General features: G+C 46.1%; 2 protein-coding genes across 2 annotated transcripts; both read right to left on the bottom strand.

Annotated features, from left to right (window-relative positions):
- Positions 1-4625: 4625 nt before the first annotated feature.
- On the bottom strand, positions 4626-36763 carry LOC143768269 (uncharacterized). The gene is made up of 4 exons (XM_077256963.1): positions 36745-36763; positions 36604-36701; positions 36317-36407; positions 4626-4915 (listed from the first exon to the last, which is right to left on the bottom strand). The coding sequence occupies exons 1-4, from the start codon at positions 36761-36763 to the stop codon at positions 4626-4628; spliced, it is 498 nt and encodes a 165-aa protein (XP_077113078.1).
- A 52-nt stretch (positions 36764-36815) lies between these two features.
- On the bottom strand, positions 36816-37443 carry LOC143769371 (gastrula zinc finger protein XlCGF66.1-like). The gene is made up of 3 exons (XM_077257849.1): positions 37300-37443; positions 36991-37170; positions 36816-36907 (listed from the first exon to the last, which is right to left on the bottom strand). The coding sequence occupies exons 1-3, from the start codon at positions 37375-37377 to the stop codon at positions 36827-36829; spliced, it is 339 nt and encodes a 112-aa protein (XP_077113964.1). The 5' UTR covers positions 37378-37443; the 3' UTR covers positions 36816-36826.
- Between the last annotated feature and the right edge of the window lie 26507 nt (positions 37444-63950).

Genomic DNA, 63950 nt, shown 5'->3' with positions numbered 1-63950 from the left:
CGGTGATGAAGACGGGCGAATATGCCCCTTCTCCAAAGACTCCTTAATATAACTCTGCATGGCGGCATGCTCTGGCACAGACAGATTGAAAAGTCGGCCCTTAGGGAACTTACAGCCAGGAATCAAGTTAATAGCACAATTGCAGTCCCTATGAGGAGGAAGGGAACTGGACTTGGGCTGATCAAATATATCCTGAAAATCCGACAAAAACTCAGGAACTTAAGAAGAAGGGGTAGAGGAAATTGACATCAAAGGAACATCACTATGTATCCCTTGACAACCCCAAGTAGTCACAGACATAGATTTCTAATCCAGCACTGGATTATTTACCTGTAACCATGGAAAACCCAGCACAACAACATCATGCAAACTATGCAATACCAAAAAACGACAATCTTGGTCGAAACGTCGCTGTTTTTTCTATGGCTTAATAAAGCGTTGCTTGAAGATTTCTACACCGGGGTGGAGCGCTGTTCATGTTTGTATTGGATGGTCTTGGAATATCCAGGAGGGTTCCCTGGACGTGGAACGGGCGCCCCAGAGAAGTGAGTGCTGTCAGCCCCTCTGTACTCTTTGTGGATTGTATAGAAGGAGTCATTTAGAGCGGCATTAGTTGTAGCTGTATAAATAGGTGTACAGTGAACCCGGCATTGTCAGGGTGACGCTGTTACACCGAGTAAAATGGTTCCTGGGTTAGAGAAATCCATCTTGTGTTTCTTTCTTTAATCTGTGGTTGAAGTTAATGAGATGCTTCATGCCAGACAAAGAAGTTCCTGATTCTGGGCCCCCTGCAGTCTGTGGCGGAGGGTGGTCTGTGTCGGCACAGTAATAAATTGTGTTATTTCCAGCTTTCCTGAAGGACGATAACACCATAGAAATGAGAAGAATAATAGGCCTCAGTTACCACAACTGTCTACAAGGAAAACTTGCTCATAGCAGCCAATCACAGCTCAGCTTTCATGTTCTAAACAGCTCTGCTGAAATGAAAGATGGTTAGTGATTGGTTGCTATGGCCAACAAAGGCAGTGTAAGCTATTGTTGTCAAGAAGATGTGCCTATGAAAGATATTAGATATTAGATATTATACGGGGCTTTGCGTGTGGAGTGAGTGTGGCTATGCAAAGTGGGTGGGACTATGTGAAATGGGCGGGGCTTCATACACACATACATATATGTATGTATACATGATTGATTACCACTTCTGTCTCTGTAACAACAATCCCCTTTAACCCCTTTACAACACCAGCAGCAAATGTACGCCGATGTCAGACTCCCTCCCTTTGATGTGGGCTCCAGCGCTAAGCCACATCTTTTCTGGCACATGTCAGCAAGCGCGCCTGAAATCCCGCTCATCAGTGATCCCGTCACATGACTGTGGCTCACCGATGGGTTGGCATGACAACCAGAGGTCTCCAGCATAAGTCTATGGTTGTCACTGCCGGATTGCTATGAGCGCCGCCCGCTAGCCGAAAACAGATGCACCAGGGATCGTCTCGCCGAACTCCCGCTCTCCTTTTAACGTGGGCAAAACGCTACTCAGGCAACACAGGGTGAAGGTAAAACAGTGTGGCAAAGCTTTATTGTACCATAAAACAGGCAGATAACACTTAGAACAGTCCCAGCAAACATCCCAAGATGGTGCACATTAGAGTCTCGCCCTTCCGCTGACTCGCCGGGATAATAGCAGCTGTGACTACAGATCTTCCAGGGTCACTACCCCACCTGTGGCATGCAAAGAGAGAAGGTAACTACAAGCGTAGGAAGATGACAGTCCACTGAGTCCATACAAGCTACAAGGCCAGTGGATCTGAGGATCACAACCTGGCTTCATATTCCAGGGTCGGTTACTCCACCTGTGGCACGCACACAGAGAGGAGGTAACAACAAGTGTAGGAAGAAAACAGTCCACCGAATCCATACAAGGTACAAGGCCAGTTGATCTGAGGATCACAACCTGGCTTTTCCAAACGTATCCATGGTTCAGCGATGGTCTATGGAACAGATCTGTATTCTTCCAACTGAGGCTGAAAACCCCTAGGTTGATACCTATAGAATGATAGTTCCGTGTCCCTCGTAATGGAGCATGATGTAAAATGGCTGCTGTCCTTTCTCTGGTCCTTTTGAAATGTGTGGATGTCTTGGCAGAATCTCTCTGGCTGTTTCTCTCAGTATCTTTATACAGAGGCATGTAATGTATTTTTAGACTTAACAAGTGGCCCTCATTCAGTATTTACATAAAGGGTAAGAATGGAGACGAGATCAAATAGCAATACTTAATTATTTAAACTATCTGCATAGCTTTTCTCTCTCTGCTTTAGAAGTCGACAAACTGGCTCAATAAAACAATGCATAATTAGCATAACAGCAAACATCACTAGTGATCAAGGATAAGCCACAATAAAAGTCAGTATTCCAGGCTTACACTAACAAAAGTCTGTTTTCTTGACCAAACAGAAATCAACACTTTAAATTTGAAACCAACATATAGATAACATTCTATTATTCTTCATTTGCTAAAAATAGTTTTCTGGTTAATTAAGATACAATGCTTTATGTTGCTGGGTCGTGTCACACTGGGCCAGTCACTCCGTGACATTTTCATACTAAATAATGGCACAGATCCTCCACATATCCCTAGTCTTTATAATGATATTGTACTCATTCCTTGACAGCATGGCCATTAGAAGTTGCTATTGATCTTTGTAGTAGGTAAGTTTTCCCTGAGTGGTACATATTGGGCCATCTGAAAACGGAGTTTAGCCTGGGACAGTTTGCACTACTAATTAACAGCTGTTACAATACCAAACTAGGGCAGTCACTATAGGATAAAAACACAAGGATTATACTGTATTTTTCACATACTATCTATTCCTGACACTGGAGTGGCTTATAAACTTATGAAGTATATAGTTTGAGGTCTGGGATCTGCCAATATGTGGCTGGTTTTCTGACTGTTTCGGATAACATGATACATGGTTTTACTTTTTTGTCTAGTTTTGCTTAAATATAGGTCAATATTAAATAGTCTCCTGATGAGTTGCCTTTGGTGAGGACGATGAAACCCGTAGAAATGAGAGGCTTGGAGAGTGAGTGTGTATACGTCACCTCACCCTATATAGTGAAATGTGGGGTACATGTTATTTCTATTAGTCACCTACTGACTAACCTTCAGGGGGCAAATTATGGGTATAGTTTTACATTTGGAATTAATAAAGATTAGTTTTATCCTTTTGTCAGCAAACATGAGGAATGACAAGAGATAACCCATTTACGAAGATTCAGTTTTGGTTAAAACTATTCCAATATTATGAACATAAAAAAGGCTTCTCCCCTATGTGATGTCTCTGATGTTTATTAACAGTTGATTTCCAAGTAAAGTATTTCCCACATTAAGAAAATAAAAAAGGCTTCTCTGTGTGACTGCTCTGATGTCAAACAAGAAGTGCTTTCCTGTTAAAACATATCCCACATTCTGAACAGGAAAAAGGCTTCTCCCCTGTGTGAGTTCTATGGTGCCTAACCAAATCTGATTTCAGGTTAAAACATTTCCCACATTCTGAACAGGAAAAAGGCTTCTCCCCTGTGTGAGTCCTATGGTGCCTAACCAAATCTGATTTCTGGTTAAAACATTTCCCACATACTGAACAGGAAAAAGGCTTCTCCCCTGTGTGAATTCTATGGTGAGTAACAAGCAGTGTTTTACGTGTAAAACATTTCCCACATTCTGAACAGGAAAAAGACTTCTCCCCTGTGTGAATTCTATGGTGAGTAACAAGCAGTGATTTACGTGTAAAACATTTCCCACATTCTGAACAGGAAAAAGACTTCTCCCCTATGTGAGTTCTATGGTGAGTAACAAGCAGTGATTTACGTGTAAAACATTTCCCACATTCTGAACAGGAAAAAGGCTTCTCCCCTGTGTGTGTTCTATGGTGCCTAACCAAATCTGATTTCTGGATAAAACATTTCCCACATTCTGAACAGGAAAAAGGCTTCCCCTCTTTGTGAATGCTCTGATGTCTAACAATATGCCATTTCTGGTTAAAACATTTCCCACATTCTGAACAGGAAAAACTCTTCTCCCCTGTGTGAATTCTATGGTGAGTAATAAGCAGTGATTTACATGTAAAACATTTCCCACATTCTGAACAGGAAAATGACTTCTCCCCTGTGTGAGTTCTATGGTGCCTAACCAAATCTGATTTCTGGATAAAACATTTCCCACATTCTGAACAGGAAAAAGGCTTCTCCTCTTTGTGAATGCTCTGATGTCTAACAAGATTCCATTTCTGGTAAAAACATTTCCCACATTCTGAACAGGAAAAAGGCTTCTCCCCTGTGTGAGTTCTATGGTGATTAACCAAATCTATTTTCCATTTAAAACATTTCCCACATTCTGAACATGAAAAAGGCTTCTCCCCTGTGTGAGTTCTCTGATGTCTAACAAGATTCCATTTATGGTAAAAACATTTCCCACATTCTGAACAGGAAAAAGGCTTATCTTCTGTGTGATTTCCATGGTGACTAACAAGATGCCATTTCTGGTTAAAAAATTTCCCACATTCTGAACAGGAAAAAGGTTTCTCCCCTGTGTGAGTCCTATGGTGCCTAACCAAATCTGATTTCTAGTTATAACATTTCCCACATTCTGAACAGGAAAATGACTTATTTGCTTTAGGATCAGTTTGTCTTTTAATGCCTCGTTTATGATTTTGATTTTCCTTAGTAGTTAGCAATGAAACAGAAGATGGGACCTGTTTCATAGGACCAGATGACAGACCATTGCTGTGAATGGATGATGCTATATCTGGAGTAATGGCATTCCCTTCAGTTGTATCTTGTAGGCTCTCAAGATCATCATATTTAAAAACTGAAGATGTCAACTGTCCCTCTGATCTCCTGGTACAGTCATCTGCTACGATAAAAAAACAAAAACATTTTTTGTAATAAAATATCCTTGAGTTTTATATTTTTGAACATTTCAACTTAAACCATCCATAAAAATGGCCAGCTATGTAAAAACTTTAATTATTTACCAAACAATGAGTGTTCACAGTTTAATAGAAAACCTTGTTGGATGAACCAGTAGTGTGCGGTGTTCAACTGTTTGTTCATTCTGGCTCCCAAATATTGAATAAAAAGAATCAATCAATGTTATGTAGGCAAAAATAATACCAATTCTCATCTCACAAAAAAACAAGTCGCCTGTCAGGTCCATCATCGATCAATGGATAAACAGAGGTTAGAATATAGCATGGAGAGTCTCCCAATGATTAAAACTTAACTTTTAACCCTTTAATCCCATATGACGTACTATCCCGTCGAGGTGGGGTGGGCCTTAATTCCCACCGACGGGATAGTACGTCATAGCGATCGGCCGCGCTCACGGGGGGAGCGCGGCCGATCGCGGCCGGGTGTCAGCTGCCTATCGCAGCTGACCTCCAGCACTATGTGCCAGGAGCAGCCACGGACCGCCCCCGGCACATTAACCCCCGGCACACCTCGATCAAACATGATCGTGGTGTACCGGAGGTACAGGGAAGCATCGCGCAGGGAGGGGGCTCCCTGCGGGCTTCCCTGAGACGATCGGTACAAGGTGATGTACTCACCTTGTACCGAGCGTCTTCTCCCTGCAGGGCCCGGACCCAAAATGGCCACCGGGCTGCATCCGGGTCCTGCAGGGAGTACTTCCGGGTCCGGAGCAGGCTGCAGAGCAGAGAGCAGCCTGCTCCGATGAAAGTATGATCGCCGATTTGACAGAGTGCTGTGCACACTGTCAAATCGGCGATCTGTGATGTCCCCCCTGGGACAAAGTGAAAAAGTAAAAAAAAAAATTTCCCCATGTGTAAAAAAAAAAAAAAAATCCTAAATAAAGGAAAAAAATATATATTATTCCCATAAATACATTTCTTTATCTAAAAAAAACAAACAAAAACAATAAAAGTACACATATTTAGTATTGCCGCGTCCGTAATGACCCAACCTATAAAACTGTCCCACTAGTTAACCCCTTCAGTGAACACCGTACGAAAAAAAAAAAACGACGAGCCAAAAAACAACGCTTTATTATCATACCGCCAAACAAAAAGTGGAATAACACGCGATCAAAAAGACGGATATAAATAAACATGATACTGATGAAAACGTCATCTTGTCCCGCAAAAAACGAGCTGCCACAAAGCATCATAAGCAAAAAAATAAAAAGTTATAGTCCTCAGAATAAAGCGATGCCAAAATAATTATTTTTTCTATAAAATAGCTTTTATCGTATAAAAGCGTCAAAATATAAAAAAATGATATAAATGAGATATCGCTGTAATCGTACTGACCCGACGAATAAAACTGCTTTATCAATTTTACCAAATGCGGAACGGCATAAACGCCTCCCCCAAAAGAAATTCATGAATAGCTGGTTTTTGGTCATTCTGCCTCACAAAAATCGGAATAAAAAGTGATCAAAAACTGTCACGTGTCCGAAAATGTTACCAATAAAAGCGTCAACTCGTCCCGCAAAAAACAAGACCTCACATGACTCTGTGGACCAAAATATGGAAAAATTATAGGTCTCAAAATGTGGAGACGCAAAAACTTTTTTGCTATAAAAAAGCATCTTTTAGTGTGTGACAGCTGCCAATCATAAAAAGCCGATATAAAAAACGCTATAAAAGTAAATCAAACCCCCCTTCATCACCCCCTTAGTTAGGGAAAAATAATAAAATTAAAAAAATGTATTTATTTCCATTTTCCCATTAGGGCTAGGGTTAGGGTTAGGGCTAGGGTTAGGGTTGGGGCTAGGGTTGGGGCTAGGGCTAGGGTTAGGGCTAGGGTTAGGGCTATGGTTAGGGTTGGGGCTAGGGTTAGGGTTGGGGCTAGGGTTAGGGTTGGGGCTAGGGTTGGAGATAAAGTTAGGGTTAGGGTTGGGGCTAAAGTTAGGGCTAGGGTTGGGGCTAAAGTTAGGGTTAGGGTTGGGCCTAAAGTTAGTTTGTTTGGGTTAGGGTTTCAGGTAGAATTGGGGAGTTTCCACTGTCCAGGCACATCAGGGGCTCTCCAAACGCGACATGGTGTCCGATCTCAATTCCAGCCAATTCTGCGTTGAAAAAGTAAAACACTGCTCCTTCCCTTCCGAGCTCTCCCGTGCGCCCAAACAGGGGTTTACCCCAACATATGGGGTATCAGCATACTCAGGACAAATTGGACAACAACTTTTGTCATCCATTTTATCCTGTTACCCTTGTGAAAATACAAAACTGGGGGGTAAAATATAATTTTTCTGAAAAAAAAATATTTTTTATTTTCACGGCTCTGCGTTATAAACTGTAGTGAAACACTTGGGGGTTCAAAGCTCTCAAAACACATCTAGATAAGTTCCTTGGGAGGTCTAGTTTCCAATATGGGGTCACTTGTGGGGGGGTTGTACTGTTTGGGTACATTAGGGGCTCTGCAAATGCAATGTGACGCCTGCAGACCAATCCATCTAAGTCTGCATTCCAAATGGCGCTCCTTCCCTTCCGAGCTCTGCCATGCGCCCAAACAGTGGTTTCCCCCAACATATAAGGTATCAGCGTACTCAGGACAAATTGGACAACAACTTTTGGAGTCCAATTTATCCTGCTACCCTTGTGAAAATACAAAACTGGGGGCTAAAAAATCATTTTTCTGAAGAAAAAAAAAAGAATTTTTATTTTCACGGCTCTGCGTTATAAACTGTAGTAAAACACTTGGGGGTTCAAAGCTCTCAAAACACATCAAGATAAGTTCCTTAGGGGGTCTACTTTCCAAAATGGTGTCACTTGTGGGGGGTTTTAATGTTTAGGCACATCAGGGGTTCTCCAAATGCGACATGGTGTCCCATCTCAATTCCAGTCAATTTTGCATTGAAAAGTCAAATGGCGCTCCTTCCCTTCCGAGCTCTGCTATGCGCCCAAACAGTGGTTTACCCCCACATATGGGGTATCGTTGTACTCAGGACAATTTGCACAACAACTTTTGTGGTCTAATTTCTTCTCTAACCCTTGGGAAAATAAAAAATTGGAGGCGAAAAGATCATTTTTGTGAAAAAATATGATTTTGTATTTTTACGGCTCTGCATTATAAACTTCTGTGAAGCACTTGTTGGGTCAAAGTGCACTGCTCACCACACATCTAGATAAGTTCCTTAAGGGGTCTACTTTCCAAAATGGTGTTGTCAAGGTAAAAATGTATTTTCTTATATACCTTTGTACTTTTATATAAATCTTTATGCTCTCTTTGTACTGCTATACTTTTATACTGTGAAACAATAAGTTTTTCCTATGCTTGCAGATATAACTGTATTTAAAGATGGCCGCCAGAGCTTAGTTTCGTTTCAGGTTTTAGTGTCCGAAGAGTTAAGCCATTTCCTCAGAAACGAAACTCAGGAATGTGAAGAAAAGGAGGATCCACCAGAAGATGTCAGAACAAATCAGAAAGACTGGATGCTAGCTTAAACCCCACCTAATGCACGCCTTCCCCTAACACTCAATATAGTATTGTGCATTTTAGAATAAAGCCAGTTGGTGCCATCGCTGCAGACATGTGTGGATGCACGGGGCATTAACTAAGTTTGAACCAGCTACCTGTCTGATTTATTCTTATCCGGTACCAGATGCCCTGCACACATATTAATTTGGAATGACTGGTGAAGGAAGGGTAATTGTCGTATTACGACCCCGACAATTTGGCGCGACCAACGTGGGGCGTGGCCAGTGATCCGAGACCCCCTGGACCCATGCCTGGATGTCTGTGGATGATACCCGTAGTGGCTGACCTCGAGGACTGATCACCCTCTGCACGCGGTAAGTGGCGATCATGTACACTGTATATGTCACACTTGCTAGTGCCTCAGCCGTTATTGGTTTGTCTGTAGTCTCCTTGGGTCCGGGAGGTGAATGATCGAGTGGTGAGATCAAACGTGATCCTGTGCCACGCTCTGAACCAGCAACTGAGAGACGTCGCATCCTGTGCGACCTCTGTACACCACACCTCCTTTACCGGTCATTGTACTCCGTTCAACCATCCTACCCGTGACTATTGTCTAGTAGTGAAGTGGACTGAAAAATTGAGCCAGTTGTAGATTGTGGGGCAGCTTAGAGAAAGGGATAGGAGACGCAGCCTCTGTGATATTGTGCTGACAGGTAAATAAGGCGTTCCGTGAGGGGACCACCTGTCCAGGCAGGTAAATAAGACGTTCCGTGAGGGGACCACCTATATTTTTGTGGAGGGGTCTCATTAGGAGGCTGCCTCCCGACTGTTTGGGATATCGTGGCAGGATAGTCTGTAATCACTGTGTTCTGGTTTAGGGACAGGAAACATTGAGCGCGAGGCTCTTTTCCTAGTACGTTGAGCGAGAGGCTCCGTGCTTTTAGAACGCAGTGTTGGTATCGCTGCCAGTGGCCTACTGCAGGAGGACATAGTATTCTGTGAGCCAAGCTGCGTATCTTAAAGTAGAAGTCTGTGCCCCACAAGTTAGATGAGGATGTCGTGGAAGTCAGGACAATGGTCACGGGAGGGCAAGAGACAGTCAAGAAGCTTATCTGCGAGTTGCGCGAAGCTTAAAGAACAAAGGATGAGAATAGGTTGATGGAGAGGGAGAATCGGAGAATATAGAGCCCGTGTTTGGTTATAAAATGCCTTTGAACTGTGATCTTATAGATTGTAAAATGGCCGCCGTGCCACTGATGATGAAAATGCAGTCTCAGCCAGCGCCCTGTAATGGCGGCGGAAAGAGATCTCCAGAAGTGTAGGTGTGTCCTGTTTGTGTTGTGCAGAATCCAACCTGGGCGGAGACCTGCCTTGTGTGTGCGTACGGACCGTCCTTGGGGCTCCGCCCAGACCACGGAGGATTATAGGAAAGTTTTGTAGAAATTAGGTCTGAAAACTGCTGTAATTTGTGACTGTAGAAGATACGGAGCTTTGTATCAGTGCTATGTACTGTAGGGGAGGGGCTGAGCAGATCGCTGCGAGCTTCTCTTTTCTCCTTATCTGCGCTACGTGCTGGAGTAAGGGGGGGCTAAGGGCTGGGTTTTTGTGCTCTCCCTTCAGCGCTGTGGAATGCAGTGATTTTTTCTTATCTCCGCGTTACTAGATGGGAGGGGCTGAGTGAGCCCCTGCGCTATTTGCTTGCAATTTTTCCCCTCGGCGCTGCAGGCTAGAGGGACGGGAAACCATGTATTGCATTCCAAAGTTTTCTCTGTCCTTGGTTTAATACACACTGAGAGATTTGTATTTAAAGCAATAAGTACTGTATGTAATTGAAAGATTGGTAATTACCTGTATCAAGTTGAGTGGTTGACATATAGAGCAAATTGAAGATCAACAGGGGGGGCTCCCTGTTAGATAATATGGTCCCTCCCCAGGAAATTAAGCCTCTACTCCCGACTGTAAACCCTGTGCCCCTTGCAGCAATATATATACTGGATTGCCGAGAAGTTCTATGGGCGTCTTATGGTAGTGTTTAAAGATCTGGGATTCCCATTGTAATAAAAAGCCCATTCATACCTTTTTGTAGTAGACCCGATATTGAGATTTCCACTCCGGATGATGCATTGCAAATAGTAAAAGGTTTTCAAAGGAATTTAGCCCAGCAGAAAAGGAAAGGGGTTAAATTAGCAGCGCTCCTTGCCCGCTCACTAGCCCCCACCTTTGCAGCTGCGAGGTCATAGTGTTCCTTATCTCTATGTAACAGACTCCAACTCCAGTTCTCCCACCTTATATGAATTCAGTCCCCTACTCAAATATTTCTTTTAACCCTATGTCTGCAGACTGCCTTGCAGACAGAGCTCATCTATGCAGGACATGCTACAGGTGTGCTGACTCAGCTTCATGGAGACAAATAGAGACCTGTTGCTTATTACAGCGGCCGCCTGGATAGGGTGGCAAGAGGAAGTCCCTCCTGTATTTGGACTGTGTTGTCTGTCCAGCTGTTGCTACACAAGTCTTCAGAGATTGTTTTGAATTACCCACTGATGGTCCACACCCTACACAATGTATATAGTATCCTTAATCAGGTACAACCTAGCCACATGTCCATGGCTGGACAGCTGCGTTTTCAGTGTGCTGTTCTCATGCCTACTAATGTGACTTTGAAAAGGTGCACTGTCCTGAACCCCGCTACTTTTCTCCTAGTTCCCCTGGATCCAAAGGGGGGAGGAGTAGGTGACATGAAGGTGACATGAGCAAGGACACTCTTTTTCTTTCTAAAATGGATCCAGAGGAACAAGATTAGGTTTCCAAACCCCATGATTGTCTAGAATTGATGTCTCAGGAAACGGCTGGTCTCTAGTGTGCCCATTCTAATGCTGATTTTGAGCTTTTTGTAGATGGATCCCGTCACCAAGATGACCAAGGACGCTACTGTACCAGATATGCTGTGGTCTCAGAACATGAGATAATCAAGGCAGAGTCAATGCCAGCTCATATGTCTGCACAAGAAGCGTGCAAACTAGCAGAAGGTAAGACTGTAAATATCTACACTGATTCCAGGTATGCTTTTGGCATTACACACGATTATGGGCCTATCTGGAGAGCCAGGGCTTTCCTGACAGCAAATGGCCACCCCTTTAAACATGCTGAGGCAGTCCAGCAACTTATGAATGCACTACAGCTTCCCACCCAAGCAGGCATCATAAAGGTAAAGGCACATACCAAAGGCACTGATGGACGAATAAAAGGGTAACGCACTGGCAGACCAGGCTGCGAAGAAAGCAGCAAGCACTCCTGTGGCCTCTCAAGTACATCACCTGGACACCCCACCATCTCCACTTGTGTTGAAAGACATCTTAGCCCGGTTACAAGAACAGGCAAGTAAGGAGGAGAAAAATAGGTGGCAAAAGATAGGGGCTTGCTCTGATACCGTCACTGGGCTATGGGGGAGGGGTGAAAAGGTCTGCCTGCCACAGGTACTGTACCCAATGATGGCACAGGTTCTGCACGGGAATGTGCACCACTCGAAGACGGCCATGTGTGACACCCTACAGAAACAATGGATTGCCCCCGGGTTTTCCACCTGCGCAGAAAGGCAGGTACAGAGCTGCATGATATGTGCCACACATAATCAGAGTAGGACAGTGAAAACCCCATCCAAACACACTCCCCGGCCCTTTAACCAATTCCAGAGACTGCAGATTGATTAAATTCAGTTACCCAGAGTAGGGACGTATGAGTATGTGTTGGTCTGCATTGATTTATTTTCAGGTTGGTCAGAAGCCTACCCAGTTGCCAAAGCTACGGCTAAGACAACGGTGAAGAAACTGATGGCTGAGATCATAAGCAGGTATGGAGTTCCTGAAGTCATTGAAAGTGATCAGGGTTCCCATTTTACTGGAGAGATCATGTCAGAGGTAATGGCAGCACTGGGGGTAAGTCAAGCATTGCATACTCCATCCACAGAGCAGTGGAAGAGTGGAGAGACTAAATGGAAGTCTTAAGCTTAAAATCCAAAAGGCAATGGTAGAGACTGGTAAACCATGGACAGAATGCCTTCCTCTAGCTTTGTTTTCAGTAAGATATACCCCAAACAGGAAGACAGGACTGTCACCGTATGAGATTCTGTTTGGCAGGAGCCCCAATCTTGAATGTTTCTTTCCATAACAGTTGCAGCTCAAGTACCAGGACTTGACTAGCTATGTGCAGGCCTTACATGGACACCTTGCCAAAGTGCATTTAACCGTTTTCAGTTCTCTTCCAGACTCAGACAAGGTTCCTGGACACCATCCCTTTGTGCCAGGAGACCTGGTGTATGTGAAAAAGTTTGTGCGCAGAGATTGTCTCCAGCTGAGATTTGAAGGACTTCACACGGTGATCCTGGTCACCCCCACTGCAGTAAAACTTGAAGGAAAGAGCACCTGGATCCACGCCTTACACTGTAAAAGAGACCGAACCAGTGTTTAGTCACAGTAGTGACTGAAGGGAAATGTTGCTGTTGTTTTTGATCCTGGAACTGAGGGCCATCCTCGCCCCTACCTCTTCGGCCCCTATTGTAGATAAGAATTCTGGTCCCACTATTCTCTGGGTAAACCTGACAGCCCCGGTGAATATCTGGCGATTTGATTTCTGTGATGTAGTCAAGTGTCCCGAGACTGAATGGGTGGTAGAGGGAATCATCCAGTTTTATATATGTGTTACCAGAAATGACAACAATAATTGTTATTATTAGACAGATGCTGCTTGGAATACGGGAGACGATTGGGGATATAAACCTAGTGAAGCCATGTTCCCAAGGATGGGACGGGTAGGAGTTTCCGTGTGAAAATGCATCTAACAGCCCTTCTGCAACCACCTAGAGGCTGTAAATGGGGTAAAAGTTGTCACCCCCTCCTCCTGAATCTGGAGAGCCCCCAATCTGCTGATCTGCAGACGTTTGTACTGGGAAGATATTATAATTATGTATTTAGTAGTGGATACCATGGGAATTTAGGCCATATACAGCTCCAGGATATTAGTTTCAGACCAACCATGACCCCTGTTACCAGTACAGCTAAGACAGGCCCAGGTGAGCGTTTGAAAAATGTAGTCAATGAAGTGATACCCATTCCAGGTCTCAGTTGGCAAGAGGTTTTCTCCATAGAAACACAAACAGCCCCAAGGAAAAACCTATGGTTAGAATGGGTGAGATACAATGTAAGAGTCCAGAATATCTCTGTAGGATGTATTGCTTGTTCTGCTGCGAATACACACCTATACACACATGCATTGCTTTTCCCTGATGACAACACCACTGCCTGTGTCATGAATCTGTTGAAAGGTTTGAAGTCCACTGATTGCCCAGATTACGTCCCACTGATTCATAAGGAACCTAAACTAAAGGTCCCAGGAGAAGTAACCGTATTAGCTGACAATTACACCTGCTATAATTCCCACGACACCACAGGTACACCAGTAGGGATCTTCAAGACAAGTTTCTGCGAAGAGAACAGTTCTCTAGATACTGATTTGCTAATTAAACATACACAATATATGTACACCAAAGATACCTGATGAACCTACCAGAAAGAGGAGAAGTTTTGACCAGCTCCACATGAGTTATGAAGAAGATCCACTAGTATATATTGATGCCATTGGAGTGCCAAGGGGGGTGCCTGACCAGTAGTGTTGAGCATTCCGATACTGCAAGTATCGGGTATCGGCCGATACTTGCTGTATCGGAATTTCCGATACCGAGATCCGATACTTTTGTGGTATCGGGTATCGGGTATCGCAACAACATTAATGTAATAATGTGTAAAAAAGAGAATTAAAATAAAAAATATCGCTATACTCACCTGTCCGACGCAGCCGGGACCTCAGCGAGGGAACCGGCAGCGTTGTTTGTTTAAATTTTGCGCTTTTACTTGGTTACGTGAAGTCCCGGCTTGTGATTGGTCAGGGCGGCCATGTTGCCGGGACGCGGACCAATCACAGCAAGCCGTGACGAAATTACGTCACGGCTTGCTGTGATTGGTCCGCATCCCGGCAACATGGCCGCCATTAACCAATCACAAGCCGTGACGTCACGGGAGGCTGGACATGCGCGTATTTTGAAAAGCGCGCGTGTCCAGCCTCCAGTGACGTCCCGGCAACATGGCCGCCATTAACCAATCACAAGCCGGGACGTCACGGGAGGCTGGACATGCGCGTATTTTGAAAAGCGCGCGTGTCCAGCCTCCCGTGACGTCACGGCTTGTGATTGGTCAGGGCGGCCATGTTGCCGGGACGCGGACCAATCACAGCAAGCCGTGACGAAATTACGTCACGGCTTGCTGTGATTGGTCCGCGTCCCGGCAACATGGCCGCCATTAACCAATCACAAGCCGTGACGTCACGGGAGGCTGGACATGCGCGTATTTTGAAAAGCGCGCGTGTCCAGCCTCCAGTGACGTCCCGGCAACATGGCCGCCATTAACCAATCACAAGCCGTGACGTCACGGGAGGCTGGACATGCGCGTATTTTGAAAAGCGCGCGTGTCCAGCCTCCAGTGACGTCCCGGCAACATGGCCGCCATTAACCAATCACAAGCCGGGACGTCACTGGAGGCTGGACACGCGCGCTTTTCAAAATACGCGCATGTCCAGCCTCCCGTGACGTCACGGCTTGTGATTGGTTAATGGCGGCCATGTTGCCGGGACGCGGACCAATCACAGCAAGCCGTGACGTAATTTCGTCACGGCTTGCTGTGATTGGTCCGCGTCCCGGCAACATGGCCGCCCTGACCAATCACAAGCCGGGACCTCACGTAACCAAGTAAAAGCGCGAATTTTAAACAAACAACGCTGCCGGTTCCCTCGCTGAGGTCCCGGCTGCGTCGGACAGGTGAGTATAGCGATATTTTTTATTTTAATTCTTTCTTTTACACATTAATATGGTTCCCAGGGCCTGAAGGAGAGTTTCCTCTCCTTCAGACCCTGGGAACCATCAGGAATACCGTCCGATACCTGAGTCCCATTGACTTGTATTGGTATCGGGTATCGGTATCGGATTGGATCCGATACTTTGCCGGTATCGGCCGATACTTTCCGATACCGATACTTTCAAGTATCGGACGGTATCGCTCAACACTACTGACCAGTTTAAAGCCCAGAACCAGATTTATGCCGGCATTGCTTCTATAATCCCACAGGTGCAGATTAATAAAATGTTGAATGGATCAAATAAATATATATATTACAGTGAACAAAGATTTGTTAATTATAGCTGTGATGCCTTCCAGGGTATAGTTGAGGATTTGGGCCCTAACACTTGTATGACCCGTGCTGCAACCCGACCTAAGAGAATTACACTGAATCCTGTCCAGACAAGATCACATGCAGTGATATAAGAAGCTGACACAGGATTGTGGTTGGTGGATAGTGGGGACATTAACTTTTAGGAGTAGGCTGACAGTAATCCTTTTGGGAAGGAGCTGTAGACCAGCATGTCATGTCACTCCCCACCACCAGAGAACCAACCACATCAGGTTGGGTAAGACAGATACAGGAGTATTATCCCTGGAGGCCCTCTGACTAGCTAGCTATGCAAAAACAATTGGCTGACCCTGAGAACCAACCTTTCTCATTCTACAGATAAATAATGACAATATGATGGACGTATAAATCCACCTAGGCAGGCCTAGGTAGTTAGTGAGCATGAAAACAGGTGACGTGCTAGGACGCAAATTAAGATTTTCTACAGATGTGACAAAAGGAGAGAGAGTGTAGAGCTATACTTTGGATGGTTACAGCTGAAATGGGAAGACATGGAGTACAGTCCCATAAACCCACTTGATGTTAGAGTATTGGTAAATACATTAATTGACGGTATGACCAAAGACATACGAGACGTATTATAGACAGCCAGACCTGAATGGCGAAATGTAGATCCGAAAGACCTGAAGGTTTCTAAAGAAGTTGAACAAATTAGGACAATAAGACGACGTGTCATGTATGCTGGAGCAGACACATCTTTCTTTTCCAGTTGGTTAGGTGGGATCAAGAGATTCCTTCAATAAGTTTGTTTAGTACTGATTGCCCTCCTCATAGTTGAATCGATAATTCTCTGTTGTGTTATTCCCTTGTATAAAAAGGTTATTGCCAAAGCAATTCCGACTGGCACCTTCCTCAATCAAGAAGTAGATCCATCAGAGTACAATGTTACTGATCCAGGGGAGATCCCGAAGTATATTCCTCTCAAGAGAGTAGACAAAATCCCCCATTCTCAGATGATGCTAAGAGATTTAGTTTAGGGACAGTGGGAGAACTCCATGTGAGGTTAGTGAAGGGTTCAGCTGCCTGGAGGCCTCTCGCTAGGGGAGAGTTTCTGAGGTGTCTGGATGAAGAAATCCACCTCCCCTTTTCCCATCACATGGACAGTCTCGAAGGATCTTTCTTTAAGGGAAAAACTTAGTGTTTAGGGGGGATTGTCAAGGTAAAAATGTATTTTCTTATATACCTTTGTACTTTTATATAAATCTTTATGCTCTCTTTGTACTGCTATACTTTTATACTGTGAAACAATAAGTTTTTCCTATGCTTGCAGATATAACTGTATTTAAAGATGGCCGCCAGAGCTTAGTTTCGTTTCAGGTTTTAGTGTCCGAAGGGTTAAGCCATTTCCTCAGAAACGAAACTCAGGAATGTGAAGAAAAGGAGGATCCACCAGAAGATGTCAGAACAAATCAGAAAGACTGGATGCTAGCTTAAACCCCGCCTAATGCACGCCTTCCCCTAACACTCAATATAGTATTGTGCATTTTAGAATAAAGCCAGTTGGTGCCATCGCTGCAGACATGTGTGGATGCACGGGGCGTTAACTAAGTTTGAACCAGCTACCTGTCTGATTTATTCTTATCCGGTACCAGATGCCCTGCACACATATTAATTTGGAATGACTGGTGAAGGAAGGGTAATTGTCGTATTACGACCCCGACAATGTCACTTGTGGGGGGTTTCAATGTTTAGGCACATCAGGGGCTCTCCAAACGCGACATGGCGTCCCATCTCAATTCCAGTTAATTTTGCATTGAAAAGTCAAATGGCGCTCCTTCCCTTCCGAGCTCTGCTATGCGCCCAAACAGTGGTTTACCCCCACATATGGGGTATCGTTGTACTCAGGACAAATTGCACAACAACTTTTGTGGTCTAATTTCTTCTCTTACCTTTGGGAAAATAAAAAATTGGGGGCGAAAAACGGTAATTAGTCTTACCGGTAATAGTATTTCCAGGAATCCATCCTGACAGCACCATGGAGGTTGTCTTCTTATCCACAGTGGGACAGGAAACCACGAGCATAAAAGGACCCTCCCCTTACCAATCATCAGTGATTTTCAAAGTACCACATCTGGATGGATGCCAAAAAGAAAATTTTATTTAAACACAAACAAGATACAAATGTTTACGTCACATCAATTCTTAGTAAATCGGCATGGGAAGGGAAACTAGCAGTGCTGTCAGGATGGATTCCTGGAAATACTATTACCGGTAAGACTAATTACCGTTTTCCAGGTCATCCACCTGACAGCACCATGGAGAAGTACCAAAGCAGACTACTTCCTAGGGTGGGAATACTGCCTGGAGTACCCTCCTGCCAAAACTCAATTGTGTTGACATCACGTCTAGTTTGTAATGTTTGGAGAATGTACTAAGATTTGACCAGGAAGCGGCGTTACAAATTTGATCTGCTGAAGCCCCCCCTTTTTCTGCCCATGAGGCTGCCATTGACCTAGACGAATGTGCTCTGATATATCCCGGCGGATCCTTCCCGCGGGCTCTATAAGCCGAAATTATTTTAGATCTAATCCATCTCGCGATTGTGGAATTAGACACCTTTCTACCCTTATTTGGGCCTCTAAACTGAACAAAAAGATTATTATCTACCCTCCAGGGTGCTGTAACCTCTAGGTATTTAAGAACCGATTCTCTAACGTCCAGGCTATGGTAAAGAGACTCCTTTTGATTTCTGGGTGACTGGAAAAAGGAAGGAAGTATGACCTCCTGATTAATATTTGACTCGGAGACCACTTTCGGGAGGAAAGCTGGGTCCAGTCTCAGAACCAATCTGTCATGAAAGACCTGTAAATATGGATCCTGAATAGAGAGGGCCTGAAGCTCTCCTAGTCTCTTTGCCGAAGTAATGGCTACAAGAAAGGCCGTTTTTAGGGACAATTTACCTATGTCTGGATTATCCCCCGAATCAAACTGAATTTTACACAATTCATTAAGGACCAAATTTAAGTCCCATGGTGGAATAGTTTTTCTTATTAATGGTTTTAGTCTTGCAACCGCCCTGGAGAATCGACTTATCCATGGGTGAGCTGATAAAGTACAATCATAAAAAACGCTAAGGGCCGCTACTTGTACCCTTAAAGTACTAGGCCTAAGACCTGCTTTAAACCCTGCCTGTAAAAAGTCAAGGATTTTAGGTACATTAGGACGGTCAGTATCGACTGTAGTTTCTCCACAGTAGCTGCAGAATTTTTTCCAAATTTTGGAATAGATTGAAGAGGTTACTGGCTTTCTGCTTGCTTTCAATGTAGAGATCACCTCATCTGATAAACCCTTTGCCCTTAGGACTTGCCGCTCAGGATCCAGGCCGATAGACGAAGGGTTTCTGGATTCCGGTGGAGAATGGGACCTTGAAAGAGGAGATCTGTTCTTTGTGGAAGAATAATTGGTTTCTCCTTTGACATCTTTTTCAGTAAGGCAAACCAACTCCTCTTCGGCCAGTACGGTACCACGAGCAGGACCTTGGGTCTGTCTTCTGCAATTTTCCTGAGAGTTCTTGGTATTAGTGCAAGCTGAGGGAACGCATACAACAGACCTCTTTCCCATGATTGGGAGAAGGCATCGACTCCCGCCGGGTTTTCCTGAGGGTTCAGCGAATAGAAGATGTTGACCTTTGCATTCTGTCTGGTTGCAAAGAGGTCTATCTTCGGGTTCCCCCAATGATGACACAAGTCTTTGAAAACCTCGTTGTTTAACTCCCATTCTGTTGATAGAACCGTCCTTCTGCTCAGGAAGTCCGCCACTTGGTTGCTGGAGCCTTCCAAGTGAACAGCAGAGATCGAGAGTACTGTCACCTCTGCCAACCTGAAGATTCGTTCCGCCAACTGTTGTAGAGCCCTGTGCCTCGGACCACCCTGGTCGAAGGAAAGCAACTGCTGTTGTGTTGTCCGAGAGTACTTTTACGTGTTTGTTCTTCACCAAGGCTTGTGCTGAAGATAGAACCTTCCAGACTGCGAGCAGTTCTCTGAAATTTGAGGACCGCGTACTGTCTTCCCGAGTCCACTGACCCTGGTAATACCTTCCCTGGATGTGACCTCCCCAGCCTTGTTGACTTGCGTCCATGGTAATTATCACCTCGGGAACATGATTCCAGGCCACTCCTTGCCTGAGATTCTTGGGATCTGTCCACCAACGTAACGAAGTCTTCACTTGGTTTGGCAGCTGTATCACTTTGTCTAAGGAACTCTGTCTTCTGTCCCAGGATGAGAGAATCGCCTGTTGAAGCCGTCTGGAGTGAAATTGACTTCAATTTACACAAGGCATGCAAGCCGTCATCAGCCCCAGGATTTTCATGGCATCTCAGATGGAAATTCTGCTTTCTGTAAAAAGATGAATCTTGTCTATTATGCCTCGCAGTTTTTCTTCTGGCAGAAAAGACATTCTCACGTTTGAGTCTAGTATGACTCCGAGGAATTTTATCCTCCGTTTGGGAACTAGATCGGATTTTGCCCAGTTTATGATCCATCCCAAATTCTGCAGAGTGGAGATTACAAACTGACAGTCGGTCCTGAGTTGACTCACTGTGTCTGCAACCACTAAAAAGTCGTCCAGATACGGAACGACTATGACATCTTGATTTCTTAGGTAGGCTACTACCTCTATCATAATCTTCGTAAAAACCCTTGGGGCCGAAGCTAGACCAAACGGAAGACAGCGAAATTGGTAATGAAGGACTTTTCCTTCTTTTCCTACTGCGAACCTCAGATATTTTTGGTGTTTTAGGCAGATAGGAACGTGGTAATACGCACTCTTTAAGTCTAGGGTGCACATCACCACCCTCCTGTCCAAGAGGGGAATCGTAGATTTTAGTGACTCCATCCTGAATCGTTTGTACACAACCCATGAATTTAGGTGTTTGAGGTTTATAATGGTCCTTGACTCCCCCGAGGGCTTTATAATGGAAAATAGGCTTGAATAAAACCCTTGTCCTATTTGTTGGGGAGGTACTGGGACAATCGCGGCTGTTTTCAGTAGATCCTGAATATCTACCCACATGGGAGATGACGAGGCGAGATGGGAGCTGGAGATCAGGAATTTTCGTGGGGGAGGGGAGGAGAATTCTATTCTGTAACCCTGAGCCACCAGTTGTAACACCCAGGGGCTTGTAGTGATTTTTTGCCAGCCCTCCAAAAAACTGGTTAAACGCCCCCCCACACTGGTGGCGTCACTTTCTGTGGTAACCCGATGTTGAGCCTGAAAAGGTGGATTCTTTACTTTTAGTTTTAGCTTCTCCACCCTTTGGGTAACTCCACCTTCCTTGTTTCCCTTTCCCCCTATAGTCAGTTCTCTGATTAAAACGTGACCTCCGAAAGGGCTGAAACTTTTTGCGTTTGTCCTCTGGGAACCCCTTTTTATCATCTGACGCTTTCTCTAAGATGTCGTCTAGAACCGGCCCGAATACCCTTCCGCCTGAAAATGGGATGGCGCAGAGCTTATTTTTGGAGTGTACGTCCCCTGACCAATTTTTAAGCCAGATCGCTCTTCTGGCCGCATTTGTTAGGGATTGATTTCTGGCCGTAAATCTTACTGATTCTGCCAATGCGTCTGCTAGAAAATCTGTTCCCATTTTAAGAAGGGGAAGGGATTTTAATATAGCTTCCCTAGGGGTTTTAGAGGAAAGTTGCTCCGCTAGGTCATCTACCCATAAGTGCATAGACCGTGCTACTGATGTTGCCGCTGTTTGCACGCATCACAGCTGCTGAGCTCTACCAGGCTCTTTTTAAGAGACTGTCTGCTTTCCTATCCATAGCCTCCTTCAAGTTAGATGAGTCCTCGAAGGGTATTGCAGTTCTCTTGGAGACTCTAGCTAGAGGGATGTCTATTTTGGGGACATCCTCCCAGTCTTTGACTTCCGCTGGATCAAACGGGAGGCGTAGTTTAAAGTCTTTTGGGATAATCAGGCGTTTTTCCGCCTCCTCCCACTCTTCCAGAATCATCCCGCGAATATGAGCATTAACGGGAAAGACTTTTGAGGTCTGAGCTCGTAATCCGCCGAACATCTCATCTTGTATTGAACGAGAGGTTGGCGGTTCTTCAATTTGCATGGTGTGCCTCACAGCACCTAGCAGCTCATCCGTGTCTACTGAAGAAAATAAGTACTTTTTTCCCTTCTCAGGAGGGTCTCTAAACTCATCTTCCTCCAGATCTGAATTGGACAATGCTCCTTCAGACGTAGAGTCCGAATCCCTCATTCTCTTCCTATTATCCGGCTGTGAGGGTTGAGGAGTCATTAAGCCAGAGACTGACGCCTGCACCTCCTCCCTGATAATAGCCCGCATGTTAGACATGAGAGAGGCTTGTTCTTCACCCAGGATGCGATTAGTGCAGGGTTCACACAGGGGTTTTTGCCATGTGTCTTTTAACTTAATGGAGCATATAGGGCATTTCTTATATTTCCCCTTCTTAGCCACGGTGGCGGGGGCTACCTATAACAATAGAAACATCCCCGTTTTAGAAAGATGTGCATGTAACCGGGAGGTAAACATTAGCAGTTGCCCTCTTTAGGGGACTTACATGTGCCTGATTTTCTCCCTCTATCCTGGCGGTATCCTCCATTTCGGATAATGTGCAGGATAGATCCCTACACACTCTTTTTACCTTTATACTTGACTCCTGGCGTTGGAGCGTTCGCGCTCGCCTGCATGCCCCGGAAGTGATCCGCCTCCACCATAGAGGGAGACAGAGAAGCCGACCCCGCCTTCCGCCGATAGTGACCCGGAAGAGGCTATGCCGCTACAGCGTGCGGCGCTCCGGTGATGCGGTGAGCCGCCGGGCCGCCTGCCTGTTCACAGGGGCGGACCCAGGAACGCTCGGGCGGCGTGCACGGTCAAGAGCCCCCCGGGAGGAAACGACCGGCGATCCCAGGAGCAGCGCTGCACTGGGTAAGCTGAGGGACCCTGTGTCGGGTTTCAGCGTATGGGGTCTTGTAGTGGGAAGGGTAACAAGGGCCTAAACCCCCCGATCCACACTCCCCAAACGGAGCTTGCCGGAGCTCGTAGTTCCTATCCAAAGTGGGACAGGAAAAACACTCATGATTGGTAAGGGGAGGGTCCTTTTATGCTCGTGGTTTCCTGTCCCACTGTGGATAAGAAGACAACCTCCATGGTGCTGTCAGGTGGATGACCTGGAAAGATCATTTTTGTGAAAAAATATGATTTTTTATTTTTACGGCTCTGCATTATAAACTTCTGTGAAGCACTTGTTGGGTCAAAGTGCTCAACACACATCTAGATAAGTTCCTTAAGGGGTCTACTTTCCAAAATGGTGTCACTTGTGGGGGGTTTCAATGTTTAGGCACATCAGGGGCTCTCCAAACGCAACATGGCATCCCATCTCAATTCCAGTCAATTTTGCATTGAAAAGTCAAATGGCGCTCCTTCGCTTCCGAGCTCTGTCATGTGCCCAAACAGTGGTTTACCCCCACATATGGGGTATCGGCGTACTCAGGACAAATTGTACAACAACTTTTGGGGTCCATTTTCTCCTGTTACCCTTGGTAAAATAAAACAAATTGGAGCTGAAGTAAATTTTGTGTGAAAAAAAGTTAAATGTTCATTTTTATTTAAACATTCCAAAAATTCCTGTGAAACACCTGAAGGGTTAATAAACTTTTTGAATGTGGTTTTGAGCACCTTGAGGGGTGCAGTTTTTAGAATGGTGTCACACTTGGGTATTTTCTATCATATAGACCCCTCAAAATGACTTCAAATGAGATGTGGTCCCTAAAAAAAAATGGTGTTGTAAAAATGAGAAATTGCTGGTCAACTTTTAACCCTTATAACTCCCTAACAAAAAAAATTTTGGTTCCAAAATTGTGCTGATGTAAAGTAGACATGTGGGAAATGTTACTTATTAAGTATTTTGCGTGATGTATCTCTGTGATTTAAGGGCATAAAAATTCAAAGTTGGAAAATTGTGAAATTTTCAAAATTTTTGCCAAATTTCCGTTTTTTTCACAAATAAACACAAGTTATATCAAATACATTTTACCACTAACATGAAGTACAATATCTCACGAGAAAACAAAGTCAGAATCGCCAAGATCCGTTGAAGCGTTCCAGAGTTATAACCTCATAAAGGGACAGTGGTCAGAATTGTAAAAATTGGCCCGGTCATTAACGTGCAAACCACCCTCGGGGCTTAAGGGGTTAATCACTAAGATAAAATGACAAACTAACATGACAAAATTAACACATGTGAATAAGGTGCTCATGCAAGCCAGTGCTCAAGATAAAAATTGGTTTGGTCTCACTAATGGGAACGACAAACGTCCACAGCAGGTTCCTCCTGTTGCCTTCTCTAGATAGGAGGAGAGGAAAGAGAGGGAGGGGATATAGGGCTTTACTAAACTCCTTGTCGTGCCCCTTGTATTGCTCCTGTCCTAACAAGGACAGGCCCCAAGTATACCCTGCTAGGGACAACAACCATCCACTACATATAATATATAAGTCTCCCTACGTGTTTCCTCCCCAGTCACAGGAATTCATCAGGGGAGTTGATTTAAAGCCAATGGGACATAAAGTATGCAAAAAATTAAGTGACCGTCATCTAAGTAACCCTGCAGTGCCAGGGTACCCATCAATGGGTGTGACAATTTGTGTCACTGCCTATGGGTAGTCATGAATCCCCGTGACTGGGGAGGAAACGCGTAGGGAGACCTATATATTAGTTGTAGTGGATGGTGATTGTCCCTAGCAGGGTATACTTGGGGCCTGTCCTTGTTAGGACAGGGGCAATACAAGGGGCACGACAGGGAGTTTAGTAAAGCCCTATACCCCCCTCCCTCTCTTTCCTCCCCTCCTATTTAGAGAAGGCAACAGGAGGAACCTGCTGTGGACGTTTGTCGTCCCCATTGGTGAGACCAAACCAATTTTTATCTTGATCACTGGTTTGCACGAGCACCTTATTCACATGTGTTAATTGTGTCATGTTAGTTTGTCCATTTTATCTTAGTGATTAAAAGTTACGTTTTAATTATTGGGAGACTCTCCGTGCTATATTCTACTGATATGCCTGAGGGTATTGTATAGGTGTGACCCATCTCACACTTTTGCTAGCTTTGAAAAACAGGTTCCCACACTATTAGTAGCTCAAAGGCTGTTGAAAAGCAACAGAGTTTCTATAAACCAATCCAGCAAAATCCGCTCTCACTTCTGAGTCTTGCAGTGTGCTCAAACAACATTTAGGATCCCTGTATTTAGCAATATTATAGTGAGAATAATCCACTTACTCTGCGGTGTGTGTCTCCTGGAGCACAATCTGGGCACTATGTGCTGGGTAATAAAATGGCAGATGTGTAATTTTGGCGTCCACTTTGTGCTAATTTCCAAAAAGTGGATGTGGATTCAAAATATTAACTCCTCCTACACACGTGGTCAAAATTGTTGGTACCCCTCATTTAATGACAGAAAACCCACAACGGTCACAGAAATAACTTGAATCTGACAAAAGTAATAAATCAAAAATCTATGAAAATGAACAAATAAAAGTCAGACATTGCTTTTCAACCATGCTTTCACAGAATTTAAAAAAATAAATAAAATTCAGGAAATAGGCCTGGACAGAAATGATGATACCCTTAACTTAACCGCTTTGTGACCACCAGCGGTAGATAAGCTTCAGCGCTGCACAAGGCCCTGCTAACGCCAACATTTATCTACCGTTTGTCTACGGTCGGCGGTTTTGTGCTCATCGGGACCCCCACGTACCTTATATGATGACGTCAGCGTCACACCAGCCAATGAGACAAATCACTAAGAAAGAGTGTTGTAGCAATTAACTTTCCCGGGTGATCTGCCTCATAAAAACACTGTTTCTCCTCAAATCTCCTGTCAGTGAGAGATTAGAGGAGAATCAGTGTTACAAGTGCTGCTGGCAACAGCTGAGTCAGTCAGCGATCTTGTTATAAAGTAAAAAAAACAGATAAGGCAGGTTAGGGTTAGTGCTATAGTTAGGGTTAGTGTTGGGGCTAAAGTTAGGCTTTATTCTAAAGTTAGGGTTAGGCTAAACAATTAAGCTTTTCTCAATTGTCTCCCCAATAATTTGGTCACGTCAATGTTTTCTATTTCCGAAAAAAAAAAAAACAAATAAAATGGCCCATCAGTATTATAGTGCAGAGGAGGCTTATGCACTTTTATGTTATGACAGCGAAGATAGCGCAGTGACGGATGGGGATGTGGATTTCGAGGGCTTTAGGAGCAGCGACAGTGATAGCTCAGAAATGAGCAGTGATTCTGGTCCATCCTCACACACAAGGACCAGTACAACAAGAAGGACAAATAGCGCTTCTGGAGAAATGTCTCCAACTCAGGGAACAATGCCCAGTACTAGCGCTGTCCCTAGTGCTCGTGAGTTGGCGCACACCAATGTCCAAAGGGCTTTGCATCTTGATGTAGCATTACCCAGATGGGAGGATTCGGATTCGGCTACTCCAGTCATCCCTAATTTTATTGCCATTCCTGGTATAAATGTGGAGGTGGAAAATTTGGATCAATCAATTTTTTTTAATTTGTTTGACATATAGCTTGCTAGAGCATAATATCCTACAAACAAATTTAAGCTATACACAGTTAGATGTTTTAAGTAAGGGCTTATCTTTTTCTCCAACTAACAGTTTCAATTATTTTACAGCCTTAAAAGACCTCCACCTTTTTTCACGTAAATTAATCTTATAAAAGTTACACAGTAAGGGGGATACTGATTTGGAAGACTGGAGCCCATCTGAGAGAGACACCATTCGGGTATTGGAGGAACTACTGGAGGAACAAACCCCTGAAGAGGCAGGTGGGTTCCCCAAGAGTATCCTCCCCAGATCAACTAAGTTCCCCCCCTTGTCACTTTGTCCAGCTGTTGAAGTATTTACTACATTGGTATCAGAAGACCTAAAAAAATTATCTACACATCGCCGTTATGATAACCTTACCCGTAAGCAGAGGGATGCCATTCGTGAGTTACAATCTTTAGATTATGTAGTTTTTAAAGCAGCTGACAAGGGGGGGAATATTGTGGTCTGGCCCATTGTCAAATACGAGCGGGAGGCTCTCCGCCAGCTGCGTGATACTAATGTGTACAACAAATTGAGCTATAATCCAATGGTGTCTTTCTCGATTCAGCTTCAGAAAATTTTGGGTCGGGCCTTTGACTCAAGAATCGTCAGTAAGAAGATTCTAGATGGCTTAACAGTCCCTTTTCCCAAGACACCGACCTTTTACCTACTTCCGAAAGTACATAAGGACGCCGTCAATCCTCCGGGACGTCCGATTGTCTCGGGGATAGATGGACTGTGTGATCCTGCTTGTAAGTTCATTGACTTTTATCTTAAAACACTAGTTGAAACTTTGCCCTCTTTTGTAAAGGACACCACGGATGTCCTGGGTAGGATTGACGGCGTCTCTGTGGAAACAGGGACTCTATTGGTCACTGCAGACGTAGAGACGCTGTACACCTGTATAGACCATGATGATGGACTGCGGGCGGTCCGCTTCTTCCTTGGGACCTCCAACCTGGACGGCCCTCTATGTGAATTCATTTTAGAGCTGCTGCATTTTGTCCTCAACCATAACTTTTTCACTTTTAAAGATCAATTTTACCAACAAAAACGTGGCGCGGCCATGGGTGCGGCCTGTGCCCCTGCGTACGCCAAACTCTTCTTGGGTTACTGGGAGAGGTTGGTTTTTGGGGACGCAGGGGCGGGGGCCGCCGACCATGTGCTGTGTTGGATGCGTTATATTGACGACGTCCTATTTTTCTGGCGGGGGACGGTGCAGCAGCTGGATGACTTCATGGCAACACTGAATAATAACATCTTTAACATCAAATTAACATATAGGTATGATTACTGCAAAATTAATTTCCTTGACATCAGTTTGGAAGTGGACCCATCATCCACGATTCAGACTGATGTCTACCGTAAGAAAACATCAGTGAATGCCCTATTGCATGCTAAGTCTGCACATAGTTCAGCCACTGTGAGGGCCGTCCCAGTTGGACAGTTTCTGAGGGTGAGGCGGATCTGCTCGACAGATCAAAAATTCAAAAGACAGGCTATGGATCTCAGGGACAGGTTCACACAAAGAGGTTACAGCCAGAGATGTATTAAAAATGGGTACAATAGAGCAAGGTCGGTGTCTCGGGACTCATTGTTATACCACAAAAATAAGAAGACTAAACAGGAGGATAGGATTCGTTTCATCTCGGTATACAATCATGAGTGGGATAACATGCGGGACATACTAGCAAAACACTGGTCGGTCTTGGGTGCCGAACCCTCACTTAGACGTTTCGTGACAGACAGACCTCTTATGACTCCTCGTAGCTCTAAAAATCTTAAGGATTTATTGATAACGAGTCATTACGTTGCACCTAGAGTAAATTTCTTTGGCTGCTCAAAACCAAAACAGGGCTGCTTTAAATGTGGCCACTGTATGGCATGCACCAATATCCTTCAAACCACTAAATTCAACTCAGTGGAAGGCAAAGAATTCTCGATTAGGGAATATATCTCCTGCAACACCACTAACGTGATTTATTATGCTACATGCAGTTGTCGTTTAATTTATATAGGCTTAACATCTCGGGAGCTGAGAGTACGTGTAAGAGAACACGTTAGGGATATTGTCGCAGCAAAGACAGTGGAGGATGTGTCGACCCTTAAGACCATCCCGAAACATTTCAGGATGGTCCATAATTGTAACCCCAAAGATTTCCTGGTTAGGGGTATAGACGTGGTACATGTGGGCATTAGAGGCGGCAACGTTAAAAAACTGCTGGCACAACGCGAGTTAAAATGGATTGTGACCCTGGGAACAATGAAGCCAGCCGGGTTAAATGATGCTCTTAGTTTCAGTCCCTTTCTGTAGATGTGTACTTTTCTGGTCTGAATACCTCTTTCCTAAATCAATTCGTTTCGGCACTTGTTTTTAATTCTATTGGTGTGAGTTTGTTGGTTTTTAACAGTTTATGTATTTGTCATATATCATATTAGGTTCCTTAAAGAAGAAAGGGCGTCACTATGGTCTTCTTCAATTGCCATCTCTACAGAAAATACTGAAGAATCAATCACAGCACCTCACTTAGAATTATAACCTGTCCTGGTTAATTTACCTTATATTATATGTATATATATTGTGATATATGTGATGCAGTAACCCCTGTAACAGGTAGGGGGCGCTGCATGGTCTCCCCGGGATGTGCACGGAGTTGTATTGAGGCCGTGAGAATTGACCTGCAGTGATGTCAGGATCACGTGACCAGCCCATGTGATCCATTACTGTGGGTGTGGTTACAGGTACATAACGTGACCAGGGTGTGGGTCATATGTTCCTGTGTGGTTCCAGTGTTTGGACCTGAAGGGTCCAAGTGCAAAGTCCCTGAGGGCTCGGTGTGTTCCTGTGTTGGAAGCCTGGGAACTGGGAAGAGGCTTCCTGGAAAGCACCTGCTGGCGTGGGAGGTCCAAGGAGGAGGACCGGATCCCGGAGCAGTGCACAGTGGAACTGGGGAAGCTACAATCCTTCAGTGGCTCTGGACTGACTAGTGTGTGCCGGCCAGGCAAGTTGGTGATCCCTGTAAGGCAGCTTACCCGGAGGTGTGGACTGGCAAGGAATCAGCAGGTGGAGCCGGAGCTCCCGTCAGGTATCGTACAGGCCGGTAGTGCTTGTGAAGTTCTATGAACTGTGTGGTCTCCCTTGGGAACTGGTTAAGGGAGGACCAGCGTGTTAGAGGCCGTGAGGCAAAGCCGTACACTGAAGTGTTAGAAGCTGCAAGTAAATATCACCAGTTGGTGCCTGTTGTGTTTCATGTTATGAACTATGCGTACCCCGGTTTATGAGGCTTAATAAACCGCATGGACTGCTTTGTTTTATAAACCCGTGCCCGTGTGCTTGAATATCGCGGCCAAGTGAGTGTCCCCCCAACACTCTCAGTAAGAGAAATCTTACAATTGGTGGAGAATTTTGGCAACGATCCCGCTAGCACACGTGGAGTTAATTGCTGTGGCAGAGCCACGAAGGTGACAAGCGTCTAGCGGTAACTCGGCGGGGTTACGAAAGTGACAAGCGTCTGCTGTGACTCGGCGGGGTCACGAAGGTGACAAGCGGCAGCGGTGGACCCGTGCAGAGCCGTGTGGAGAGTAGCCGTGGTTGCAGCGAGAGGTTCCACAGCAGGCGGAGCTGTAGTGGCTTGTGGTTGGCAGCACCTGGAGGTGCCGGTTGTGTGTGACTGCAGCGGGAGCTGTGGCGGTACCAGCAGGAGCTGGTGAAAGTGACATAGAAAAAAAAAAAAAAAATTTCTCTTGTGCAGACTCTTAAAGGGCCAGTACAAGCCCAGAGACATTGGGGTGTACTGTGGGAACTGGGGCCTGAATACCCTGGGGGGTCCACGGGGTGTATCCCAGGGAGGGGATTATCCCTAATAGTGAGCGGTGGCCCAAACGGGGATGGTTGCCCAAAAGGGGGCGGAGACCCAAAAAGGGGCGGTAACCCGAATAGGGGTAATGGCCCAAAAAGGGGTGGAATCCCGAAGGGGGGCTGAATCTCGAACCGGGGTGGTATCAAAAAGCGGAGCACTTGCCCAGAAAGGGGGCGGAGCCAAAAAAGGGGCGGCAATCAGTGAGGTGTCACGACTGTGTCCTTTTTGGCTGGATGGAAAGTGTGTGCAAGGGTTGATAGACCCGGGGAGAGAAGCGTCTGTGCTGAGAACCCGTCCAGGAGATTCTGTGTCACCTGGCGACACTGAATATCTCCAGGTAGCCACTATCTACATTGTCGCAGCGGAGGTTTCCACATACCATGAGGTGGTTGTAGACCCGATCTTGCCGTATCCTATGGTAATAGGACAAGATTTGGTAGCACTGTGGGAAAAGGCTGAAGTGTTTGTGGATATCATGTGGATGTCAGTTAGTAATGTGGAGAAGGCAGGCCTGACCAGAGGGAAAGGTGCGACTGTCCAACTAACTGATCTGACGTCACCTGAAGTGTGCCACAATACGACTGATAGTGGTCTGCTGGATAAAACATGTGGAGCTGACACCCAGACAGAGAGTGACTTGCAGGGTCATCAGACTGTGGGGTGTGACACAGATTCTGGGGGTGACTGTGACAAATCATGGCCAGTAACAAGCGCATATGCCCTGGTGACAGGTGGAGGACGGGGTCCAGGACCTGTGCTGACGGGTGGAGGACGGGGTCCAGGACCTATGGTGACAGGTGGAGGACGGGGTCCAGGACCTATGGTGACAGGTGGAGGACGGGGTCCAGGACCTGTGCTGATGGGTGGAGGACAGGGTCCAGGACCTATGGTGACAGGTGGAGGACGGGGTCCAGGACCTGTGCTGACGGGTGGAGGACGGGGTCCAGGACCTGTGGTGACGATTGGTGGCGACTCCCATTCAGACGGTGACGCCAGTGGAAAAGAGTGTAATAAGGTTGACTCAGGCAATTCTTCCTCCCGTCGACGGAGACGTAAAAGAGCCAAAGGGGCTGAACCAGTTGCTCCGTGTGGGGAATTGACGGAAGATGCTGAGGACCTGGGGTGTATGAAGAACTCTGAAGTCCCAGGGAAAAGGGACGAACCTAATGACGTCACCGCTGAGACCCAAGAGAGGGCCGACCCTGACAGTGCAGAGTCGGAGGGTGCGGAAGTGGAGGAGGCCACCAAGGAGATGGTGCCGGAAGTGAATACCTCCTCAAGTGATGGATGTTTCACCAGTCCGGAGGATGGGAGAAGCGAGATGGAATTGGTTATAGAGATGGTGAACGACCATGTCGAACAAGAAAGGGTCCTGAAACAAGCGGCTGAGCGCAGAGTGGATGAGCTGGAGAAGGAAGTCTCGGAGCTCAGAGGCCACCTGTTCAGGTGGCAAAGTGTGTATCAGACCCTAAAGGAAGACATTGTAGTGCTTAGAGAAGCACTAAAAGGCCCTCTACAAGGAAAAGAGGTGGTGGTCGCAGACTTCTCGTGCCAGTACCAGAGTGGTAATGAGAGTAAAGCTGAAGAGGAGTTGGCGCTAAAAGCAGAACAAGATGGTCACCCGGTTGTGACAGGTGTCTTGATGGAAAGGTCCATGGCAAGGCAGGAGCCATCTGTTCTTGAGCGAAGTGAGACTCCGCTCTTCAAGTGCGTGATAGATGTACCCGTAGAGGCGCAAGATGCATGTACCCGCGAGGGTGTGCATGAGGCCTTTCAAAAGGCGGTGGAAGCGTCTAGTGTGCACTGGGCACTAGAGACGAAACAGTTGGTGGTACTGTCTACTAAGGAAGTCACAGTGAAGAGGGTGGCTGTCCTGAGGGACATGCACCTACGGTGCCTCCGCACGAAGCAGAGGGTCCTGTTGGGGAATGGTGAGGCCACTCGTTGTTTGGAGCAAGCCAGGAAAGCTCAAAGTCGTCTGGGCTTGGTAGAGGACACAGTCCAAGTGCCCAGAGCTCTGGTAGCGAAGCTCACTGGCCGATTTGGAAAAGCGATGCAGGAGATGGTGGATGTGTCCGGTGTGAAGAGACTGAGGATTCCGGCTGAAGACAAGGCCCAGGTGGGTGAAGATGGAATGGTGTCATTCCTGGTTGTCGGGTCCAAGGAGAGTCTAGCGAATATCCGGATGCTCCTGAAGTATCGCGTGGCCTACTTGAGAGAAATAGAGCAGCTAAGACTGTACAGACGGCAAGTCAATAAACAGCTGCAGAACATAAGGTGGCGGCCGCCTTCTTCCCAAGGAAAAGGAAACAAAAAGGACATGTACAGTAGTAGACGTAGTGATGGAGGGTCAGACTCTGATCAGTTGCTAGTCTCGACTGTAAGTGGGACTAATGTCCGTACCAACCGTGGGTGGCGACCCTGGAGAGAAAGGTCGAGTAAAGAGACAAACTTGACTAAAGGTTTGGTGTCACGGACAGACTGTAACTTAAGGGCCAAAGCTCAAGGCCTACATGTTGACCGCTGGGGGCGGGGTAAACTCAACAACTGGATGGGTCTGTGTGATGCTCAAAACCGACTGAGACGGTTCTCTCGACAGGTAGGGCAAGGCAACGTGCATGACATATCCCGTGATCCCACGTGTATGACAGGTGTTCAACCCTACAGGTGTGAACAGAGGGGGGGGATATGTGATATATGTGATGCAGTAACCCCTGTAACAGGTAGGGGGCGCTGCATGGTCTCCCCGGGATGTGCACGGAGTTGTATTGAGGCCGTGAGAATTGACCTGCAGTGATGTCAGGATCACGTGACCAGCCCATGTGATCCATTACTGTGGGTGTGGTTACAGGTACATAACGTGACCAGGGTGTGGGTCACATGTTCCTGTGTGGTTCCAGTGTTTGGACCTGAAGGGTCCAAGTGCAAAGTCCCTGAGGGAGTTCCTGAGGGCTCGGTGTGTTCCTGTGTTGGAAGCCTGGGAACTGGGAAGAGGCTTCCTGGAAAGCACCTGCTGGCGTGGGAGGTCCTAGGAGGAGGACCGGATCCCGGAGCAGTGCACAGTGGAACTGGGGAAGCTACAATCCTTCAGTGGCTCTGGACTGACTAGTGTGTGCCGGCCAGGCAAGTTGGTGATCCCTGTAAGGCAGCTTACCCGGAGGTGTGGACTGGCAAGGAATCAACAGGTGGAGCCGGAGCTCCCGTCAGGTATCGTACAGGCCGGTAGTGCTTGTGAAGTTCTATGAACTGTGTGGTCTCCCTTGGGAACTGGTTAAGGGAGGACCAGCGTGTTAGAGGCCGTGAGGCAAAGCAGTACACTCAAGTGTTAGAAGCTGCAAGTACATATCACCAGTTGGTACCTGTTGTGTTTCATGTTATGAACTATGCGTACCCCGGTTTATGAGGCTTAATAAACCGCATGGACTGCTTTGTTTTATAAACCCGTGCCCGTGTGCTTGAATATCGCGGCCAAGTGAGTGTCCCCCCAACACTCTCAGTAAGAGAAATCTTACAATATATATATATAAACATTGGTGGTTTTACAGGAGTAGAGGTGTTATTAGTGGCTAATCCTTTTTGTATTTATGTGTACTTAGCTGTATTCAGCATATATGCAGAGTGTGACACTTCTCCTTCAGCTGTGGTGCGTGTGCGCAGGTCGATCGTCGCTGCTTCCCCCCTCCCTGTCCGGCGGTGTTCGGCGGTATGCAGGACCGGGTTGTTTCACTCCCGTTCGTGCATTCAGCTGGACAGGTCCGGGCAGGGGTGGGTTAACCAGGACGATGACGGGCGCATGCGCCGCACATACACAGCGGTGATTGGAGCAGGTCACCTGACGCCCATGTGACCAGTTTCCATGGGGATTTAAGGTCCTGCAATCCTCTTACACCACACTTCCCCCTTGAGAAAGCAGGGTGCGACAGCGGCGAAACGCGCGTCGGGGTGCGTGCCGTGGTCCCTCCACATCCAGGTGAGACAATGCTCCTTTTGGTTACTCCTTCCCAGGCTCACAAAGCTGAGTGACAGTATGTAGACATTGGTTACCTTGCCATATCAACTGAATATATACACTCACTGGCCACTTTATTAGGTACACCTGTCCAACTTCTTGTTAACACTTAATTTCTAATCAGCCAATCACATGGCGGCAACTCAGTGCATTTAGGCATGTAGACATGGTCAAGACAATCTCCTGCAGTTCAAACCGAGCATCAGTATGGGGAAGAAAGGTGATTTGAGTGCCTTTGAACGTGGCATGGTTGTTGGTGCCAGAAGGGCTGGTCTGAGTATTTCAGAAACTGCTGATCTACTGGGATTTTCACGCACAACCATCTCTAGGGTTTACAGAGAATGGTCCGAAAAAGAAAAAAAATCCAGTGAGCGGCAGTTCTGTGGGCGGAAATGCCTTGTTGATGCCAGAGGTCAGAGGAGAATGGGCAGACTGGTTCGAGCTGATAGAAAGGCAACAGTGACTCAAATCGCCACCCGTTACAACCAAGGTAGGCCTAAGAGCATCTCTGAACGCACAGTGCGTCGAACTTTGAGGCAGATGGGCTACAGCAGCAGAAGACCACACCGGGTACCACTCCTTTCAGCTAAGAACAGGAAACTGAGGCTACAATTTGCACAAGCTCATCGAAATTGGACAGTAGAAGATTGGAAAAACGTTGCTTGGTCTGATGAGTCTCGATTTCTGCTGCGACATTCGGATGGTAGGGTCAGAATTTGGCGTAAACAACATGAAAGCATGGATCCATCCTGCCTTGTATCAACGGTTCAGGCTGGTGGTGGTGGTGTCATGGTGTGGGGAATATTTTCTTGGCACTCTTTGGGCCCCTTGGTACCAATTGAGCATCATTGCAACGCCACAGCCTACCTGAGTATTGTTGCTGACCATGTCCATCCCTTTATGACCACAATGTACCCAACATCTGATGGCTACTTTCAGCAGGATAATGCGCCATGTCATAAAGCTAAAATCATCTCAGATTGGTTTCTTGAACATGACAATGAGTTCACTGTACTCAAATGGCCTCCTCAGTCACCAGATCTCAATCCAGTGGAGCATCTTTGGGATGTGGTGGAACGGGAGATTCACATCAGGGATGTGCAGCCGACAAATCTGCGGCAACTGTGTGATGCCATCATGTCAATATGGACCAAAATCTCTGAGGAATGCTTCCAGCACCTTGTTGAATCTATGCCACGAAGAATTGAGGCAGTTCTGAAGGCAAAAGGGGGTCCAACCCGTTACTAGCATGGTGTACCTAATAAAGTGGCCAGTGAGTGTACACTCCTATAGACTATCTTAGGCTAGGTTCACATTGCGTTAGGGCAATCCGTTTAGCGCTAGCGCTTGCGGATTGCGCTAACGCAATGTTTTTGCAGGGGCCGCGTTCGGGGTCGCGCTAACGTCCCCGCTCTCGCAGATCCCCGATCTGCGAGAGCGGGGAACGGACCTCGGGCGGGCCGCGGACGCTGCAAGCAGCGTCCGAGGTCCGTCACTCAAATGACGGCACATCGCTAGCGCACGCCCAATGTGGGCGGGCGTTAGCGACGCGCTCATCATTATAGGCTATGGCGGCGTTAACGGACTACGTTAACACCGCGTTATGCCGCGGTGTAACGTAGTCCGTTAAACGCGGTCACATAACGCAATGTGACCCTAGCCTTATGGTGTGTTGTGAGACCTTTTAATTAGGAGGTTTCTTGTCAGTTTACATATCCTGGGTAGGAATTGTTTCTCACCACATGGACTGATATGTATCATGGACGCTATAATTATATGAGGGCCAGGCACATCTGGTGTCTTTGTATTTTATCGTTTGCAACACGTTGTTTGTGTGTGTTTTTAATGTTTTGTATTTACTACTTTAATAAACTTGTTATGCATTTTTATACATAAAAAAGCTTCCGCTATCGTTCTCTGTTGGTTTCATTATCTATAAGTGGAAGTAGAGTGTCATGGTATGTGACTAAAACTGTTGGTCACACTATGAATCTGGATTTTGTTTTGCTAAACAAATTTATGTGTGTCCCAGTTCATCAGCCAGAATCCATGGTAATCATGGTAATACGGCCGGACTACACCACCGATAAAGCAGCCACAGCCGGTGACTGAGAAGAATCTGTGAACTCTCCACATTTAGTGGTTACTACTCACCTGGGTAGTCATATGTAGGAATCTCCTCTTTACACCGCTCATCCCCCCTCACATATGTCTCTGTAGTATTAATATGGGTCAGATCTTCACCCTGAAACAAATATTGTAAAAGTCACCGACAGATGGAGAAGTCACATCTATGATCAGCTCTAATCCTGCCATCTCCACCGTTCTCATTACACAAGTATAAAACATAATACTGGAGGATATAACAAGACTGAGCGTAAAACCTTCACCAGCATCTACACTTCATAGGGGAGATCTCCTGACACCTTCTCTCCATCTACCTGATGATCCTGAGGAGCACTGGGATCTTCTTGGTTACAGTCCTGTGGAAGAAGAGGACGGGGAGATCTCTCTGGTGTTGTCCTCTTACTGGATTGATCTGGAGGAAACACATACAGGGGGTGAATTCATTCTTTACATACAGATAATTATAAGCTGCATGTATTTAGTCCTGTCAGTAACCTGGAGATGTGAGGGGCTGGGGAACCTCCATTATGATGTTCTTTACAGATCTCTGTGTCCTTCTAAATACTCCCACTCCTCCATGGAGAAATAGACAGCGACATCCTGACACCTTATAGGAACCTGACACATACAATGATATCGTCATCCCCCTGATCACTTCATAGTGTTACTGTATAATGTCCCAGCATTCCCAGCAGTGTCACCTCTCCAGTCAGCAGCTCAATCATCTTGTTGGTGAGTTCTAGGATCTTCTGGTCATTGATGTCCTCATGGATCAGGGGGTGAGGTGGAGGCCTCGTGATTGGGCTCAGGGGTCTTCCCCATCCCTCAGACACAGGGTCCTGACAGCGATCACTAGAGGTCTTCTTCACCACTGTGTAATCCTGGTAATGGAGAGACACATTAATAAATCTCACTACAGACATTTCCAGAGTCCTCACCTCTCCAGTTCTGTCCATCTGTTATTCCCATAGATAAGAATGATGTAATGTGACGTCATCAGAATCTCTCACCTCTCCAGTAAGCCGGAAGAGGATCTCTAGGGTGAGGTGTAATATCCTCTCCGCCATCTTGTCTCTGTCCATATCCATCTTTGATGGGTAAATCAGGACAATTCTCTTTTGTAGAAGATCTTCACTGAGCGGATCTGATATTGTAGAGACCTGAATGAGAAGATGAACCGATGTAACATCATAAGAATCCAGTGTAATAATACAATTACTGGAAACAATAAGGGAAACATATGCGGAGATTTATTATTTTACTGTATTTAGTTTCCTTCTTTATATCTACTAATAAAACCTATATATTTAGGCCACAGACAACAAGGAGTTTCTTCCTCGGAGTCGGCAGCTGAATACGTTCCTCATAGACTCATCTTCCATAACGCTAATTCTCGTATCGGAATCGGCATTAGCAATACTGCAGGAGATATTCATTACACGCGACATGAGAAATAACGACTTCATGATAAGGACGACATCTTCATCTTCTACTACGGTTCTAGAAACATATGTGGCCAGAGTCGGTCACTGACTCCATCACCACCGGCCGTCTATATGAAGGTTTCCCGTCTTCCCCGCACTGTAATCTTCTATCACGTTAGATCTCAGCTCTGATTCACACACAGAAGTTTGAGGCTTTTATAAAAGCTTTTCTGTTTCCACAATCAACGCGGACAGAAATGATCTGATCCCAAAGTCTCCATGTACAGTGATTTATGGGGTTTATTTCTAGCCTTAGGCTTTCCTATATTACAAGAAAAAAAACAGAAAAAAAATGATATTAAAATGTTTCTAAACAAAATTGGCTCCAACAAATCTTGTAAAAAGAAAAAAAACATGGAAAAAGCAGAAGACACATTTTATAATTTTTAACATGTTAAACATTTATTAAAAATAAATAAATCTTTTTGTGCACCAGACCATAGATGTGCACCGCAGGACGGCACAGATGAGGCTTCAACAAAAACCCTGGTGGTTTAACCACTTGCTGCTGTGAAAAGCAAACATGACATCTAAAGGTACCTTCACACGAAGCGACGCTGCAGCGATAGCGACAACGATGCCGATCGCTGCAGCGTCGCTGTTTGGTCGCTGGAGAGCTGTCACACAGACCGCTCTCCAGCGACCAACGATGCCGAGGTCCCCGGGTAAACATCGGGTTGCTAAGCGCAGGGCCACGCTTAGTAACCCGATGTTTACCCTGGTTACCAGCGTAAAATGTAAAAAAAACAAACAGTACATACTTACATGCGTCCCCCGGCGTCCGCTTCCTGTACTGACTGAGCGCCGGCCCTAACAGCACAGCGGTGACGTCACCGCTGTGCTGTGCTTTCACTTTCACTTTGCGGCGCTCAGTCAGTGTGGGAAGCGGACGCCGGGGGATGCATGTAAGTATGTACTGTTTTTTTTTTTTACATTTTACGCTGGTAACCAGGGTAAACATCGGGTTACTAAGCGCGGCCCTGCGCTTAGTAACCCGATGTTTACCCTGGTTACCAGTGTAAAATATCGCTGGTATCGTTGCTTTTGCTGTCAAACACAACGATACACGGCGATCGGACGACCAAATAAAGTTCTGAACTTTATTCAGCGACCAGCGACATCACAGCAGGATCCTGATCGCTGCTGCCTGTCAAACTAAACGATATCGCTAGCCAGGACGCTGCAACGTCACGGATTGCTAGCGATATCGTTACAAAGTAATTTCGTGTGAAGGTACCTTAAGAAGGTGACAGAGTTTGGCTGAACGCCCCCCGCCCCCAAGTACTCGACAGTAGGGTTGAGCGAAACGGATCGGTCAATTTCATAAGTCGCCGACTTTCGGCAAAGTCGGGTTTCGTGAAGCCCGAGCCGATCCCAATGTGGGATCGGCCACGCGGTCGGCGATCTTCGCGCCAAAGTTGCGTTTCACATGACGTGTTAAGCGCCATTTCTCAGCCAATGAAGGTGGACGCAGAGTGTGGGCAGGGTGATGACATAGGTCTCAGTCCCCACCATCTTAGAGAAGGGCATTAAAGTGATTGGCTTGCTTTCTGCGGCATCACAGGGGCTATAAAGGGGCATGCACGCCGACCGCCATCTTACTTCTTCCGATCTGAGCATAGGGAGAGGTTGCTGTAGCTTCGTCTGAAGCAGGGATGTTAGGAAGGGAATATTAACCCCCAAACAGCTTGTACTGTAGCGATTTCCACTGTCCAACACCACCTTTTCTTTGCAGGGACAGTGGAGGTTTTTTTTGGGTGCATCAGCTCTGTAGCTTATTAGGCTGCATTCTAAGGGTATGTTTCCACGTTCAGGAAACGCTGCGTTTTTGACGCAGCCTTGAGCAGCATGCATAAAAAATGCAGCGTCCAGATGTTACAGCATAGTGGAGGGGATTTCATGAAATCCTGTCTCCACTATGCAGTAAAAGACGCATGCGGCACACCCGAGAAAACTCACATGCGGCGCGTCTTTTAAGAACGCAGCATGCCCTTACATTGCAGAAAAAACTCAAGGAAAACGCAGGAGACCTGCCAGTGACCTCAGGTGCAGATTTGGTCAGGATTTTACCTGCATAAAATCCTGACCAAATCCTGAAGCAATCCTGAACGTGCACACATACCCTTAGGCTCCCTGATAGCTGCATTGCTGTTTGTACGCCGCTGTGCAAACCAACTGCTTTTTTCAAAGCAAAACTCCTGTTGCTCCTTTTCTGCACAGTTCTCTTGTTTCTTTGTCCACACTCTTGTGTGCAGCAGTCCTTTTTATTGCTGCCATACTTGTCCTTTGATCATTGTAGGGAGATTGAAATTCGACTACAGCCCTTGTATTTTTTGATATATCTGTTATCCACTTTCTGCCACTCTAACTGTAGTGTAATACAGTGGGCCTGATTTTTTCCTGCTGTCTCACACACCTATAAAGAGAGATTTAAACTCACAACAAGTTTACATACACCTTCTACCTGGTTTTACAGTACCATATAACGGTTGTTAGTTTGGTTACATTTTTCCAAGAATGAGGAAGTCTGGTGGAAGAGTTCATGGCCGTGGTCGGTCATTGCCAGCTGGTAATGATGGTAGTGGTGGTGCAGCATCAGGTGGTCGTGGGAAAAGCAATATAGCATCTAAGTCTCAAGTTGTTGAGCCAGCGTCATCGTCTGGCTACACAAGGCCTCGAACGCTCCCTTTTCTGGGAGTAGGAAAACCGCTTTTAAAGCCGGAGCAGCAGGAACAAGTTTTTGCTTTCCTTGCTGACTCTGCCTCTACCTCTTTCGCCTCCTCTTCAGAAAGTGCAAAATTTAAAAGCAGTGCGTCGTCAGTGGATGCTCCCGGTCAGGAACAAGTCGCTTCCTTGTGTCCTTCACCCAGAACAACAGAGAAGGATTCGTCAGGCGACACAACAGGTTACTCCATGGAGCTTTTTACACATACCGTGCCTGGGTTAGAAAGGGAAATTGTTAACAGGCCATGCCCATTACAAGATGAATCGGACATGGAGTGCACAGATGCACAGCCACAGCTAGATTATTATGCTGTTCTATTGACTCCGATCACAACATTGCCCTCGCAGTGTACTGAGCCAGAATCTGACCCTGATGAGACTATGGTGCCCCGTCCCTAACGCTATAGCACCGGCTTACACGGTGACACAGAGGAAGGTGCACAGGACATAGAAGAGGAGGTGATAGATGACCCAGTTGTTGACTCCGATTGGCAGCCATTGGGGGAACAGGGTGCCGCCGGCAGTAGCTCTGAAGCGGAGGAGGAGGAGCCGCAGCAGGCATCAACATCGCAACAGCTTTCATCTGGCAGGCCCGTATCTGGGCAAAAACGTGTGTCAAAACCAAAAACAGTTGTAGGACAGCGTGGCCATCCGGTTAAAGTAGCTCAGTGTGCAATGCCTGAAAGGTATTCGATAGTAGGAAGAGTGCAGTCTGGCAATTTTTTAACCAAGATCCGAATGATCAGTGCAAAGTCATCTGTAAGAAATGCTCAAGGACCTTTAGCAGAGGTCAGAATGTGAAAAATCTAAATACAGCTTGCATGCGTAGACCTTTAACCACCATGCACTTGCAAGCCTGGACTAACTACCAAACGTCCGGTAACGTTGTTGCACCCACTCACAATGAAGCTAGTCAGCAACGCTACATTCCTTCCCTCACTGTAAGCACACCGTTTACCACACCACCTGCAGCAAATGTGGAGGTATCGTCGCAAGGCCAAAGCAGTCAGGGAATCACCAGGTTCTTGGTAGGAAACACTGTATGTAGGCCAACAGCAAGAATACCATCACCTCACCAACCCTCTCTCAGTCTGCCATGTCCACCACCACCCCCGCTAGTTCCACCATATGCAGCTCTCCAGTCCAGCTCACCCTACAAGAGACTCTCGTTAGGAAAAGGAAGTACTCATCCTCTCATCCGCGTACACAGGGTTTGAACGCCCACATTGCTAGACTTATCTCGTTAGAGATGATGCCCTACCGGTTAGTTGAAAGCGAAGCTTTCAAAGCCCTGATGGACTACGCAGTACCACACTACGACATACCCAGTCGACACTTCTTTGCGAGAAAAGCCATCCCAGCCATCCACCAGCATGTAAAAGACCGCATTGTCCATGCACTCAGGCAATCTGTCAGTACAAAGGTGCACCTCACAACAGATGCATGGACCAGAAGGCATGGCCAGGGACATTACGTGTCCATCACGGCACACTAGGTTAATGTGGTGGATGCAGGGTCCACAGGGGACAGCCATATTGGAACAGTTCTGCCTAGCCCACGGTCTAGGAAACAGTTGGCTGTAGGCGTTCGCCCTCCCTCCTCCTCCTTGTCCTCCAGCAGAAGCGAGAGCTCGTCCACAGACCGCAGTCGGACGACCACTCCATCCGCACCTGCCACTGTTGCACACGAGGTGTCCCATTATGGAAGAGCTAGTGGCAAGCGTCAGCAGGCTGTGTTGGGAATGAAGTGTTTGGGCGATAACAGACACACCGCGGAAGTTCTGTCCGAGTTCTTGCAGCAAGAAACTCAGTCATGGCTGGGCAGTGTACATCTTGAGGCAGGCAAGGTAGTCAGTGATAACGGAAGGAATTTTATGGCTGCCATAGCCCTTTCACAACTGAAACACATTCCTTGCCTGGCTCACACCTTGAACCTGGTGGTGCAGTTCTTCCTGAAAAGTTATCCGAGGTTACCCGACCTGCTCCTGAAGGTGCGCAGACTTTGCTCGCACATCCGCCGTTCACCCATACACTCCAGCCGTATGCTGAACTATCAGCGATCTTTGAAGCTTCTCCAGCACCGCCTAATAATCGACGTTGCAACAAGGTGGAACTCCACACTGCACATGCTTCAGAGGCTGTGCGAACAGAGGCGTGCTGTTATGTATTTGTGGGAGGATACACATACACGGGCAGGCAGTTGGATGGCAGACATGGAGGTGTGCAGTGGTCGAAGCTACAAGACCTGTGTCAAGTCCTTCAGTGTTTTGAGGAATGCACACGCCTGGTTAGTGCAGATGATGCCATCATAAGCATGAGCATCCCCCTAATGCGTCTGCTGATGCAAAGTTTGAGGCACATAAAGGAGCAGGCGTCTGCAGCGGAGGACGAGGGAAGCCTTGATGACAGTCAGCCATTGTCTGGTCAGGGAAGTCTACTGGACGAGGTGGTGGGCGAAGAGGAGGAGGATGAGGAGGATGATGGGGATGAATATTTTCTGGATGAGGAAGCTTCTCAGGGGGCAATAGAAACTGGTTGCGTTGCAAGGTCAGGTTCAGGGTTTTTGAGTGTGGCAAGTGACGTTGATTTGCCAGAAAGTGCTCCTCAACCCAGCACAAGCAGTGAATTGACACCTGGAACATTGGCCCACATGGCGGATTATGCCTTGCGCATCCTAAAAAGGAACCCACGCATTATAAAAATGATGACCGATGATGATTACGGGTTGGCCTGCCTCCTGGATCCACGCTACAAAGGGAAATTGCAAAATATCATGCCACATGAGAACCTTGAGCAAATATTGGCTACCAAACAAGCAACTCTTGTAGACCGTTTGATTCAGGCATTCACAGCTCACAGCGGCGCTGATGGTTCTCACACAAGCTGCAGGGGGCAACATGACAGAGGTGTTAGAGGTGCACAAATCAGAAGTGGCGTTGGACAGAGGGGTTTTCTGACCAGGTTGTGGAGTGATTTCGCAATGACCGCAGACAGGACAGGTACTGCAGCATCAATTCAAAGTGACAGGAGACAACATTTGTCCAGTATGGTTACTAATTATTTTTCCTCCCTTATCTATGTTCTCCCTCACCCGTCATTCCCATTTGATTACTGGGCATCCAAAATAGACAGCTGGCCTGAATTGGCAGAATTGTTGTGAATTCTGTTCTTGGGCTCCCTCCGGTGGTTGTAAATGGCACTTTTGTGAATTCTGCCCTTGGGCTCCCTCCGGTGGTTTTGAGTGGAACTGCTGCTCCTTGGGTTTAGTATTAGCAGCTGCTTCCACTGATCGTCTCTCCTGGCTCTGCTATTTAGCCTGGCTCTAGTCTTCAGCCAGTGCCAGCTGTCAATGTTTCTTGGTTGGATTCAGATCTCTACTTGGATTTCTCTGATAGCCTGCTTCAGCAAAGATAAGTCATTGCTTGTTCTTTTGGTTGTCCACTTGCTGTGGACTTAATCGTTCAGCTCTTATGTTTTTTCTTGTCCAGCTTGTCAGTATGATATATTCAGCTTAGCTGGAAGCTCTGGGGAAGCAGATTTGCCCCTCCACACCGTGAGTCGGTGTGGAGATTATTTTTGTAAACTCTGCGTGGATATTTTAGCTTTTAATACTGACTGCACAGTATCCTTTCCTGCTTTGTCTATCTAGGTAGTTTTGGCCTCCTTTGCTAAATCCTGTTTTCATTCTGTGTATGTCATTTCCCTCTCCACTCACAGTCAATATTTGTGGGGGGCTATCTTTCCTTTGGGGATATTCTCTGAGGCAAGATAGCTTTCTGTTTCCATCTTTAGGGGTAGTTAGTTCTCAGGCTGTGACGAGGTGTCTAGGGAGTGACAGGAACATCCCACGGCTACTTCTAGTGTTGGTGTTAGGATCAGGAGCTGCAGTCAGTACAGATACCACATCCTCAGAGCTTGTCCCATGTTGCTCCTTAACCACCAGGTCATAACAGTACAGCTGGCCACAATGTGTTGAATGCATCTCAAAAGAGGGGAAAAAAAAGTTCTGAGCCATTTTTTTTTTTTGCAGCCTGTTTTGTCTTTTTTTTTCCCTTAACTCTGGGTGGCTCAGTGGTTAGGTGCTAGCATGGATATTCAGGGATTGACATCTCGTGTGGATCAACTTGCTGCTAGAGTACAGGGTATTTCAGATTATATCATTCAGACTCCTGTTTTAGAGCCTAGAATTCCTACTCCTGATTTGTTTTTTGGGGATAGATCCAAATTTTTGAATTTTAAAAATAACTGCAGATTGTTTTTTGCTTTGAGACCCCGTTCCTCTGGTGACCCCATTCAGCAGGTGAAGACTGTCATTTCTCTGCTGCGTGGAGACCCTCAGGACTGGGCATTCTCCCTTGAGTCAGGGGATCCTGCATTGCTCAATGTAGACGCATTTTTTCAAGCGCTCGGATTGCTGAATGACGAACCTAATTCTGTGGATCAGGCAGAAAAAACCTTGCTGGCTCTGTGTCAGGTGTTATGGACCTGGTGGTTAGGAGCACCTGGAATGACCTGATGGTTAAACTAGACGACAGGACAAGCTCTGGGAAGTGGGAACTCTGCTGACCGCAAACCCTAATCCTATCACACACACTAGAAATAGCCGTGGAGCATACCTAACTCTCCCTAAATGCCTCTTCACAGCCTAAGAGCTAACTACCCCTAAAGATAGGAAATAAAGCCTTACCTTGCCTCAGTGAAATTCCCCAAAGGAAAAGGCAGCCCCCCACAAATATTGACTGTGAGTTAAGAGGAAAGTCACAAACACAGGAATGAAACAGGTTTTAGCAAAGGAGGCTAGTCTTCACTAAATAGACAGAGGATAGAAAAGGGATCTATGCGGTCAGCACAAAAAACTACAAAAACCACGCAGCGTGTGCAAAAAGACCCCCGCACCGACTCACGGTGTGGAGGTGCAACTCTGCACCCCAGAGCTTCCAGCTAGCAAGGCAATATCATGATAGCAAGCTGGACTGGAACTTAGCAAGTACTAAGAAATATATTCAGTACGCAATGAACAACAGATGAACTAGCAGGGACTTAGCTTCTGCTGGAGTAGACAGGTCATCAGAAAGATCCAAGAGAGATCTGAACCAGTACTGGGACATTGACAGCTGGCATCATGTAACGATCTGAGTGGAGTTAAATAGAGAAGCCAGCATAGCAATAAACGAGGACAGCTGAGGAAGCCAACCTCAAGAACCAGCAGTTCCACTCAAAGCCACCAGAGGGAGTCCACGGACAGAATTCACCAATTCATGACCACAGGAGGGAGTCCAAGAACGGAATTCACAACAGTCAGGGTCAGGAAGCGGCAGAAGTATACTGCCAGAAATTTAGAAAGTGGTCTGTACTCACTAAATGGAATGAGTATGCCCTGGCAGCAATCTTCAGAAAGGGTCTTTCTGAAGCCCTTAAGGATGTTATGGTGGGGTTCCCCACGCCTGCTGGTTTGAACGAATCAATGTCTCTAGCCATTCAGATTGATCAGCGCCTGCGCGAGCGCAAGGTGGTGCACCATATGGCAGTGTACTCTGAGCAGAGATCCTGAGCCTATGCAATGTGATAGGATTTTGACTAGAGCAGGACGGCAGGAATTCAGACGTCAGAATAGGCTTTGTTTTTACTGTGGTGATTCTGCTCATGCTATTTCTGAGTGCCCTAAGCGTACTAAGAGGGTCGCTAGGTCTGTTACCATTAGTACTGTACAGCCTAAATTTCTCTTGTCTGTTACCCTGATTTGCTCATTATCATCCTTTTCTGTTATGGCATTTGTGGATTCAGGCGCTGCCCTGAACTTAATGGACTTAGAGTTCGCCAGACGCTGTGGTTTTTCCTTGCAGCCTTTGCAGAGCCCTATTCCCTTAAGGGGGATTGATGCTACACCATTGGCCAAGAATAAACCTCAGTACTGGACACAGTTGACCATGGACATGGCTCCAGCACATCAGGAAGATTGTCGTTTTCTGGTGTTGCATAATTTGCATGATGTTGTTGTGCTGGGTTTTCCATGGTTACAGGTGCATAATCCGGTGCTGGATTGGAAATCTATGTCTGTGACTAGTTGGGGTTGTCAAGTGATACATAGTGATGTTCCTTTAATGTCAATTTCCTCTTCCCCCTCTTCTGAAGTTCCTGAGTTTTTGTCGGATTTCCAGGATGTATTTGATGAGCCCAAGTCCAGCTCCCTTCCTCCTCATAGGGACTGCGATTGTGCTATTAACCCCTTCCCGACCTTTGACGCCACGTAGGCGTCATGAAAGTCGGTGCCAATCCGACCTGTGACGCCTATGTGGCGTCATGGAAAGATCGCGTTCCTGCAGATCGGGTGAAAGGGTTAACTCCATTTTCACCCGATCTGCAGAAACAGGGGGAGTGGTACTTCAGCCCAGGGGGGGTGGCTTCACCCCCCCGTGGCTACGATCGCTCTGATTGGCTGTTGAAAGTGAAACAGCCAATCAGAGTGATTTGTAATATTTCACCTATGAAAATGGTGAAATATTACAATCCAGCCATGGCCGATGCTGCAATAGCATCTGCCATGGCTGGAGACCCCGATCTGCCCCCCCCCACCATCACCGATCGCCCCCCCCAGTCATCCTTTCTGCCCCGATCTCCTGTCCACTCCCCTCCTCCCTCCTGTCCGCTCCCCCGCTCCTCCTGGCCGCTCCCCCGGTCCTCCGATCCCCCCCCCCCGTGTTACGATCCCACCCCCCCATACTTACCTAGCTTCGATGTCCCTCCCGGTGTCTGGCCGTCTTCTCCATGGGCGCTGCCATCTTGGAAAATGGCGGGCGCATGCGCAGTGCGCCCGCCGAATCTGCCAGCCGGCAGATTCGCTAAAAGTACATTTTGATCGCTGTGATAGGTTCTATCGCAGCGATCAAAATAAAAAAATAATAAATAAAACCTCCCCCCCTTTATCACCCCCATAGGTAGGGACAATAATAAAATAAAGAAAATATTTTTTTTTCTTTTTCCACTAGGGTTAGGGTTAGAACTAGTGTTAGAACTAGGGGTAGGGTTAGGGTTAGGGTTAGGGGTAGGGTTAGGGTTACAGGTAGGGGTAGGGTTAGGGGTAGGGTTAGGGCATGTGCACACAGTGCGAATTTGGCTGCGAATCCGCAGCGGATTGGCCGCGGATCCGCAGCGGATTGGCGGCAGATCCGCAGCGGATTGGCCGCAGATCCGCAGCGGATTGGCCGCAGATCCGCAGCGGATTGGCCGCAGATCCGCAGCGGATTGGCCGCTGCGAATGCGTAGCAGTTTTCCATCAGGTTTACAGTACCATGTACACCTATGGAAAACCAAATCCGCTGTGCCCATGGTGCGGAAAATTCCGTGCAGAAACGCTGCTTTGTATTTTCCGCAGCATGTCAATTCTTTGTGCGGATTCCGCAGCGTTTTACACCTGTTCCTCAATAGGAATCCGCAGGTGAAATCCGCACAAAAAAACACTGGAAATCCACTGTAAATCCGCAGGTAAAACACAGTGCCTTTTACCTGCAGATTTTTCAAAAATCGAGTGGAAAAATCTCATACGAATCCGCAACGTGGGCACATAGCCTTAGGATTAGGGTTGGAATTAGAGTTAGGGTTGGAATTAGGGCTAGGGTTGGAAATAGGGTTAAGATTAGGCTTGTGGTTAGGGTTACGGATAGGGTTAGGGGTGTGTTGGGGTTACAGTTGTGGTTAGGGTTGGGATTAGGGTTAGGGTTGGGATTAGGGTTAGGATTAGGGTTGGAATTAGGGTTACGGGTGTGTTGGGGTTAGGGTTGTGGTTAGGGGTGTGTTGGGGTTAGGGTTGTGATTAGGGTTATGGCTACAGTTGGGATTAGGATTAGGGGTGTGTTGGGGTTAGTGTTGAAGTTAGAATTGAGGGGCTTACACTGTTTAGGCACATCAGGGGTCTCCAAACGCAACATGGCGCCACCATTGATTCCAGCCAATCTTGCGTTCAAAAAGTCAAATGGTGCTCCCTCCCTTCCAAGCCCCGACGTGCGCCCAAACAGTGGTTTACCCCCACATATGGGGTACCAGCGTACTCAGGACAAACTGGGCAACAACTGTTGGGGTCCAATTTCTCCTGTTACCCTTGCAAAAAAAAAAATTACTTGCTAAAACATAATTTTTGAGGAAAGAACAATTATTTTTTATTTTCACGGCTCTGCGTTATAAACTTCTGTGAAGCACTTGGGGGTTGAAAGTGCTCACCACACATCTAGATAAGTTCCTTGGGGGGTCTAGTTTCCAAAATGGTGTCACTTGTGGGGTGTTTCTACTGTTTAGGCACATCAGGGACTCTGCAAATGCAACGTGATGCCCACAGACCATTCCATCAAAGTCTGCATTTCAAATGTCACTACTTCCCTTCCGAGCCCTGACGTGCGCCCAAACAGTGGTTTACCCCCACATATGGGGTACCAGCATACTAACAACAAACTGGGAAACAAATATTGGGGCCCAATTTCTACTGTTACCCTTGTGAAAATAAAAAATTGCTTGCTAAAACATCTTTTTTGAGGAAAGAAAAATGATTTTTTTATTTTCACGGCTCTGCGTTGTAAACTTCTGTGAAGCACTTGGGGGTTGAACGTGCTCACCACACATCTAGATAAGTTCCTTGGGGGGTCTAGTTTCCAAAATGGGGTCACGTGTGGGGGGTTTCTACTGTTTAGGCACATCAGGGGCTCTGCAAATGCAATGTGACGCCCGCAGACCATTCCATCAAAGTCTGCATTTCAAATGTCACTACTTCCCTTTCGAGCCCTGACGTGCGCCCAAACAGTGGTTTACCCCCACATATGGGGTATCAGCGTACTCAGGAGAAACTGGACAACAACTTTTAGTGTCAAATTTCTCCTGTTACCCTTGGGAAAATTAAAAAATTCTGGGCTAAAAAAATATTTTTGAGGAAAGGAAACACATTTATTATTTTCACGGCTCTGCGTTATAAACTTCTGTGAAGCACTTGGGGTTCAAAGTGCTCACCACACATCTAGATAAGTTCCCTTGGGGGTCTAGGTTCCAAAATGGGGTCACTTGTGGGGAGTACCTACTGTTTAGGCACAACAGGGGCTCTGCAAACGCAACCTGATGCCCGCAGAGCATTCCATCAAAGTCTGCATTTCAAAACGTCACTACTTCCCTTCCGAACCCCGACGTGTGCCAAAACAGTGGTTTACCCCCACATATGGGGTATCAGCGTACTCAGGAGAAACTGGACAACAACTTTGGGGGTCCAATTTCTCCTGTTACCCTTGGGAAAATAAAAATTGTGCGCTAAAAAATCTTTTTTGAGAAAATAAAAATTATTTTTTATTTTCGTGGCTCTGCGTTATAAACTTCTGTGAAGCACTTGGGGGTTCAAAGTGCTCACCACACATCTAGATTAGTTCCTTGGGAGGTCTAGTTTCCAAAATTGGGTCACTTGTGGGGGAGCTCCAATGTTTAGGCACACAGGGGCTCTCCAAACGCGACATGGTGTCCGCTAATGATTGGAGCGAATTTTCCATTCAAAAAGCCAAATGACGTGCCTTCCCTTCCGAGCCCTGCCGTGCGCCCAAACAGTGGTTTACCCCCACATATGGGGTATCATCTTACTCAGGACAAACTGGACAACAACATTTTGGGTCCAATTTCTCCTATTACCCTTGGGAAAATAAAAAATTCCGGGCTAAAATCATTTTTGAGGAAAGAAAAATTATTTTTTATTTTCGCGGCTCTGCGTTATAAACTTCTGTGAAGCACCTGGGGGTTTTAAGTGCTCACTATGCATCTAGATAAGTTCCTTGGGGGGTCTAGTTTCCAAAATGGGGTCACGTGTAGGGGAGCTCCAATGTTTAGGCACACAGGGGCTCTCCAAACGCGACATGTGTCCGTTAACAATTGGAGCTAATTTTCCATTCAAAAAGTCAAATGGCGCGCCTCCCCTTCCGAGCCTTGCCGTGCACCCAAACAGTGGTTTACCCCCACATATGAGGTATCGGCGTACTCAGGAGAAATTGCCCAACAAATTTTAGGATCCATTTGATCCTGTTGCCCATGTGAAAATGAAAAAATTGAGGCTAAAAGAAATATTGTATGAAAAAAAAGTACTTTATCATTTTTACGGATCAATTTGTGAAGCACCTGAGGGTTTAAAGTGCTCACTATGCTTCTAGATAAGTTCCTTGGGGGGTCTAGTTTCCAAAATGGGGTCACTTGTGGGGTAGGTCCAATGTTTAGGCACACAGGGGCTCTCCAAACATGACATGGTGTCTGCTAGCGATGGAGATAATTTTTCATTCAAAAAGTCAAATGGCGCTCCTTCACTTCCGAGCCTTACCATGTGCCCAAACAGTGGTTTACCCCCACATGTGAGGTATCGGTGTACTCAGGAGAAATTGTCCAACAAATTTTAGGATACATTTTATCCTGTTTCCCATGTGAAAATGAAAAAATTGAGGCTAAAATAATTTTTTTGTGAAAAAAAAGTACTTTTTAATTTTTACGGATCAATTTGTGAAGCACCTGGGGGTTTAAAGTGCTCACTATGCTTCTAGATAAGTTCCTTGGGGGGTCTAGTTTCCAAAATGGGGTCACTTGTGGGGGAGCTCCAATGTTTAGGCACACGGGGGCTCTCCAATCGCGACATTGTGTCTGCTAAAGATTGGAGCCAATTTTTCATTGAAAAAGTCAAATGGCGCTCCTTCCCTTCCAAGCCCTGTCGTGCGCCCAAACAGTGGTTCCACCCCACATATGGGGTATCAGCGTACTCAGGACAAATTGTACAATAACTTTTGGGGTCCAGTTTCTCTTTTTACCCCTGGGAAAATAAAAAAATTGTTGCTAAAACATCATTTTTGTGACTAAAAAGTTAAATGTTCATTTTTTCCTTCCATGTTGCTTCTGCTGCTGTGAAGCACCTGAAGGGTTAACAAACTTCTTGAATGTGGTTTTGAGCACCTTGAGGGGTGCAGTTTTTAGAAGGGTGTCACTTTTGGGTATTTTCAGCCATATAGACCCCTCAAACTGACTTCAAATGTGAGGTGGTCCCTAAAAAAATGGTTTTGTAAATTTCGTTGTAAAAATGAGAAATCGTTGGTCAAATTTTAACCCTTATAACTTCCTAGCAAAAAAAAATGTTGTTTCCAAAATTGTGCTGATGTAAAGTAGACATGTGGGAAATGTTATTTATTAACTATTTTGTGTCATATAGCTCTCTGGTTTAACAGAATAAAAATTCAAAATGTGAAAATTGCGAAATTTTAAAAATTTTCACCAAATTTCCATTTTTTTCACAAATAAACTCAGAAATTATCGACCTAAATTTACCACTAATGTGAAGCCCAATATGTCACGAAAAAACAATCTCAGAACCGCTAGGATCCGTTGAAGCGTTCCTGAGTTATTACCTCATAAAGGGACACTGGTCAGAATTTCAAAAAATGGCCAGGTCATTAAGGCCAAAATAGGCTGGGTCATGAAGGGGTTAACTTGATTCCTGGCTCTAAGTTCCCTAAGGGCCGACTTTTCAATCTGTCTGTGCCAGAGCATGCAGCCATGCGGAGTTATGTAAAGGAGTCTTTGGAGAAGGGGCATATTCGCCCGTCTTCGTCACCGTTGGGAGCTGGATTCTTCTTTGTTGTCAAGAAGGATGGCTTCTTGAGACCCTGTATAGATTATCGCCTTCTCAATAAGATCACAGTCAAATTCCAATACCCTTCACCTTTGCTTTCTGATTTGTTTGCTCGGATTAAGAGGGCTAGTTGGTTTACTAAGATTGACCTTCGAGGGGCGTATAATCTTGTTCTTATTAAACAGGGTGACGAATGGAAAACAGCATTTAATACGCCCGAAGGCCATTATGAATACCTTGTGATGCCATTCGGGCTCTCTAATGCTCCATCTGTGTTTCAGTCCTTTATGCATGATATCTTCCGGAATTATCTTGATAAATTCATGATTGTATATTTGGATGATATTTTGGTTTCTTCCGATGATTGGGAGTCTCATGTGAAACAGGTCAGGATGGTATTTCAGATCCTTCGTGCTAATGCTTTGTTTGTGAAGGGGTCTAAGTGCCTTTTTGGAGTTCAGAAGGTTTCTTTTTTGGGTTTCATTTTTTCTCCCTCGGCTATAGAAATGGATCCTGTTAAGGTCCAGGCCATTCATGATTGGATTCAACCCACATCTGTGAAGAGCCTTCAGAAATTTTTGAGCTTTGCTAATTTTTATTGCCGTTTCATTGCTAACTTTTCCAGTGTGGTTAAGCCCCTGACCGATTTGACGAAGAAAGGCGCTGATGTAACGAATTGGTCCTCTGCGGCTGTTGAGGCCTTTCAGGAGCTTAAACGTCGTTTTACTTCTGCCCCTGTATTGCGTCAGCCGGATGTTTCTCTTCCTTTTCAGGTTGAGGTTGACGCTTCTGAGATCGGGGCAAGGGCCATTTTGTCTCAGAGTTCTGATGGTTCTTTGATGAAACCATGTGCCTTCTTCTCCAGAAAGTTTTCGCCTGCTGAGCGTAATTATGATGTCAGCAATCGGGAGTTGTTGGCTATGAAGTGGGCATTCGAGGAGTGGCGACATTGGCTTGAGGGAGCCAAGCATCGCGTTGTTGTCTTGACCGATCATAAGAATCTGATTTACCTCGAGTCTGCCAAGCGGTTGAATCCTAGACAAGCTCGATGGTCCCTGTTTTCTCCCGTTTTGATTTTGTGGTCTCGTATCTTCCGGGATCTAAGAATGTGAAGGCTGATGCCCTCTCTAGGAGTTTTTTGCCTGATTCTCCGGGAGTCCTTAAGCCGGTTGGTATTCTCAAGGAGGGGGTGATTCTTTCTGCCATCTCCCCTGATTTACGGCAGGTGCTTCGGGAGTTTCAGGCTGATAAACCTGACCGCTGTCCAGTGGGGAAACTGTTTGTTCCTGATAGATGGACTAGTAAGGTAATTTCTGAGGTTCATTGTTCGGTGTTGGCTGGTCATCCTGGGATTTTTGGTACCAGAGATTTGGTTGCTAGGTCCTTTTGGTGGCCTTCCTTGTCTCGGGATGTGCGTTCTTTTGTGCAGTCCTGTGGGACTTGTGCCCGGGCCAAGCCTTGCTGTTCCCGTGCTAGTGGGTTGCTTTTGCCTTTGCCGGTCCCTGAGAGGCCCTGGATGCATATTTCCATGGATTTTATTTCGGATCTTCCTGTTTCCCAGAAGATATCTGTTATCTGGGTGGTTTGTGACTGGTTTTCTAAGATGGTCCATTTGGTACCTTTGCCTAAGTTGCCTTCCTCCTCTGATTTGGTTCCATTGTTTTTTCAGCATGTGGTTCGTTTGCATGGCATTCTGGAGAATATTGTGTCTGACAGAGGTTCCCAGTTTGTTTCTAGGTTTTGGCGGTCCTTTTGTGCTAGAATGGGCATTGATTTGTCTTTTTCTTCAGCATTTCATCCTCAGACAAATGGCCAAACTGAGCAAACCAATCAGACCTTGGAAACCTATTTGAGATGCTTTGTGTCTGCTGATCAGGATGATTGGGTGACCTTCTTGCCGTTGGCCGAGTTTGCCCTTAATAATTGGGCTAGTTCGGCTACCTTGGTTTCGCCTTTTTTTTGTAACTTTGGTTTTCATCCTCATTTTTCTTCAGGGCAGGTTGAGCCTTCTGACTGTCCTGGTGTGGATTCTGTGGTGGACAGGTTGCAGCAGATTTGGACTCATGTGGTGGACAATTTGACGTTGTCTCAGGAAAAGGCTCAACGTTTTGCTAACCGTCGTCGGTATGTTGGTCCCCGGCTTCGTGTTGGGGATTTAGTCTGGTTATCTTCTCGTCATGTTCCTATGAAGATTTCTTCCCCTAAGTTCAAGCCTCGCTTTATTGGTCCTTATAAGATTTCTGAAATTATCAATCCGGTATCTTTTCGTTTGGCTCTTCCAGCTTCTTTTTCCATCCATAATGTTTTCCATAGATCTTTGTTGCGGAGATATGTTGTGCCCGTGGTTCCCTCTGTTGATCCTCCTGCTCCGGTGTTGGTTGAGGGGGAGTTGGAATATGTGGTGGAGAAGATATTGGATTCTCGTTTTTCGAGGCGGAAGCTTCAGTATCTGGTCAAGTGGAAGGGTTATGGCCAGGAGGATAATTCTTGGGTTGTTGCCTCCGATGTCCATGCTGCCGATTTGGTTCGTGCTTTTCACTTGGCTCGTCCTGATCGGCCTGGGGGCTCTGGTGAGGGTTCGGTGACCCCTCCACAAGGGGGGGTACTGTTGTGAATTCCGTTCTTGGGCTCCCTCCGGTGGTTGTAAATGGCACTTTTGTGAATTCTGCTCTTGGGCTCCCTCCGGTGGTTTTGAGTGGAACTGCTGCTCCTTGGGTTTAGTATTAGCAGCTGCTTCCACTGTTCGTCTCTCCTGGCTCTGCTATTTAGCCTGGCTCTGGTCTTCAGTTCATGCCAGCTGTCAATTTTTCTTGGTTGGATTCAGATCTCTCCTTGGATTTCTCGGATAGCCTGCTTCAGCAAAGATAAGTCATTGCTTGTTCTTTTGGTTGTCCACTTGCTGTGGACTTAATCTTTCAGCTCTTGTTATGTGTTTTCTTGTCCAGCTTGTCAGTATGATATATTCAGCTTAGCTGGAAGCTCTGGGGAAGCAGATTTGCCCCTCCACACCGTGAGTCAGTGTGGAGATTATTTTTGTAAACTCTGCGTGGATTTTTTAGCTTTTAATACTGACCGCACAGTATCCTTTCCTGCTTTGTCTATCTAGGTAGTTTTGGCCTCCTTTGCTAAATCCTGTTTTCATTCTGTGTATGTCATTTCCCTCTCCACTCACAGTCAATATTTGTGGGGGGCTATCTTTCCTTTGGGGATATTCTCTGAGGCAAGATAGCTTCCTGTTTCCATCTTTAGGGGTAGTTAGTTCTCAGGCTGTGACGAGGTGTCTAGGGAGTGACAGGAACATCCCACGGCTACTTCTAGTGTTGGTGTTAGGATCAGGAACTGTGGTCAGTACAGATACCACCTCCTCAGAGCTTGTCCCATGTTGCTCCTTAACCACCAGGTCATAACACAGAATATGCATTGCAGGAGCTTGCTTGCCCAGCAGCTAGTGTGCTATCAGAAAGAGTATTCAGTGCTGCTGGTTCAATACTGACCGAAAGGAGTCGTCTGGCTACCCAAAATGTTGATGATCTAACCTTCATTAAAATGAACCAATCATGGATTTCTAATTATTTTGCCCCACCTTTCCCGGCTGACACCTAGCTTTCCTGTAAAAAGGTCTTGCTTTTGGACTGGTCTTACTGAGTGTTTCAATTTCTCCATTTGCAGCTGCTGTATGTCCAGCATACGACATTTTTACACCTCCATAAATGGGCTGACTCCCCCCACGGGGCCGTGGTCACCACTTGGCGCAAACACCCGTGAGAGTGCTGTTTGTCTGAAGAGGTGGGTGTGCCCACTTTTGGGCGATGGCACTAGCACAGGGTCTCTCATAGTACAATGAAGTGTCTCTGGCGGTGGTGGTGCGCACCCAACGTCAGACACACCGTTGTAACATGAGGGGCCCTGGGCCAGTACCGCCGGCCACGAGAGTAGGCGCTGGGCCTCTCTGACCTTTCCTGGCGCCTGCGCACTGCAGTACTTTGCTCTGCCCTCAACAGGGCAGACAAAGTACGTCTGCGCCGGAGCTGCGTCGTGAAGACTAGAAGAGGATCTTAAGAAGATGGGAGGCGCTGGACCGGACCGCGACACCCATCGGACCCGGACCGCCCTTGGGTGAGTATAATCTAACCTCTTTTTCTCATCTTTCAGGTTACATAGGGGGCTTATCTACAGCATTACAGAATGCATTACAGAATGCTGGAGATAAGCCCCTGATGCCGGTGGCCGCAGCTCATCTTTGATTTTTGGGGTGACAGGTTCCCGTTAAGGAAAAATAAAGTCACTATAATCAAGACTACCTTAAGCACTCAAAATATATCCAAAAAGACTCCGTCCATATGATGGAAAAGAAAATATTTTGTAGCTTATTGTGGTTCGCAGCCGACCAATGAATGAACAGAAATAATATTCCCAACGTTTCGGCCTTTAAGGCCTTTTTCAAGGAACTTTTCTAAAGAGAAAAATATTACGAATTCACCATATAACCGGTATGATGGATCTTACAAATATATACAGTACAGACCAAAAGTTTGGACACACCTTCTCATTTAAAGATTTTTCTGTATTTTCATGACTATGAAAATTGTACATTCACACTGAAGGCATCAAAACTACGAATTAACACATGTGGAATTATATATTTAACAAAAAAGTGTGAAGCAAATGAAATCATGTCTTATATTCTAGGCTCTTCAAAGTAGCCACCTTTTGCTTTGATGACTGCTTTGCACACTCTTGGCATTCTCTTGATGAGCTTCAAGAGGTAGTCACCAGGAATGGTTTTCACATCACAGGTGTGCCCAGTCAGGTTAAATAAGTGGGATTTCTTGCCTTAAAAATGGAGTTGGGACCATCAGTTGTGTTGTGCAGAAGTCTGGTGGATGCACAGCTGATAGTCCTACTGAATAGACTGTTAGAATTTGTATTACGGCAAAAAAAGCAGCTAAGTAAAGAAAAACGAGTGGCCATCATTACTTTAAGAAATGAAGGTCAGTTAGTCCGAAAAATTGGGATAACTTTGAAAGTGTCACCAAGTGCAGCTGCAAAAACTATCAAGCGCTACAAAGAAACTGGCTCACATGAGGACTGCCCCAGGAAAGGAAGACCAAGAGTCACCTCTGCTTCTGAGGATAAGTTTATCTGAGTCACCAGCCTCAGAAATCACAGGTTAACAGCAGCTCAGATTAGAGACCAGGTCAATGTCACACAGAGTTCTAGCAGCAGACACATCTCTACAACAGCAGCTAAGAGGAGACTTTGTGCAGGAGGCCTTCATGGTAAAACAGCTGCTAGGAAACCACTGCTAAGGACAGGCAACAAGCAGAAGAGACTTATTTGGGCTAAAGAACACAAGGAAAGGACACTAGACCAGTGGAAATCTGTGATTTGGTCTGATGAGTCCAAATTTGAGATCTTTGGTTCCAACCACGGTGTCTTTGTTCAATACAGAAAAGGTGAACGGATGGTGTTGTGAATTAGACTTTTTTGGCTCCCTCTTGTGGTCACTAGCGACATGACACTTTGATTTTCTTTCCCCAGCTTGGTACCCACCTGGTTCGTTAGTCCAGGGGTGTCGCTATTTAAACTCCCTGGATTCTCAGTCTGGTGCCTGGCATCGTTGTAATCAGTTCCTTTCGGTTTGCTCCTGTCTGCTGGTCCTGGTTCTTTGCAAAATAAGCTAAGTCCTGCTTCCTTATTTTTTGGTTATTTGCATTGCTCTTATTTTTGTCCAGCTTGTACTAAATGTGTTTCCTGATTTTGCTGGAAGCTCTAGGGGACTGATATTCTCCCCCCGTGCTGTTAGACGGTTCGGGGGTTCTTGAATATTCGGCGTGGAAATTTTGATAGGGTTTTTGCTGACCATATGAGTCATCTTCCTATATTCTGCTATTAGTCAGTGGGCCTCTCTTTGCTAAAACCTAGTTCATTTCTTGCGTTTGTCTTTTCTTCTTACCTCACCGTTATTATTTGTTGGGGGCTTGTATCCAACTTTTGGGGTCTTTTCTCTGGAGGCAAGAAAGGTCTATCTTTTCCCTTCTAGGGTTAGTTAGTTCTCCGGCTGGCGCGAGACGTCTAGAACCAACGTAGGTACGTTCCCCGGCTGCTGCTATTTGTTGTGCTAGGATCAGGTATACGGTCAGCCTAGTTACCACTGCCCTATGAGCTGGTTTTTTGTGTGTGCAGACTTGGTAATAACCTCTGAAACCCTCTGCCATTGGGGTCATAACAGTATGCCAGGCCGAAAGTGAATATTTAATGCATTGCAGAAGTGGGATTATAAGAAAGGAAATTCTGAGGTTTTTTTTTTTTTTTCTTTCTTTCTTCCTCCCCTTTATCTCTGAGTGGCTTGAGCTTTGCTGCAGACATGAATGTCCAGACTTTGATTACTAGTGTGGATCAGCTTGCTGCTCGTGTGCAGGGCATTCAAGATTTTGTTGTTGGCAGTCCTATGTCAGAACCTAAAATACCTATTCCTGAACTGTTCTCTGGAGACCGATTTAAGTTTAGGAATTTCAGGAATAATTGTAAATTGTTTCTATCTCTGAGACCCCGTTCGTCTGGAGACTCAGCTCAGCAAGTAAAAATTGTTATCTCTTTCTTGCGGGGCGACCCTCAGGATTGGGCCTTCTCGTTAGCGCCAGGAGATCCGGCATTGGCAAATATTGATGCGTTTTTTCTGGCGCTCGGGTTGCTTTACGAGGAGCCCAATCTTGAAATTCAGGCAGAAAAAGCTTTGCTGGCTATCTCTCAAGGCCAGGATGAAGCTGAAGTGTATTGCCAAAAATTTCGGAAATGGTCCGTGCTTACTCAGTGGAATGAGTGTGCTCTGGCCGCAAATTTCAGAAATGGCCTTTCTGAAGCCATTAAGAATGTGATGGTGTGTTTCTCCATTCCTACAAGTCTGAATGATTCCATGGCGCTGGCTATTCAAATTGACCGGCGTTTGCGGGAGCGCAAAGCCGCTAATCCTCTGGTGGTGTTGTTTGAACAAACACCTGATTTAATGCAATGTGATAGAATTCAGACTAGAAATGAACGGAAAAATCATAGACGTCAGAATGGGTTGTGTTTTTACTGTGGAGATCCTACACATGTTATATCAGCATGCTCTAAACGCTTAACAAAGGTGGTTAGTCCTGTCACCATTGGTAATTTGCAACCTAAATTTATTTTGTCTGTGACTTTAATTTGCTTATTGTCTTCCTACCCTGTTATGGCGTTTGTGGATTCAGGTGCTGCCCTGAGTCTTATGGATTTTTCATTTGCCAAGCGCTGTGGTTTTGTTCTTGAGCCGTTGGTAAATCCTATCCCTCTTAGAGGTATTGATGCTACTCCATTGGCGGAAAATAAGCCACAGTTTTGGACACAGGTAACCATGTGCATGACTCCTGAACATCGGGAGGTGATTCGTTTTCTTGTTCTGCATAAAATGCATGATTTGGTCGTTTTGGGTCTGCCATGGTTACAGACCCATAATCCTGTTCTGGATTGGAGGGCTATGTCTGTGTCAAGTTGGGGCTGTCAGGGAATTCATGGCGATTCCCCGCCGGTGTCTATTGCTTCCTCTACTCCTTCGGAAGTTCCTGAGTATTTGTCTGATTATCAGGATGTATTCAGCGAGTCCAGGTCCAGTGCTCTTCCTCCTCATAGGGACTGTGACTGCGCTATAGATTTGATTCCGGGTAGTAAATTTCCTAAGGGAAGATTATTTAATCTGTCTGTACCTGAGCATACCGCAATGCGTTCGTATATCAAGGAGTCTCTGGAGAAGGGGCATATTCGTCCATCCTCTTCTCCTCTTGGTGCGGGATTCTTTTTTGTGGCCAAGAAGGACGGATCTTTGAGACCTTGTATAGACTATCGGCTTCTGAATAAAATCACTGTTAAATTTCAGTATCCTTTGCCTCTGTTGTCGGACTTGTTTGCCTGGATTAAGGGTGCCAAGTGGTTCACCAAGATAGCTCTTCGTGGTGCGTACAACCTTGTGTGCATTAAGCAGGGAGATGAATGGAAAACTGCATTTAATAAGCCCGAAGGTCATTTTGAGTACTTGGTGATGCCTTTTGGGCTCTCTATTGCTCCTTCAGTGTTTCAGTCCTTTATGCATGATATCTTCCGGAAGTATCTGGATAAATTTATGATCGTTTATCTGGATGATATTCTGTTTTTTTCTGATGATTGGGACTCCCATGTAAAGCAGGTCAGGATGGTGTTTCAGGTTTTGCGTGAGAATGCTTTGTTTGTCAAGGGCTCAAAGTGTCTCTTTGGAGTGCAGAAGGTTCCCTTTTTGGGTTTTATTTTCTCCCCTTCTGCGGTGGAGATGGACCCAGTCAAGGTCCGAGCTATTCATGATTGGACTCAACCCACGTCAGTTAAGAGTCTTCAGAAGTTCTTGGGTTTTGCTAACTTCTACCGTCGTTTTATCGCTAACTTTTCTAGCGTTGTTAAACCTTTGACGGATATGACCAAGAAAGGTTCTGATGTTGCTAACTGGGCTCCTGCAGCCGTGGAAGCTTTCCAAGAGCTGAAGCGCCGGTTTACTTCGGCGCCTGTTTTGTGTCAGCCTGATGTCTCACTTCCCTTTCAGGTTGAAGTGGATGCTTCTGAGATCGGTGCAGGGGCCGTTTTGTCGCAGAGAGGCCCTGGTTGCTCTATAATGAGACCATGTGCTTTTTTTTCTAGGAAGTTTTCGCCTGCTGAGCGGAACTATGATGTTGGCAATCGGGAGTTGTTGGCCATGAAGTGGGCATTTGAGGAGTGGCGTCATTGGCTCGAGGGTGCTAAGCATCGTGTGGTGGTCTTGACTGATCACAAAAATCTGATGTATCTCGAGTCTGCTAAACGCCTGAATCCTAGACAGGCCCGTTGGTCATTGTTTTTCTCCCGTTTTGACTTTGTGGTCTCGTACCTACCGGGTTCAAAGAATGTGAAGGCTGATGCTCTTTCTAGGAGCTTTGTGCCTGACTCTCCTGGAGTCTCAGAGCCAGCTGGTATTCTTAAAGAGGGAGTAATCTTGTCGGCCATTTCTCCGGATTTGCGACGTGTGTTGCAGAGATTTCAGGCTGGTAGACCTGACTCTTGTCCACCTGACAGACTGTTTGTTCCTGATAAATGGACCAGCAGAGTCATTTCCGAGGTTCATTCCTCGGTGTTGGCAGGGCGTCCGGGGATTTTTGGCACCAGAGATTTGGTGGCTAGGTCCTTTTGGTGGCCTTCCTTGTCACGGGATGTGCGGTCGTTTGTGCAGTCCTGTGGGACTTGTGCTCGAGCTAAGCCTTGCTGTTCTCGTGCCAGCGGGTTGCTCTTGCCCTTGCCTGTCCCGAAGAGGCCTTGGACACACATTTCCATGGATTTCATTTCAGATCTTCCTGTGTCTCGGGGCATGTCTGTCATCTGGGTGGTATGTGATCGTTTTTCCAAGATGGTCCATTTGGCGTCCTTGCCTAAGCTGCCTTCCTCTTCCGATCTGGTTCCTTTATTTTTTCAGAATGTGGTTCGTTTGCACGGCATTCCTGAGAATATCGTGTCTGACAGAGGATCCCAGTTTGTTTCCAGGTTCTGGCGATCTTTTTGTGCTAAGATGGGCATTGATTTGTCGTTTTCATCTGCCTTTCATCCTCTGACTAATGGCCAAACTGAGCGAACAAATCAGACTCTAGAGGCTTATTTGAGGTGTTTTGTTTCTGCAGATCAGGATGATTGGGTGACCTTCTTGCCATTGGCTGAGTTTGCCCTTAATAATCGGGCTAGTTCCGCTACTTTGGTTTCGCCATTTTTCTGCAACTCTGGTTTTCATCCTCGTTTTTCCTCGGGACATGTTGAGCCCTCTGACTGTCCTGGGGTAGATTCTGTGGTGGATAGGTTGCAGCAGATTTGGAATCATGTGGTGGACAACTTAAAGTTGTCACAGGAGAAGGCTCAGCGTTTTGCCAACCGCCGCCGCGGTGTGGGTCCCCGACTTCGTGTTGGGGATTTGGTGTGGCTGTCTTCTCGGTTTGTTCCTATGAAGGTCTCCTCTCCTAAATTTAAGCCTCGCTTCATCGGTCCTTATAAGATTTTGGAAATCCTTAATCCAGTGTCCTTTCGCTTGGATCTTCCGGTGTCGTTTGCCATTCACAACGTGTTCCATAGGTCTTTGTTGCGGCGGTACGTTGTGCCGGTGGTTCCTTCTGTTGAGCCTCCTGCTCCGGTGTTGGTTGAGGGCGAGTTGGAGTACGTGGTGGAGAAGATCTTGGATTCTCGTCTCTCCAGACGGAGGCTTCAGTATCTGGTCAAGTGGAAGGGCTATGGTCAGGAGGATAATTCCTGGGTGGTCGCCTCTGATGTTCATGCGGCCGATTTGGTTCGTGCCTTTCACGCTGCTCATCCTGATCGCCCTGGTGGTCTTGGTGAGGGTTCGGTGACCCCTCCTTAAGGGGGGGGTACTGTTGTGAATTAGACTTTTTTGGCTCCCTCTTGTGGTCACTAGCGACATGACATTTTGATTTTCTTTCCCCAGCTTGGTACCCACCTGGTTCGTTAGTCCAGGGGTGTCGCTATTTAAACTCCCTGGATTCTCAGTCTGGTGCCTGGCATCGTTGTAATCAGTTCCTTTCTGTTTGCTCCTGTCTGCTGGTCCTGGTTCTTTGCAAAATAAGCTAAGTCCTGCTTCCTTATTTTTTGGTTATTTGCATTGCTCTTATTTTTGTCCAGCTTGTACTAAATGTGTTTCCTGATTTTGCTGGAAGCTCTAGGGGGCTGATATTCTCCCCCCGTGCCGTTAGACGGTTCGGGGGTTCTTGAATATTCAGCGTGGAAATTTTGATAGGTTTTTGCTGACCGTATAAGTCATCTTCCTATATTCTGCTATTAGTCAGTGGGCCTCTCTTTGCTAAAACCTAGTTCATTCTTACGTTTGTCTTTTCTTCTTACCTCACCGTTATTATTTGTTGGGGGCTTGTATCCAACTTTTGGGGTCTTTTCTCTGGAGGCAAGAAAGGTCTATCTTTTCCCTTCTAGGGTTAGTTAGTTCTCCGGCTGGCGCGAGACGTCTAGAACCAACGTAGGTACGTTCCCCGGCTGTTGCTATTTGTTGTGCTAGGATCAGGTATACGGTCAGCCTAGTTACCACTGCCCTATGAGCTGGTTTTTTGTGTGTGCAGACTAGGTAATAACCTCTGAGACCCTCTGCCATTGGGGTCATAACAGGATGGACTCTACATGCCTGGTTCCCACCATGAAGCATGGAGGAGTAGGTGTGATGGTGTGGGGGTGCTTTGCTGGTGACACTGTAGGGGATTTATTCAAAATTGAAGGCATACTGAACCAGCATGGCTACCACAGCATCTTGCAGCGGCATGCTATTCCATCTGGTTTGCTTTTAGTTGGACCATCATTTATTTTTCAAGAGGACAATAATAACAATAATAATAATTTTTTATTTATATTGCGCCAACATTTTCCACAGCTCTTTCCAATTAAGCGGGGACATGTACAGACAATATATTCAATACAAGTTAAGACAATTTAAACAGTGACATTAGGAGTGAGGTCCCTGCTCGCAAGCTTACAATCTACAAGGAAATGGGGGGACACAATAGGTGAAAAGTGCTTGTTATTTCAGGTCTGGCAATTCTAATAAATAGGGATTTTCATATAAATCAGCTTGGTCTGGTCATCAGCCTGTGCGTTTAAGTGCAATAGTCAAGTATCAAGTGCAGTTATCATGTGCAATGGAGGGTGTGGAGACAGATGAATAGTAGGGTGCAGATTCAGAATAATATTTGGAAGGAGAAAACAGGGCAAAGCTAGTTTACTGAGTAGTTGATGTGGTAGGCTTGTTTGAAGAGATG

The sequence above is a fragment of the Ranitomeya variabilis genome, chromosome 4 (assembly GCF_051348905.1).
Source record: "Ranitomeya variabilis isolate aRanVar5 chromosome 4, aRanVar5.hap1, whole genome shotgun sequence".
NCBI classification, from domain to species: Eukaryota; Metazoa; Chordata; class Amphibia; order Anura; family Dendrobatidae; genus Ranitomeya; species Ranitomeya variabilis.
Note: the sequence above shows the minus strand (reverse complement) of the source record. Positions and strands in the feature narration are given on the sequence as shown.

Excerpts from the sequence above, each read along its gene's own strand:
- LOC143768269 (XM_077256963.1), bottom strand. Across the intron at positions 36,408-36,603 it reads GTGCTCCTCAGGATCATCAG|GGTGAAGATCTGACCCATAT; the intron begins GTAGATGGAGAG and ends TATTTGTTTCAG. Across the intron at positions 4,916-36,316 it reads TCCTACATATGACTACCCAG|CAGATGACTGTACCAGGAGA; the intron begins GTGAGTAGTAAC and ends TTTTTATCGTAG.
- LOC143769371 (XM_077257849.1), bottom strand. The coding sequence starts at position 37,377 with ATGGATATGGACAGAGACAAGATGGCGGAGAGGATATTACACCTCACC. Across the intron at positions 37,171-37,299 it reads TCTTCCGGCTTACTGGAGAG|GATTACACAGTGGTGAAGAA; the intron begins GTGAGAGATTCT and ends CTCCATTACCAG. Across the intron at positions 36,908-36,990 it reads TTGAGCTGCTGACTGGAGAG|GTTCCTATAAGGTGTCAGGA; the intron begins GTGACACTGCTG and ends TGTATGTGTCAG.